Source organism: Mesocricetus auratus, unplaced genomic scaffold (assembly GCF_017639785.1).
Source record: "Mesocricetus auratus isolate SY011 unplaced genomic scaffold, BCM_Maur_2.0 Super-Scaffold_100004, whole genome shotgun sequence".
Lineage (NCBI taxonomy): Eukaryota > Metazoa > Chordata > Mammalia > Rodentia > Cricetidae > Mesocricetus > Mesocricetus auratus.
Genome location: NW_024429189.1, coordinates 114160757 through 114232496, shown reverse-complemented (window position 1 = coordinate 114232496; position 71740 = coordinate 114160757). Strand labels below are relative to the sequence as shown.

The 71740-nt window shown below is 44.3% G+C and overlaps 1 protein-coding gene and 2 long non-coding RNA genes across 4 annotated transcripts; all 3 read left to right on the top strand.

Annotated features, from left to right (window-relative positions):
* Positions 1-13962: 13962 nt before the first annotated feature.
* Positions 13963-18207, top strand: Foxa2 (forkhead box A2). 2 transcript variants are annotated; one of them, XM_005072562.4, is made up of 3 exons: positions 13963-14199; positions 15184-15253; positions 16278-18207. In XM_005072562.4, exons 2-3 carry the CDS (start codon positions 15185-15187, stop codon positions 17589-17591), a joined length of 1383 nt encoding a protein of 460 aa, XP_005072619.1. In that variant the 5' UTR covers positions 13963-14199; position 15184; the 3' UTR covers positions 17592-18207. The 2 variants fall into 2 exon arrangements, with proteins under 2 accessions (XP_005072619.1, XP_005072618.1); XM_005072561.4 differs by lacking the exon at positions 13963-14199 and having other exon boundaries at positions 15117-15253.
* A 2495-nt stretch (positions 18208-20702) lies between these two features.
* Positions 20703-36452, top strand: LOC106021334. Its single transcript, XR_001196631.3, has 4 exons — positions 20703-20939; positions 31236-31304; positions 35951-36043; positions 36304-36452. It is a non-coding gene; the product is annotated as an uncharacterized LOC106021334 (long non-coding RNA).
* A 1126-nt stretch (positions 36453-37578) lies between these two features.
* LOC121140553 lies at positions 37579-63362 on the top strand. Its single transcript, XR_005877464.1, has 4 exons — positions 37579-38881; positions 55350-55455; positions 58073-58124; positions 63110-63362. It is a non-coding gene; the product is annotated as an uncharacterized LOC121140553 (long non-coding RNA).
* The last annotated feature ends 8378 nt before the right edge of the window (positions 63363-71740 follow it).

The following is a 71740-nucleotide window of genomic DNA, read 5'->3' as shown; positions in this document are numbered from 1 at the left end:
AGCCAATGCTGTTAACCATTGAGCCATTTCTCCAGGTCCCAACTCCCTTCCCTTTTTAAAATGACTTGCTAAATCCAACTAGTACTGCCACTTTGTGTGTGTGTGTGTGTGTGTGTGTGTGTGTGTGTGTGTGTGTATGTAGGCTATTCACTGGAGCATGGGTAACAAACTGGTGCCTCTACAGCTAAAAATAAAGAGGTGGGGTATACACACCCCTTTAATCCTACACTTGTGAGGCAGAAGAAGTACATGGATCTCTATGAGTTCAAGGCCAGCCTGATCTAGATAATGAGTTCTAGAGCAGCCAAATCTACATAGTGAGACCTTGAAGAAAAACAAAACAAACAACAAAGAATGATTTTTCTTCCCCCAGTAGCTAGCAATTGCCAATATCTCCCAAGTAACTGGTGGGGCCTGGAGAGGACTTCCCCATCTATGCCAGAATTGTGGCTGGGTTATCATGTGCAGACCAGCAGTGGATAACTGCACATTCATCAATTGTTATCTTCAACTGTGAACACCTTTAGTTTAAACCACCTGTTAGGGGATATGATAAGCCTCAGGAAGGGGCATTTACTGACACAGCCCTAAAGGAAGGAATGTCTGACAAGGGGTTAATGAAGGACTCTTGGGGACAGGGAAGCAAAGCTCTCCAGACATCAAAGGTATTTCCTAACAGAGGGGTCCAACCCACTATATTGACACAGTAGCAGAGGAGATGATGCAGATGAATTTTCCCCAACCAAGTTCTGCTCCCAAAACCATTTAACAAACAGTGATTCCAACATTAAGGACTGTTATACTATCACCTTTTCTTATAAAATTTTAAATAAATTCAACTACAGTTCTCCCAGGTGCAAGCAAGGATGTGCTGCAGTTGCAATACAAATCACAGAACATTTTATGGTAAACTTCTCATGATTCTGCAAGCAAGAGGTTGCAGTCCCAGTTGGTTTTCCAGCACAATTTTCTTATGGGAACTAACATGCAATCGACCTATGCAATCAATGGTCTGCATAAAATTGGAAGACTTTTTTTTCACCCTTAGAAATAACTGTTTAAAGAGAAGATACCAACCTCATCATCTACCTGTCAACATCGGCACATGTCCACATGTTCACCGGTTAGTATAATCTTCAAGCGCTTCTCTCAATCATCTCGCCTCCCAAGTCTAGCCAATGATGGAAGCCTTGCTCTGACGCCTTTTGATTGGCTGTTGCTGGGAGCTGGCTTCCAATCAGTGCTCCTGGAGAACGCAGCCCCTGCACAGACCTCAGCCATCCGGAAAAATAGGGATTTCCCTGTATATGCCCCCTAAGAATTCATTATGTCGACTGTTCTGAACATGGCTTTAAACATGCAAATCCCTTCAGTGCTGCTGTATTCGAAATGGAATAGACTGGGAATCAAAGGCTCAGTTCTTTCTTTTTATGCTCTGATCATAAAGTCTAAAGCATTGTATGTGTGTTTGCAAGCATGTGTGCGTGCGTGCGTGCGCGCGCGCGTGCGTGCGTGTGTGTGTGTGTGTGTGTGTGTGTGTGTGTGTGTGTTTCAACTATAGGACAAAGTTAATACTCTACTTACCCAATACCATCATCGATGAACTTAGAGAAGCAGCCCTTCCAATGTCACTGAGTTTTTAAAAATTAAAGTGATTTATGTCTAAGACATAAAACTCACTTATTGGAAAGGCTGGTGGAAGAGTAATGAGAGAGAGGGGGAAGCATGCTAACTGATCTTCTGACTGACTTATGACTTAAGGTCTCATTAGCCTCATGGGAATCTAATCAAAGGCTTAGGGTAAAAAGTAAGTCTGTGCCAGGGAAGTGAGAGTTTTTGCAAGGAAGGGAGAAATTCCATCAGAGCTTTGTGGAAATGGTTCTGGAAATGGGGTGTCCCTTCTCACATGTGGTGAGAACTGTGTGTCCTGGTATTTTGCACAAAAGTGCCTAGGGCAGAAAATTGGGACTGCTTTCTCTGTGGTCTGTTTCTCTCTGTGCTCTCCGGCCTTTGCGGCTGTCTGTGTTTGGGGAGAAGATCCAGGATTTCTATGGGGATTTTCTTTATTTCTCATTCACATCAGATCAATCACTTCACCAGAAAATTAGAAGCAAGGCAAAATGGCTTACCTCCTCAGGTAGGATCAAAGTTCATCATGGCTCAGTACCCCAGTCTATTCTCTCATCACTGAAACTAAAAGGTTTCTGCTTAGGGTGGGCTTTTCTGCCTTCAGTCAATGAATGAATTCAGTTCTCGGGAGCATCTCTGTGAGGACAAGTGGGGCTCTCCATTCCCTTTTGTCTTGCTGACATTTGGGTGGCCTCGCCATCCACACTGCTAACATTTGAAGAATATTATGTCTGGGTTACAAAGCTTTCTGGAAAACTTGTTTGAATATACTGAAGACAGTTGACAGAATATAACTTTTGGTGTCTGCATGTGATTCATAACCCTTCAATTTTAAACTTCCCATGGGAGATTGGTCCCATTTTGAAGGAGTTGGAGGGAATTGATGGCCTCCACAGTCTAAAAGAAAACAATTCAGAGACCTAGTGCCCATGATGATATTAATATTATTGTATGCCTCCTTGTCTCTCTCCAGCACACTAGCCATCCTTGAAGATATTATTCAAGAATCAAAGCAAAGCCACATTTAAATGTTACAGCAACTCAAAGACATCTGTGTTATCCTTGTCTAGTGACTAAAGCACCCAGGCTTAGAAGCAGGTCTTTCTAAGCCCTTGACATCAAGAAATATAGATGCTAGAATTTAGGAAGAGAATTTGGGGTTCCCATATTTTCTGCAGTTAAGGGTATTATCTGACCCTACACAGACAGTACTAGAAAGATTAGAAAATTAAGACCCTCAGCATCAGCTGTCAGAAACCACAGGCACCTGTTTATCCCTAATCATGTTCCTTTTTCTTGGTAGGGACAACTCAGGAGGTTACTGTCCTCTGGCCCTAAGAAGCCCTACCATGATTTAGCCTCATGTGGCCACAGTGATGTCTTGCTTGGTGCTGGACCCTTTAGTCAAGTCCCACTCTTCCTACCTCATCCCTTCTAGACATCCCTGGGCCAAATACCCTGAGTCTTACTTAGGTTTTTTTTTTCCTGTGAAGAGACGCCATAACCATGGCAACTCTTATAGAGAAAACATTTAATTGGAGTGGCTAGCTTATAGTTTCAGAGGTTCAGTCTACTGTCATCATGATCGGGAGCATGGTGGCATGCAGGGAGATATGCTAGAGCTGAGAGTGCTACATCTTGCAGGCAACATGAAGTCAACTGTGATACTGGGTGGTATTCCGAGCATAGGAAATCTCAAAGCCCACCCCCACAGTGATGTACTTACTCCAACAAAAGCACACCTCCTAATAGTGCCACTCCCTTTGAGCTTATGGGGGCCAATTACATTCATACTATCACACCCACTTACATTTTTATTTCACTTGATGTTTTCCTGACTCTAATGGCTTGGAACTTTCTCCAGAGACAGCTGGAGGCCTAACCTACCACAGAGGTCAACTACATCTAGAATCAAACTATCTCCATTTGTGCCTAGTGGAAGCCCAAGAGAGTGTTCCGTTCACAAACTCACCCTCACTACCTGAATTAGAGTTGACCTGCACAACAGCCTCTAAGTTAGGTGAAGTGTATTTATGTAGTTGTCTGAGCTAGCCTGGCCTAATCAAGCCTCTGTAGAAGCTAGAATTCAGAATTGAATGTGGGTCACCCAGGATGAGGCAGGACCTCGTGACTGGAGCGAAGATGACTCCTGGGAGACTGATAGCTGAAGGTAGCTTGTGGCCTATGCTCCTCAGAGTAGAGCAGGTGGTACAGTAGTTCACCTGTGCCCACACAGGCAGTGACTTACCTTCTGCCTAACACTGGGTCCAATGTTCCTTCCCAACACCCTACTGAGGAAGAGCCTTTTCCCTTATGCCCTGACTTATTTCCTGGGCTGGTCATTTCAGCAGTCAGGAGGGGGAAGCAAAGTCTCTAGCTTCCAACTCCTCTGGTGACTTTGCAGTCTCCTACCAGCTGGCCAGCTCTCTTAGGAAGCCCTTTCCCCAGAAGCTGCCGCTGACTTCCCTCTACACATCTGCACAGGCGTTTTCCTCCACGAGAGGGGTCCTTAGCCCTTTCAGCCCGGTAAACCCTTCCCCTTCCTTTAGAGATTTGCTTTCTTATCGGCCCACTTGCAGGAGGTACTTAACTCTCTCCGTCCAGGACCAGTAATAATTCCTGCTATCTGAGGGACACATTACCTCGCTGCTGTGATCTGGCATTATGTAGTGGTTATCTTTCTTTCTAGTCCACTCCCAGTTCAGTGATCTCCTTGAATACATGCATGGCACCCATGAATCTTGACTGCATTAGGTACATGAGTATTCCACGAGTGATGAATATAGTATGAGTCACTACAGGAACATGGAGAGTCATGCCTTCAAATAAGAGCCAAGGTCACAGTGACAATTTGGGATATTGATGAAAGGGTTAAGAGCCATTCAGTATAGACCTTTTGTGTGGTATAGGGAGAGAGCTTTCTATGATCTTTCATCGGAGATTGCCCTTGTTATATTCACCTAGGCAGTTACAATAATCTGGCATGGGTAAGGCCTTTGACCCCACAAGGACCTTTAACCAAAGATGAGTAAAGGACTGAGCCTTATCTATCATCCAGAAGTCCATTTAGGATGAGTCTGAGCTCTTCTCTGTGAGACTTTACTCACTCCATCTTCACCAGTGCCAAAACTTCTGCCATTTTCCGTCTTATAAATGAGAAACCTGAAACTTCTTTGCAAGACCTAATAATACACTCTCACCTCTTAGTGTATGGAATTTCTTAGGCTTTAGGCATCACACTCACAGTAGGGGAATGGATTTCAACCCCTAATGCAAACATGCATTTATAACAGAAACATTTTTCAAGACTACACATCTTTGCCATGCAAGAAGAATGGGGAACATTTATTCCAGTCTTATTTCCCTTATGTTTATTAAGTCTAGTGAAGCAATTTTCTATCACAATAAAATGATGGGTCATCAATAGAAGTTTGAAAAGCATGGGGCTAGAACTTTTTGTAAGCTGATTCTATCTAACCCAAACTAGTGCAGACAAGTGTGTGTTTGTATATCACAATTATATTCATCTGTCCTATATTCCACCCATCATTTACTAGCACAGAGAACCAACTTTACACCGGCATATTACATCTGGGGAAATCATATTACCTCACCAACTCTCTGTCCCAAAGAATCAGTAATTACAAACATGTGTTCTGTATGTACTATTACCATGGGCATCCCCTTGCTCTTTGTCTCTCTTCTACTTGAGGACAGGGTAGTGAAAGAACGAAAAATTTCCCTCAGACATTCAATTACAGAAACAACAAAACTATTCACACGCACTAGCAAGAAAGTGCATGAGTGGACATGCATACACACCATTGAGAAGAGTCACAGTCACATTCAAGCTCTTATTTCTGAAGGGCTCACCCAGAATATATACTACAAGAAGTGGTAAGATAGAGAGGCCCCAAACCCCACACTCCTTATTTCTGGACCTGTTGTGAGCGCTGCAGTCCAAGACCACAGACAGTTCAAAGTTATACTATTTGCCGTATTTAATTTTCTTCTGCAGTCATAAATATCAATTAAGTGAAGCCACAAAGAGACTACACTTCAATCTTTTTCCTTCCTGAACATCATAAACAATTAGAGCCAAGATGATGGAAGGTTCTCTGGCTCTGTAAGCTGTCTCAGACATCCCCTTTTCCTTTCTAAAAGTGGGTCAGTTTTATTAATTCCTGTTCTTGCTTTTCCTACCTAACTTCTCCCAGCCTGTGTGTTTCTGATCTTCAAAAATGTAGAAACTCGCCAGGTATTGGTGGTACACACCTTTAATCCCAGCACTGGGGAGGCAGAGGCAGGTGAATCTCTATGAGTTTGAGGCCAGCCTGGTCTACAGATTGAGTTCCAGGACAGCCTCCAAAACAATACAGAGAAACCTGTCTCAAAAAAAAATGTAGAAACTGTTTCTCCAGAGAGAGGCTTGTTCCTTTTCTCTGAAACAGGGTACATTTTGATTAATGAAGGACAGAAATACATGTGTGCAACATAGTACCTATCCAGGGACAAAGTTCACATTTCTCTGATTTTGCTTCCAAAAACAGAAGATGCAAGTAGAAAAAAATAGGCTGAATCCATCTCCCATTCTTCCCAAGTCAGCTTCTGGGCCTGGCAGTGTTGACAGTTTGGCATGCAAACTTCATAAGTTTTCTGTGTAGTGACAGGTTTGTTATTCTTAAAATCAAACTAATCATATTCTGTGACTATTTAACACTTCATTATAAAATGATTATGGGACCAGAGCTCACCAGCACAGCACTTGTATGGTATGTGCAAGCCTAGCAGTTCCATCCACAAAATCAAATAAAAAAATATATATGCATATATAATAAGTAAATACCATATTATATGTTTTGATATATTATAATTTTATATTAATAAATATTTATGTTATACAATTTAATTATATCACATGTATATTATACATTATATCATATATATTACATATATGTTATAGAGGGCATGTATATGATATAATATGTAACATTATATAATTAAAATAAATAATATAAAATACAGATCTGTATATGAGTTTGTAGACATTTATATCATTTTAAGGACAATGTATGAAAACACCTCTTCATAGAGAGAGCTCTAGCATATGGAAAGGGAAATACAGGAATGAAATGATAAGAAGAATACTATGTTTCCAAGTTTAACATGACAGAGGGGAGGACAAAATGAAAAAAGACAAAGAAGTATCTATAAAATTGTTTTGGCCTGATTATGAGACCTGGGGAAATGGGTGTCCAGTCTGAGACTCCCACTAGACAAGGGGAATGGGTGTCCAGCCTGAGACTCTCCCACTGGGCTAGTCTAGAATCCTACACAATGAGCATCTACTTAGCACCTTATTTGGAGATTAGGAATTCATGTTTCACACTTAAAAGGAGTAGCTGAACCTTGGAGATTTTGAAGGTATAGACCTATTCATAGAACCTTCTCTGATGAATGTGACCCAGCACTTACATCAACCTTCAATCTAGCACCAGTGTGAGCAGTCAGCTCAGAAGAAGTGCCTGCCCTCTTGGGTGATTTAATAATGGGGCATGAAAAAGACAACTAATAAATAAGTTTGCATTTCCTGTCTAGTTCCACCTAAATGTCTGAAAAGTACATTAATACAATGTTTTTTTCTGGATTTATTAACCCCAATCCACTGACACAGATGAAGCCATTGGTGGAAACTCGATGACTTGCATATAAAAGCATTGCATAAATAAGAACTTCCCCACAGAAAAAGCGTTTTGCTTTCCTTATGGAGATTCTGACATGAAAGGAAGGAGCTTGTCCCAGAAAGATTGCTTCATTCAAATTTTCACAATGAAAGATGGTCTTACCATTAACAGGGAAAGCATATTGCAACTGAAATGAGAGTCAGCAGCGGCCTGAAGCCTTCTATTTTTCTCACCTTTGAGACTTCAGTTTCAGCTCCTAAACTTTTCTTTCTGTGTGTGTGTTAGAAAATATTTGGATGGCATGCTGAGGCTAGTGGGAGAATTCTCTGTCTAAGAATTCAGTTGAAGGGACTCTTAGCCCTTTTCTCGCACAATCACAAACAGCGTGGCTTCAATATTGTGTCACGTTTTAGGGAAGAGATTCTTAGTTCCAGTAGCCTTCATAAGAGGCCTGGTATTGCTCCAGAGTGAAGAGGCAAATTTTCATTGGCAGTTCAATAAGCAGGCATGTTCTTGTCACTTTCTCATCCTTTTGATCATTGCATTTTGTTTCTTAAATGTGTATTAGGATGAGGATGAGGATTAGGACCCATGGCCTTTGCTCAGGATTGGACTACCACCCAGCTCCTGCTTGGATGCCCTGGGCATCTTCCTTACAGAACAATGGTAAAGGAGTCTTTCTCTGTGACCATTGGCTGAGGTAGTGAGCAGCAAGGGACTCTTTGCTTCTGCTGTCTCTCCATTATTGGAAAATACCTATCAGTGTTCCAAACTTATAATCGCCATAGATTCCCCAGTCCGCTCCAGTCAACCAGGGAGGTCCCTGTCTCTGGAAAACATGCCCAGGTGGTAGGGGGATGTGGGCAAGCTAACAATGCACCATGGGGGAGCTCTGCTTTGGAGCACTTGCTGCAGGGGCTCAGCTGCCCAGGGGTCATTTCCACAGTTTGTGGACAAGTGATGCCCTGCAGAACCTATCCAGGACTGTGAAGAGAGAACCATAGGAGGGCAAGTATTCAGGCACCAGAGAACTGGCAGAAACTGAAGAGGGGCCTCCAATTCTCATTTTATTGAGTGACATCTCACCATCTGCACGGGACTGACTGCAGGAACAGTGAGAGAAATGGTCCCAAAGGGCTGAGACCACCTGTGGTCAGTGGACCAGCAGCTCTGCCCATCTGGAAGGAATGCTAAATCTACCTGCTGAAGCAGAATCTGCATTTTAACAAGATCCCTGGGGAATCCCTATGCACATAAAAGGTTAAGGGGTATGTGTGTCCCAAGCCTGGTTAATTAGCCTAGTGTCAGTGGGGCCCTGTAGCTGTAATTCAGTACCACCCTTTAGAAGCTGCTTTGGGAAGGCTGGTCCACAGTCCTTTGGTTGGGAATACTTTGACAAGTATAACTGAAAGAGCTAATATACAGACATGTGTATCACAAAGTCTTAAGTCCAGTATTTGTTAGACCTGACAAGTTTCTCAAGCCAGTACCACCCCAGAGCAGTAGCACATCCTTCCTAAAGCCAGAATTCAAAGCTAAGAATTCATATATTCAGTGGTAGAGTAAGTACTTGTCTTGTGTAACTTGTAGAATCATCACTTCTACCATCACAACCAACCAAGCAAACACCACCAACAAAAACCTGAAAAGAACAAGCAAAACCAACACCTTAATAAACACCAGTAAGCAACAATGTAGCATACATTATGTGGAAAATTGATGTCATATATGATGAGGGCACAGAGTTGCAGATGACAATGCTTTTTGTGTAGCCACTTTGTGTCAGATCTGTTCTGCTATTGTGTCCTCTACAGGAGCACTGAGTCATTAGTTTTCCTGTTTGCTGGTCTTGTTGGTTTTGTTCAAAACAGACAGAACCTATAATCTTAGATTTTAGTCTATTTTTTGTCAACTGAAAGACTAGTTTTTAAAGTGGAAGAATTCAGATTTTTCCCACTTGAAATTTCTTGGATTGTTGTTGGAAAGAATCCTGAAAATATTAAGAGATTGGAATTTTGTTTGTTGGTTTTTTTTCCTAGACAGGGTTTCTCTGATTAGCCCTGGTTGTCTTAGAATTAGCTATGTAGACTAGGCTCTGTTTCTGCCTTCCGTGTGCAGGGATAAAAGGCGTGCATCATCACTGCCCAGTTGAGGTTGGAACTTTTGACAGAAGATAAAAGGGGAGAAAATAAGGAAGGAATCAGGATTGGTCTCTATAAACAGGTAGCATTCCCTGTGTGTGCACCACCTGGAATAGGGTGAGAGCCTGTTGAATATTTGCCAAATGGGTAAGAATCTATAATTTCCCCCTTTGTTGCCACTGTTAATATTGAAACAAGTTGTGTGCCGCTATTCTGTGTTTATACCAAGCCCTGCATGACTCCAAAATAGCAACAAGTATGCTAAGTGCACTTCCCAAGTCTCAGACTTGAACTCCAGGTCTTACTGCCCTGTGCCAGGTCTTCTCACTACTCAGTGCCTCACTGCTCCTTACTTACTGGGAGGACATTTGCTTATCCAAAGATCTGATGGGATCTCTTCCAAATTAACTAACCAAATAACACAGAAAAGAAATGGCCTGAGTTGTGAGTGACTTCTCAGGACCTCAGTCCTTCATAAAGTTCATCACTTACCTTGTTGGGAATATCTGATACTTCTGCAAAGAACAGCATGCAAATGAAAGAAAAGCTCCTAGGGCCACAGATGCAAGCATTTCTACTTTAAACATCCCTCAGCCGAGACCTTTTTCTTACATTGCTCTGTTATTATTGCCACCAAAAGTTATCTTCTTGTATTTTTATCTTTTCCAATTATTTCAATCACCTGCTATAAGAGCCTCACATACCAGAAACATAGTGAAAGTGCAAGAATGGTGGGTCAGATGTCAAGTGTATCCCAGAAATACTCCTCAAATTCTTAGTCCAGATGGACAGAACACTGGCTTTCAGTAGTGAGCAAAACAGATGGAGTGCAGTCTGTAACTGCTCTACTCAACTGCCGAGATAGCCTATAAATGACAAACATTCATAACTAAAGCCCAGCTCCCAAACAAGCTCTACATGTATTAAAAAGGTGTGTGGGGAGGCAGGGGAGTTTGTGTGTTGAATGAATTCAGTTGAGCCTTAACCCAGAGCACACATATTGTCTTATGTGCCCTGCTCTGCAGTGGGCCATGCTGGGAATACCCCCTGTGGTTGACATCAATAGCTCTTCATTTTCTTTCTCTGAAGAGCAGAGTGCAACTGCTGATATCAGTAAGATGGCAGGGGAGTGGGGAGGGGGTATTTTAGCAGAATCAGAGTCAGTTGGAACGATGGTTTTTCTCATTGTTCCAGGATAAGAAAGGATTCTAGATGAGAAATGAGTGCCAAACTATACAAATTATTTTTCCAAGATTTCCTTATTGTGTCTCCCACCGTAATATAATAAAAGAGGATGCAACAGTAAAACGATATATAAAATGATATCACTACTCTGAAGAAAAATGTACATTGAAGGCACAGTTCTACTACCCAAATCTACCCAAAACAATTTGTTTTGTTTTTTGATACTAGAGAATGAACCCAGGGCCATGCTCACACAAAGCACAGTCTCCCACACAGTCACATCACCACCACCATCAGAGGTACGACTATCATATTTATCTTATAATTATTTTATTCCTGTTCTTTCTTTCCCATAGGTCTTGCCACAAGAGACAAGGCAGCTTATTAAACTTAAAATATTGTTCTTGTCTCCACTTCACTTTTATACACATTTTTTCTGTGTTTTTACAGAAGAGTGCAACCTATTGACTGTTCACTTCATCCGTACATGCAAACATCCTTTGGTGATGTGTTCATGGCTAACTGGCTTTTAGTACTCCCTATAAACAAGTTTTGACAAGAAAAAAGAAAACTATGAAAATCATAGGAGAGTATTTGAGAGTGTTCACAAGTGCTATGTAGACAGACCCTGGGGGTCTCATTTTTAAAAATAAGCGTCAGAAACAACACACCCAAAAAAGAGAAATGTTACCTATAACCTTGGGTATACTATATAGATTTTCTGTATTGAGATTTGGGGTTCACCCAGAGAAGTCCATCATATTGAGTTCTGTTTACTGATGTCCTAACTGGTTTCATTGACAGACAACTTTGGGGAGCAGTTTTGCTGAGGGACACCGGATCTCAGTCTCTCCCCAACGACAGCAGGATAGCCAAGATTAGAGGCCAAAATCAGAGGGGCCCCCTTGCCGCCGGCGCGACATCCAGAATAAAAACAAACCTAGGAGCAGTGGCCTTTTGTAAGGAAACTTTACTGGCCGCTGTGCAGGACCGAAGAAAGGGCGAAAGGAGAGGGCGCAGGCAAAGGAACTCTTTGTGTGGCTCGGCCCCAGGTGAGGTTTAGTGTCGGGGATCAGAGCAGACATCTGTGTGTAGCCAGAGCTCCCGAGAACTTTTTCCTGGAGAGAGGCACCTGGGGCAGTTTACAGCATTCCAGCCTAGAACTTTGGTGCCAAAGCTCTGAATAAACCTTTAGAAATCGCAGCCGCTCTGGGGAGGACCAGCGTATGCTCCACGAGGAGCAAGCTCCGGCAAAGCTGGAGGCGCGGGAAGAGACAGCGGGCTGCCAGAATGTTTTCCCTCGTTCCGCAGCTGGCAGGCTCTCGGCTCCCTGGCTTCTTACTGAAAGCCCGCGGCCGGTGGTGCTTGGAGGGTCGCAAACCAGCCACTCAAATGTTTCAGGTGGCGTCATACGCAGACCGACCCTTTCTCGGAGCTAGGAGACAAGAGGCGGTTTGAATTTGCTCACAATTTCAGGGTCCTCCAGGAGGTGCTCTCGGGTGAAGATGGGGTGCCGGACAAGAAGAAAGTGAGCAGGGGCAGCAGTTGCACTATTACAAGGCCAAGGATATCTCAGGACAGGGGTTGACCCCCCCGGGAGCCTCACGGCCGACAGGGGGCACCCTGTCACTGTGGAAGTTGGAGCTTAGCGCTCAGAATATACCTAGAGATCTGAGCACGCCCTATGCTTCAGGTGAGGGTGGGAACTCGCTGGGCTGTCCTACAGAGGAAAGCGTGTTTCCCTCCGCAGATCCAATCTCCTAGCATTTGGTAGCTATTTTTACACGTGGAATAATTTCTAGGACCAAATTTCAACTAGGAGCACAGAGAGTAATGCAACCCACAGACTTAAAAACACCCTGGCATTCAACAGAGAGGGTTGGGAGAGAGAGGGAGCGGAAGAGGGAGGGGAGGGGAGAGAGAGAGAGAGAGAGAGAGAGAGAGAGAGAGAGAGAGAGAGAGAGAGAGAGAGAGAGAGAGAGAGAGAGAGAGAGAGAGAGAGAGAGAGAGAGAGAGAGAGAGAGAGAGAGAGAGAGAGAGAGAGAGAGAGAGAGAGAGAGAGAGAGAGAGAGAGAGAGAGTGTGTTCCAGAACTGTCAGGGCTGTTACACAAGGAAAACCAAAAGAAAGGAAAGAGGAGGGGTAAGAGGGGAGGGAGAGGGGAGGGAAAAAGATTGGTATGTTGAGTTTCAATTCCTGACGGAAGAACTGTCTTTGCGTTGGGGAGGTCCTGTTCTTCAGCATTTAAAATCTCTGTGGACAAAACGGGAATGCTTAAGGCTCTCCCATTCTGTGTTTAAGGCTCTCTCTCCTGCAAGCGCGCGCGCGCGCGCGCGTGTGTGTGTGTGTGTGTGTGTGTGTGTAGTCACATGCCTGCATCTTTTGCTTTGATTTTGAAAAACATCTCCTTTTATAAACCGCATTGCACCCCTCTTTTCCTGTGGACAGCCCACCATCCTCCTTGGTCCTGGGGGAGATGCAGGGCATCTGATCTTGTGTTCTCTAGGTGAACATGCCAGATTCACCATTCAGCAGTAAAGCGGGTCTTGCCTTTGGGGCATCTTTGTCCTGCACTCCTTCATAGGGCTTGTTCTGTAAACTGCCCAAACTCTGCTTTTCAGTAGCAAAAGGCACTATGGGTGCTGCATCTTTCAGTCCAAAGGAAGCTGACCCAAGAGACCTCTTTCTCTGCCCATCCCCATGGTTCACCCTCCAGTCGGACCCTCATTTAGGCTTCCATGTTCAAAGCTCACCCCAGTGCCTTCCATCCATCTATTCTCTGCTCTCAACTCTGGACATCTGAATTTGAGACAGGGACCAACTATTTCCTATTTTCTTCATCTCTGAGGCAGAAGAGTTCAGAACTAAATCCCTACACTTCAGACATTTTCACAACCAAGAAAGAGTGTCCTGAAAGACCTGCTACTACAAAATCTTGGCTTACCCTAGTCTTGGTAGCAAACAATACATATGACATGCTTGGTTGTTTTTGGTTTTGGTTGGGGTTTCTCTGTGTAGCCCTGGACATCCTGTAATTAGATTCGTATGTAAACTAGGCCTGCCTCTGCCCCCCAAGTGCTGGGATCAATGACATTTTTTTGACATCCAGAAGTTGAAGAGAAAAGAAACTAAAAATTTCAAATTTTGTAAAAATAGTCCCGACCTCGGCAGACAGAGAAAAGAAGAATCCTCCTGAAGTCTCCCATAAGGCTCATTATTGATTCCTTTTTTTCTCCTCTCTTTTTCCCCTCCTGCCCTACCCCCACCACTGACTGCCCTGTTTGTTTTAGTTACGAAATGCTGTGGGCACCTTGGATCTAACTGAAAAGTAACCTTGAAACACCGAGGCCCGCATGTCAGAGGCAAATCGCAGACTCCCAGGCATCGGTTGCAACTAAGCAAGGCTCTCCCTGCCTCCTGGGGTGGGTAGCCAGAAAAAGGTCCCAGGTAGCTGACAACCGAGGCGGCCAGACCATGCCTGTTCTGCGCGCCACCTGAGGCCGCTCCAGGACTTAACAGTAACAGGGAGGGGCCTCCGGAGCAGCCGCCAGCGAGTTAAAGGTGTGTACACAGTTTTTCTAAATAGGACAGCTCTTAGCAAATGCGCTGTCACCTGCTTGTTGTTTTGACAGGGAATGTGCGCCGAGAGGAAAGAAAGCCGGGATAAATAAATCTAGCTAGCCTTGGCTCTGCAGGGCACCGAGGTCGTACACGCGCCCTCGGATTGATACCTCCGGTGCTCAGGGAGAAAAGGGGGCGGGGCAGGAGCCGGAGTTCAGAGCTTTTCCAGGGGTGGCCTGATCCCAGATCCCTTCGTCCACGGACCACTCCTAGTGGACGCAAAGAAAGGGACTCCCCCAGGGCGCCCCCGTCCCTGCTTGCAGGTCCGGGTCCTGGGAGTGCGGGGGACAGCGGGAGCAGGGCTAGTTCTGGGCGGGGAACGGCAGGTGCGGAGAGCCGGTCCCGGCTTCCTCTCACCTAAGTGTGAGCTGATTATTCAAATGGGCTGCCAGGGGTCTGGGGATTGGAGGCCTGCGCCAGCGCGCCGCGCTATATCACCAGCCGCCCACGTCACTGCGGCACTTGTCCGCTGCGCGGTCCACACCTCCTCCTCCCCCTCCTCTGGCTCTCCCCCCCGCCCGCCCCCGCTCCGCTAGCTTCCCGCCGCCTCCCGGCAGCTCAACACTGCCAGCCTCAGCCAGCACCGGCAGCCCCGGGAGCGCGGCGACGGAGGGCACGCCCGACGGCAGGGCTCCGGTTCCGGCCTCCTAGGTTCTTTGGCCCCCTCCTCCGCCAGCCACCTTCCCGCCCACTCCCAGCTACCTCCCGCGGCAGGCCGCGGGAGAGAGAGGAAGTCCAGCAGAGAGGGAGAGAGAGAGGGAGAGAGAGGGAGAGAGAGAGAGAGCGCGAGCGAGCAAGAGAGGGCGGGAGGGAGGGGACGGTGCCTAAGCTGACTTTTTTTTTTAAGAGGGTGGGGGTGGGGGCTGATTGCTGGTCGTTTGTTGTGGCTGTTAAATTTTAAACCGCCATGCACTCGGCTTCCAGTATGCTGGGAGCCGTGAAGATGGAAGGGCACGAGCCATCCGACTGGAGCAGCTACTACGCGGAGCCGGAGGTAAGCGCTTGCCTTCGCCCGGGAAAAGTGGGGTGGCAGCTATCTCCGCGTCCCCAACCTCGGCACGCTCCCTTCTCGGGCAGTCGCCCCCCCCCCCCAGTCTTCCTGGACAGCCGCCTTTTCCGCCCTCCTTCGACTCAAATGGGTCTCTTTTTTATACGACACACTGTTAGCCTTGAGATAATATTAACTTTGTGATCAAATATTGACTTGCGGCGCCTCCAAATCCTCTTCGTGGCCGAGCCACGCACTATCCTAACAGAGTTATGTTTGGCAGCGCGCGGCTGGGGAGGGGTGGGAGGTCGGCTGGCGGGGGTGGGGAGTTGGAGAAGAGAAGGTGGGTAGGAGTTGGGGACAGAGGTGCAGGCAAAGAGTCAAAGACAGTGAACAAAGAGAAAGTTTGTGGATATGAACAGTTCCTAGCCGATTTGGCGGTCCCTTCCCTATTCCTCTAAGCAATGCCTCCAGCTGCCCACTGGCTCTGCGCAGGCACTGCGCTACACTCCCCTATGACTAAGGAGTGGGGTCCAGGTACAAAGGTCCAGAAGAGGGGACACTGAGACTATTGCCACTTGAGACTGCCCCACTGACGTTCCAAAGGTGGCTTTTGGCGATCAGGAGTAGTAACTGAGATTTTCAGCTTTGGTGCTGACTCAGTATGCTACCCGGGGGTGGGGGTGGGGGGTCTTGTGGAGTCCCTGAGCATAGTAAAATCCTTCTGGGGCGCCTGACTTGCTGGTGGTCCAGGACATCGATGTTCTAGAATATGGGCGAGAAGTGAGCCGCAAGCCCAGAACTGCAACCCCTGGCCACCTCTCCTCAGGCACCGAGGACTTGGTGTTGGTGGACTGGGACCCAGAGAAATAAAGGGATTCCCAGAGGCCTCCACTAAGGTGGAGGACTAGGTCCAACTGGTGTGTGTGTGTGTGTGTGTGTGTGTGTGTGTGTGTGTGTGTAAGGGGTGGGGGTTCTGACACGCTTAGTCTAGGTGCTAATCAGTCTCCTCCCCGGGCTCTGTCCACAGGGTTACTCTTCCGTGAGCAACATGAACGCTGGCCTGGGGATGAACGGCATGAACACTTACATGAGCATGTCCGCGGCCGCTATGGGCGGCGGTTCCGGCAACATGAGCGCGGGCTCCATGAACATGTCATCGTATGTGGGCGCTGGAATGAGCCCGTCCCTAGCTGGCATGTCTCCGGGCGCGGGCGCCATGGCGGGCATGAGCGGCTCAGCTGGAGCAGCCGGCGTGGCAGGCATGGGACCGCACCTGAGTCCGAGCCTGAGCCCACTCGGGGGACAAGCGGCTGGGGCCATGGGTGGCCTTACTCCCTATGCCAACATGAACTCGATGAGCCCCATGTACGGGCAGGCGGGCCTGAGCCGCGCGCGGGACCCCAAGACGTACCGGCGCAGCTACACACACGCCAAGCCTCCCTACTCCTACATCTCCCTCATCACCATGGCCATCCAGCAGAGCCCCAACAAGATGTTGACGCTGAGCGAGATCTACCAGTGGATCATGGACCTCTTCCCTTTCTACCGACAGAACCAGCAGCGCTGGCAGAACTCCATCCGTCACTCGCTCTCCTTCAACGACTGCTTTCTCAAGGTGCCCCGCTCACCGGACAAGCCTGGCAAGGGCTCCTTCTGGACCCTGCACCCCGACTCGGGCAACATGTTCGAGAACGGTTGCTACTTGCGCCGCCAGAAGCGCTTCAAGTGCGAAAAGCAGCTGGCGCTGAAGGAAGCCGCGGGTGCGGGCGGTGGCGGAGGCAAGAAGACAGCCGCTGGGACCCAGGCTTCTCAAGCTCAGCTCGGAGAAGCCGCGGGCTCGGCCTCCGACACTCCGGCAGGCACCGAGTCCCCCCATTCGAGCTCTTCCCCGTGTCAGGAGCACAAGCGAGGCGGCCTGGGCGAGCTGAAGGGAACACCCGCCTCCGCGCTGAGCCCCCCAGAGCCGGCGCCTTCGCCTGGGCAGCAGCAGCAGCAGGCTGCAGCACACCTGCTGGGCCCACCTCACCACCCGGGCCTACCACCGGAGGCCCACCTGAAGCCAGAGCACCATTACGCCTTCAACCACCCCTTCTCTATCAACAACCTCATGTCCTCCGAGCAGCAACACCACCACAGCCACCACCACCATCAGCCCCACAAAATGGACCTCAAAGCCTATGAACAAGTCATGCACTACCCTGGGGGCTATGGTTCCCCCATGCCAGGCAGCTTGGCCATGGGCCCAGTCACGAACAAAGCGGGCCTGGATGCCTCGCCCCTGGCTGCAGATACCTCCTACTACCAGGGAGTGTACTCCAGGCCTATTATGAACTCCTCCTAAGAAGATGGCTTTAGGCCTGGCTAGCTCTGGCCACTGGGAGAAGGACCAGAGAAAAGAGAGGCTGCCTGGAAACTTAGAGAGAGCTTTGAGGAAGAAGTAGCCACCAAGCAGGCCCCAAGTGTGCAGTTTCACCCCACTGCCTGCACCCCTAAATAGATGGTCCATGTTGATCTGCCGTTCTAAATAGGGAAGGGAATGGAAATATATATATACATATATAAACAATTTTTAAAGGAGCCTTTGGTTTCCACCCTGTAGACTCCTCCTCCTCAAGGCACCTGCAGATTCTGATTTTGTTCTCCACTGTTGATGTTGCAGGGAAGTCTGACTTAAAAACTTTTGTGACTGACTTGGTGTAAAACCATGTAGTTTTACAGAGAACCAGAGGGTTGTACTGATGTTTAAAAGGAGAAAAAAACAATAATGTAAGAGTCTGGTGTAAATGACCAGGAGAAAGAAAAAAAATGCATCCCATTCTGGACATGGTGAAATTCAGGTCTCTGGTCTGATTTAATTTATGGTTTCTGCGTGCTTTATTTATGGCTTATAAATGTGTGTTCTGGCTAGAACAGCCAGAGTTCCACAAATCTATATTAAAGTGTTATTGCCGATTTTACCCCTTGGGTCCTTTTTCTTCTGACCTCTCTCTCTCTCTCTCTCTCTCTCTCTCTCTCTCTCTCTCTCTCTCTCTCTGTCTCCTTAAAAATTAAACAGGTGTATAAATTATTGCAAGAGAATGGAAGGGAGGTGGGAGTTCGTTGCAGGGATTTTGTGGGAGGCTGGGGGTCAGTGTTGCTGTTTACCCAAGATTTTATTTAAATATCAAAGTTGAATGGATTTTCCTGTAAGCACCACTGCTGATTCCTAGGAACATCTCCCATTCCCCATGTTTGCCCACCTGGCCACACCCCCCATCTTGCCTCCCCAAATGCATTTTTCATAGTGAATGAGAGACAATCCCTAAATAATGCAGCAACTACTTCAGTAAACAAATAAAGATTGTTCATGGTCACTTTTGAATTTTTCAGGTTAATATTGCTAAACATGACAGAACACATAAGTCCCTGATGGACCATGCCATATTGCTGTTTATGCATATTGCTATTTGTATTAAGGTGCAGAGATCCTAAGTAGCCCTGGCTGGCCTAGAACTCACTTTGAAGACCACCCTCCTGCCTCTGTCTCCCCAGTGCTAGGATTACCAAGCCCAGCTAAAGTCCACTAATGTTATTTGTAAAGCCAGGAGCAAAAATACTCTATTTTCCACCCGAGTTACTGGAAGGTGTGTTGATGCCGAGGCCCTTGGGTTCTAGGGCTGGCTGTGCAAAGAGAAAGGCAGAAATTTATATGTGTTAGCTGTATTTTTTTTTTTTAATCTTAGGCTTCTTGGCTAGTCGGTGTGCTTAGGCAGGATTTACAGATTCTTGGCACATCATTTTGGTTCTTCACAACCACTTCTGGAATACAAACCCCTTGACTTTCCAGTGGAATCCAGATCACCCGTGGCTCAAGTCTGTGACACCTCTCCCCCCCCACACTCACCTGCTTGTCTTACCCCCTCCTCTCACAGGTGTTATCCTGGTGTTGGGAAGCCTTGCTAGTCTAGAGATGATGAGCCACCTTATTGGAGGAAACATTCTGAATATTGTTCTGGAATTGTTTTTAGTTGAACAGCGCAGGGTGATCTCCAGATCTCCTTTTATAAAGCTATATTGGGAGATGTGGAGGTAGTGTAGGGTGTCTTGAGCAGCTTACCAAATGACTCTAAAGTAGTGAGATCCCAGTATGTCAAGATTGGTGTCCCCCTTCTACCAGGTAACCCTTGTGGCCTGACAGAGCTCTCTCTTAGCTCAGAATTTCAGATGGACAAACCAGGATTGCAGCCCAAGGGCTGAATGGGTGTTTTGGGAGCCTCCAGGGAAATACTGTTGTTCCACCTCTCTGCTGGTGCTCCACATTTGACAGGCAACTAATTCTAGCGGAAATGGGCTTTGCAAAGGGAACCTCTTCACACTGGCTTGCATCTCCTGCCCTGCAAGCTGCCTGGGCTAGAGTAGGAAGCAGCATTTTCTTTTCTTTTTTTCTCTCCAGTCTGACTTTAGGGTCAATCCCATGGAAGTAAAAAAGTTCGTTGTTTAAAAACCCAAGCAGGCATCAGAGGTGTATCTAATCTCGGCTGAAGCTCAGCGCTCACATTTGGCAATTCCTAACTATTCCAACCTGTCTGTCCCACAAGAACCTCAGTTCAAGAGATCGCCTCTCTGGGAGCTTTCTGACACCTAGCTCATCCCTTTCCCTCCTCCTCAGGCCTGGCCTTCTTGCGTTTGTGAGTGTGGTGTGTGTGTGTGTGTGTGTGTGTGTGTGTGTGTGTGTGTGTGTGTGTGTGCGTGCGTGCGCGCGCTTCCCCCCCCCCCAAATCCCCTTTTAACAAGCCACATTGTTCCGAAGAACACAAGGAAGAGAAATTGAAGGAGGGGGACCCGCAGGCTTCGGCCAGCAATCAGGCCTTCTCTTTGCCTGGCCAGGACACACACGTCGCGAGCTCGGCCTGAAATGTGTTTCATTATCACATAAAAGGCTCCTGTGGCGAAGGAGCGGAGAGGCAGGGCCGGGGGCTGAGTGGGGGACAATAGAGGCTGAAAGCGCTGCCCTAACCTGCTATGTTTCTTATCGCACGCCCATTGTTCGAGGGTCGTTTTAAACTACTTAGCGCGCCCCCCTCCACTGATCCCTGCCGATAAGATATAGTTCTGGGCGAATACATAAAAAGGATGTCGGGGAGCTGCGCCCTCGAGGCTTTTCTGCCCTTCTGGTGTCTTCTCCCCTCCCCACATCAGTTCCCTCCCCTAGTTTCCAAGTTTAGGAGCTCAGGGACCCCCCCAACTCGACACATTGCTGGGTGCAGCGGCTCCCCCCCTCCTCTTTTTCTTCCTGTTGCCTGTCGCCTTCCTTGCGCGGGCTTAAGCAACCGTGATCTGTGAATAAACAAAGTCAGTAAACAACCGAAAAAAACATTCTAGATCCGAATTCCAGGAGGGTAAACTTTCCATGCCACGTCACACTTCAGCAAATTTGCACAGATATTATATTGCCGTCCCCCCTCCTTTATTATTCTTTTTTTTCCAGGATCCCATTGTACTTAACTGAATTTTATAACGCTGATCGATATCTTGGTAAAATATTCATTTTTAAACTAGCGGGCAGTGAAATCTTTGCTTTGTGTGCTAAAGTCAACAGTCGCTCAGTTTGAGCTCAAATAAATGCAGGGATGCCTCGGCTGGGAGCAGTCCGCCGCCTCCCTCCGAGCGCAGGACGCTCCGACGCCCGCCTGCCCGCAGGCCACCGCAGGTAGGGAGCGCGCCCACTCGGGGACCACGCCCGGGCACCCCGCACAGAGTCCGCTCCCCACTCGGGTCCACACGCCTCCCCTCCCCCAGTCAGTCGCGAGCTCGGGTTCCTCTAAGAGGACTGGGAGGTGCACCCAGTGGATGAAGACCCTGGGGGTTGGGAAGTAGTGTTTTTGCGGGGGAGTGGGAGATTCGAGACTTCTTTGAAGAATGAGAAGTCTAGTGATTTAAAACTTCTTAGTCTGGGCGGGTTCCAGAGACGATGAGAAGTGAAGACTGATACCTGCAGCTTTATCCGTTGGAGAGTAACAGAGAGCGACTAGTTCCTAAGAGCTGGGTGGGGAGGCATGAGGGAGCCCTTGGTCTCAGAATCTAGAGTGCGGTCTGGCCGGTGTGTGCCTGAAGCTGGGAAATCCTGAGAGGCGGAGGTCACAGCGTGCGGGGAGCATACATCTCTGAGTTCTGTTCTCTGCTGCCTCGCGGATCACCTCAAACCAGGGCAGCTCCAAACGGGTGCAGTGGGTGGGGGGTGAGGAGTCAGTACCTTTCCTGGAAGCGAGTCACTTTTGCTCTCGCTCGCAAGAAGTGGCTCTGGCCTTTACGCTGCAGAGAGCCACCTGGGTCACCTGGGCCCAGCAGAGAAAGTCAAAGCATGTTGCGGGGTCGTCTATCATCTCAGTGCCACTACCGCCCAGTCGTGCTTCCCTGAGGCAAGGAGAGCGCTCTGGGGTGTTGCACTTGAGCGTGTAGGTATTGAAGAACAGGACTTTGGAAGAAAGACTAGACTCCAGCTTTTCTTTCCGATGCTAGCGGGAAGTACCAACCTTGCTTCCACGGTAGTCTGTTGAAAATACAATTATTTTCCGAATTGGCAGGGTCCAGAATAGATCTCTTTTGGGCCAGGGGTGTGGCTCAGCGATAGAAGGTTGTCTTGGGTGTAAAGCTCGGAGTTCTATGCCCATCAGCGGGGGAGGGGGTGGGGGGAGAAAAACATCTCCGCGGTCTACCGGTCCCTCCATTCTTTCCTAACCCGGCTTTTTCCCAGGTTCTTTGCCCTTAAACGCCTGATGCCTGGCATTGTTAGAAACCCACTTCCACTTGGGTTTTTCTGAGACGCGCTAGATAAACAGCCCGAGGCTATTTCCTATCACCCTAACTGGAAATGTATTATAGACTGCACTGCCATCTGCAGATAGTAAACCCGGTGGGCGAAACAGTCCAACCGACCCTCTGCGTCCATGCTACGGGCATCACCAAAAGTGCGCAATCTAGGCACACTATCCGGTCCTGCCTTTGCATCCCAGGCTGCAGGCCCACGTTAAGGACATTGGAAGTCAACTGGGACGCCCCCTCAGCGCTCCAAGTTGGGACTGTGCCTGGTGTGCCTGGTTGTCTTCCGGGAAGGAGCTGGAAAGCCTGCAGGACACACGGCGAGGCTAATCGTTTTTAAATAATTAATGCCTTCCTATTCCTCTGATCATGCGGGGCCTTGAATCCGTCAATTACTTGTCATTAGACGAGTGTCGCCCCACGGCCTTCCCTCGAGCCTTTGATGGCTCCGGGTCACCTAGCCCTGCCCACTCCACGGCGGAATTAAAAGGTGCCCGGCCTTTGAGAACTGGTGCAGAGTAGCCACGGCCCTCAATTCAGTGAGAGTTTAGAAAGAAAGACCCTCGGTGAAGAGATGTAATCTTTCAAATGGCCAATTTAAACGCCTGATCTTTATCGCCCTCCTCCTCCCGACTAGACAGAGAAGGCAGTCCGTAGTGCTTTAGGGGCTTTTAATGTGAAAGTGGGGCGAGGGGAGCGAGCGATAAGGCTTAATAGGGCCTAGGGGAAAGAAGGCCAGAGGACATACCTGGGGATACCTTGAAGCCACTGTTCGGTTTTGTTGTTGTTCCCCCCAACCCCCGCGCGCAGCACGGAAGCTAGGGGTGCTCCCACTCCGGAGGAGCAAGGACCCCTATTTCAGGCGAAGCAGGGACCCCAACTGGTTCTTTTCACCCTAGGCAAGATACTGGATGTAACAAAGGGAACGCTGAGAATGGTCCCGGTTCTTCCAGCTTCTGTGGATCCAGAGGTGCCCTACAGCAGAGACCGACTAAGACTCACACATGGGCCTCACTCAAGTCCTGTCTCACAGGACAGATGCCCCCTCACCCCTGCAAACAACAACAACAACAAAAACCACACCTGCTAGCCTTAATCCCAGTCGGGATTCTCTGCCATGGCAAAAGAACAAGGGTTCAGACTTGAGGTGTCTGCCTTAGATCAAGACAGTGATGATATGGCACCATAGCAACGAAGGCCAGCCAGCCAGGAGAGTACTCTAGTGAAATGAAAAACGTAAAGTCAAAACAAGGGGGGGAAGGCCACCAAAAGTTTGCAATTCGATTTAGTTACTCTTCTGGCCAGTTCCTTCCTGGGTCTAGTAGGTTCTTGTTGTTTTATTTTTGGCAGGAAGTAAATATGGCAAAGTCTCAGGACCTTATTATCTGTTCACTCTATTGAGCAAAAACTATGAGCTGGGTCTCTACCATTCTTGGGCTGAGAAAGCATCTCTCTCCGCAGGGGCCTTAAATGTATTTTTAACACCCTCTTTCCCCAGGAGAGGCTTTCATGGGGGGGGGGGGGGGATCAGATGTGGAAGAAGAAAGGTGGAGGGCCCTTTGTGTCTGGCCCACCCGGGAGCCTAGGCTTCCTTTCAGTCTCCACATGCCCTGCCTTTCCAAGCAGAAATACCAGATTAGAATAAAAAATAAACAAATAAAATTAATGAGAAATGCCAGATATGGATAGGCACCTCCATATCAGAGCAAAGAGAAATAATAAGGAACTGACATGTCCCTGAGGGAGCTCAGTAGGACTCCAGCTCCTAGTGGGCCTGAGCTCTTTTTGACAAAACTCCCATACTCTCTGTCACTCCAGGGGTTGCCTCGGAAGCCTAAATCCTGGGGCATCTTCCCTATTCTGTTCACAGCCTTCCTGCCCACTCTCTTATCCCTTTTCTTTTCTTCTTTAAAACAATAATGTGTGTCTCCCTCACTCCCTCCTCCCATTGTATTTGTTGATGACCTAACACGCTCACACCAAAAGCCACACACAGAAAACCAACAACGTGGGATGGGAGGAAAGACCAATTATGACTGAGGCTAACAAGCAGGGAACACCCAAGTAGAAGCTGGCTGTCTCCTGGGAGACTGATAGAGGCTTATTTTACAAGCTGTAATTCTGTCCTGGTCCCTATCTCCAGACTGGAAGTGATGCCTCCTCTCCCCTCCCCCTTAGCCCTGTGCTCTTGGAACCCATTCCAGAGCTTCAGCAAATTCTTTGGGAGAATCTCTCTGAACAGGTGAAGAGAGCAGAGGTGTTTTCCAAGCTTGTCTTTAGAGTGTCAAATTTAATTTTAAGTCAGTGTCAGTTACTCTCAACATTGTGACACCCACGTGAACACCACCTGGATTCGCATTAAAAAGCACCCCCTCGCGCGCCCCTCGTGGTGTGTGTATGTGTGTGTGTGTGTGTGTGTGTGTGTGTAGCTAGGAGTGCTAAAAGAAACAACATAAATTAAGTTACAACATGCCTGGATTTAACTCCATTTTGCTAATTAGAAAATGTCCCAGCAATGTTGGCTGAGGATGTCAACAACACTGTATTCTTGACTTAAACATTTTTTAGTCTAGAAGGAAAATGTCAGCATCACAAACATGTATAAAAGAGAAGTCCGGGTGTATTTCATACAGCTTTAGCCTAGAAGAGACATGTCAGCATCACAAATATATAAAGAGGTCCGGGTTTACTTCATGCACAGGGGCGTGACTGCCTATGTTGAAAGTTTGGAACAAGCCATGCATGTGTTGCCTTTTAGTTCCGCTTGCTTTTGTGATTCTGCTCACATGTGCTTGAATGGTTCAGAACCAAATTATTTCCCCCATATATAAATTAGTTTTCCCCCTAGTTTCATTTATTTGAAAATGATGAGAAAATTTCAAGAATACAGAGAGATGTTTGTGTATGTGTGGGGGGGGCTAGATCATAAGCGATATAGACCAAAATAAAATTACCTGTGTGTCTGTGAACTTGCTAGCTCCTCAGAAATTTGATCTACACTTATAAAGCAGATATAACTGTATAATGAGTTCTCTTGGCTGTTGCTTGTTTGCTTAAGGCAACATATCAAATTCTTAATTTGAAACCATGAATGTTAAATGTGCAACACTTAAAAATATAGAACGCAGCCTTGGGATGTTTGGAGGGTAAGGCTTGAAAGGAGCAAAGGCATGAGGAGGGCTGTAGAGAACTGGCAAGAATGCAGGACCATATCTCACTTCGGTGAAGGAATGGGGATATAGTGTGAGCCAGGGCAGCACCTGGGCCATAGGGAGCTCTGTGTGGAGGTCAGAAACATTTTTAACAAAGAAATCAAGTTGTTATGATTCGTTAGGAGATATAGCTAGAGATGAGTGCATGCCTATGCTCTGGGTTCCACCTCCAGCATATGGAGAAAGAAATATTATATAGTGTTTCGTGTTATATGAAATACACTGGTCTACTCAAGGTGTTTACCTTACCTTTTAAAGCTCTTTCTAAAGTGAGACTGACTTCACCAAGGGCCCCCTGTTTCTTCTGCAGTTCAGATCTACTAAAAGAACTCTATGTCTTGCTGGTTGGGATATTTTGCCTTCTTCCCAGAGTAAGGAGCCCATTTCTTGGCAGGACTCCCCTGCCTGTCACCGCAGGCCCCTTCCCAATACTAGACACCCCATCATCCTTCTTTATCACAACTCTATTCAGTCCCGCCCCTACTGAATGGAGCATTCCCTTTGCCACACATCCTGGTATGTGCTGTCATCCCTCTGATGGAAGTCAGAATTTATGAGTAATGCTCCTGGGTCTTAGAGTTTGGGAACTTCCTCAGCACTGGCCTTTCAGCTCTCTAGCTGGGACAGATGATTTGTATTTCACCTCAGCAGTCTTTCAACTTGCCAAAGCTTCAAACTGTCACCGCTTGAACACCCCTAGCTTCAAAGCCGTAGGAAGTCTGTCTTCCCAGAATACCAGAGTCTCTAAGGAGAGAAGGTTGCCTAAAGTATTAAGGGAAGGTTGGAAGGAACAAGGGAGAATAAATCTTGGGAACCATGTGGCAGGACAGCAAAGATGCCACCCCTTGTCCTAGTAGAGACTACAGTGGGTGTGTCTCATGTTAAGCTGATTTGTATTTTTAAAATAGAATTGTCATGGGATTGTGATCCTTCAAATCCAACCAGATCTAGGCTACATTTACTTTGCACCTCGGACATCTGGGTAAGGCAGGAAGAGAGGTGACAGCAAGAGAATCAGCAGCTAGATAGATGGTTCTTGAATTGCGATTAGAAAGACAAAATGCCAGAGAAAAGGAAAATGTCAGGGGCAGAAACCACGGCAGACATGAGGGCTTAGAACAATGCACACTGGCAAATTATTTCAGAACTGTGGTGTCTCAGCCAGCTGTATTCCTTGCCAGGAGATCTCGACAGCAGGGTCCAGGGATGTTCAAAGCCACTCTCGCTTCTGACCTCCTCCTGAACTGCACCTGGTGACATGATGACACAGGTGACAACAGAGACATATTGTATGCACCGCCCAACATGCTTCTGCCCAGCTGACAGAGAAGCAAGGCCCCTGACCCCACAGCATTTATCTTCCTTTGGATTTACAAACAGATGCAGATCTAGTAAACACCTGCTTCCCAGCTCAAGCCCTTGGTGGGATTCTGGCTTGGCACCCAGGCCATGAGTCTGGAGGGAGGAAGTATGGCCCTGTGACATTTGTGGGTTTGGGTGTGAGGCGGGTGCTGTGAGGGGGACTGTTGGCAGCAAGGAACCAGCAAGTAGCAAGTAGCCTGCTACTGGGCAGCAAGTAGGTAAGCCTCATGGTGAGAGTTTGGAATCTCCCTACACGGGTCCAGGGGGCACAGGGTGGACCTCAGTGGCTTTCTTCCTTTCTCAACAGTACTTGGCCTCAGCACCAAAGTCTCCTTATTTTTAGAGCCACGTTGCTGGCCGTGTCTGAGACTTTCTGCAGTTTTCCTCTTAGAGGGCTGGATTCAAAAGCCAGCTCCATGGACAGTGATGGTCAGCTTTTGGAGATGAATGGAGTTCTAGAATCAGCTATGCTTCTCACTCTAAGTTGGGCTAACTGAGGTGTGAGATTAAGATGGGGACATGAGATCCATATAAATGGAAACTTTGAAGTCAGTGGAAATGGAGAAGATGCCATTTGGGAACTGATCATGGATGGACAAGTGGGGAAGGGTACCCAATCTATACTTTGTCCTCGTAAGTTTTAGTTAACACCCTTCTCTCACCAGCAGAGTTTGCCAATTAAAGACCAATCTCTCTTGATTCCCTTGCTTTAAAAGGATACTTTGATTCACCTAGGCAGGCGATTAAATCCCCCTCGTTCCCAGAGCTCTGAACAATCTGAGTCCTATCTACTAGCATCCTGAATAGAGCCCTAGCTGGGAACCGAACTCAGGTACTCAACTGAAGTTATCAGAATCCCAGGCTCATCTAGAGAGATCAACCCTGGACCCCAAGCCAATCCCTTCACTGATAGTGGAAAACACTGTTTAGATTTTTGTTTTTGCTGGATGTACAACTAAGAGTAACTGCAGGACATCTCCCTGGAAGATACTGGGTGTTTCAGTCCCTCCCCAACCCCCAATGCCAGGCTCTTTTCCTCTGCCTTCCCTCCCTAGTGTCTCCCTCTCTCTTTTCCCTCCCTTCTATACCATCCTCTCTTCTCATACCCCCTTGAAAGGGCAACTAGATTGCATTGCCTTTACTTTATAGCATTTTTAGTTAACTCACCCTCCTTCCAGTAGCCTGGTATCTGAGGGGCACTAGGCCTTCATCTTAAGGCTCAGGCCACTTCTAAAGGGCAAACCATCCCAAAGCTGCCCCCCACCAAGCTGTTAGGAAAGTGCCCCCCTTGAATCTTTGGTTCTGCAACCTCTGCAAGTCCTTACCTGGCTGAAGTACTCGCTGGGACTTTCTAAGTGATAGGGCCCATTCCCCATTCCTCCGTATCCCCTTCCCCCATCCTAGAATCAACAGAGTTCAGGGTTACTCTTTGATAACCTTATTGCAGAACAAAATTAGGAGTGTGCAGCATATCCACAGTGCCCAATGCACCTACACAGAGCAACCTTGGGTCCTCCAATCAGGTATTTGGGGAGTGGGGAAGGTGAAATAAAATGGCAAAGTCACTCTCTGAGCATTGCACTCTAATGACCTTAACAAGATCCCCATTTATTCCTCAGTTAGGAATTGAAAAGGGAGAGGTATTTGGTGCCCAGTATTGCCAGCCACCAGCAAGTCTCTGAATAGACACTTTGTTATCGTGTGGCCCTTTCCTTCCTGCTCTACCTTAGGCTTGCCAGAAGGGATTGTGCTGCTGAATCGTACACATTGCCATCTGTTTGTATAAAGCAGATGTAATTGCCAGCCAGCCAAAGCAATATAAAAATTTAGTACATACCCTAAAGGATTATAACTTAAAATTCAACAGTTATACTTCAGAAACCTAAATGTGTGAGTTTTCCTCACCTTTGGACAGTTAACCTGGAGTAATTGGTGTTTTTTTTTTATGTTTGTTTTTGTTAAATTCAGAACCTTTCTCTTTCAAGGCTGGTATAATAAAATTAATTTCTTAATTTATCTAGCCTCCTTCCATGGGATAAGAGATATATTTCAAATTAGATCACCTCCACTTTATTCATGAATTGCTATTATCAGCTAACCACAAGCAAAGCACCTTCAAGTCTCATCAGTTTTAAATCCTTTTTCCTAGGATGCCGAAAATCCTAGCACAAACAAAACAAAACACACACACACACAACCCCACCAATCTTGCCTGTGAAATAACTAAAAATAAAAACAAAGCAACATTTTCAACTTACAGATTTTTAAAATTAAAACTAGAAGTAGTTTAACAGTATGGTGTGTTTCACAGCAACAGACAGGAAGCAGGTAAATATATATTTTTTAGTGAATGATGAGGCTTAAGAGGTAGTTCAGTTTGAAGAGTGATTGACCAACACCAGCAAGGCCTGGAGTTCAATCCCCAGGGCTGGAATAAAATAAAAGCAACGTATTATGTTCAGAAAAATAGAGTATTAGCTCCTGATATTAGATAACAATTTTTAATATCAAATAGCCCCAGAGAAACCAAAACATCTAATTTTTTTCTCTTTTCATTTTAAAGTATGGTTTTCAAAGAGGTTGGTTACAAGAATGCATTTGGAATTTTACCATTTTTTGTGCCCATCTATCTGCCTGTTCGATGGTTCTCAACTATTTCTTTCCATGGTGTCTGGAGCGACTCGTATCTCGAGAAATAGAGAGAAGAAAGATTTGGCTGCCTTCATTCTGGTGTTTGGTGTCACCGTTCACAGCCGGCAGACACACTCAGATCTCAGTGTTAATGGCAGTATTATGCACTTTTGATATGAATAAAACTACCCACTTCGACTTTATAAGCCTTTCTCTTAATTGTATGTTTGACCAAAAAGGTCAATGATGCTAACTAATCCGTTCTTGCAAAGATTTTTAGAAATATTTCTTGATACTTTTCTTTCTAGAGCTAAAAAAACCGCATTAAGACAATTGCTGGAGGAAGCACATTTGTTCTTTTTAGATTGTTTAGAAAAGTTCGGTACAACGTTGAAAATATTTCTGGGCAAAACCACAAATGTTATCTGTGGAAGAGGGCTTTACTTTTCTGCCTTCACATTGGGAGTGTGAGGCGGCTTTCCCGAACTTTCCCTGTGCTGGTGCGCAGGGTCTCCATCAACCAGCCCGCCACCTGGGAACCCAGGCAAGACCAAGCTAAGCGTTGAAAACTGACTTAGGGGAAACGTGCTGATGTTTTTAGGATTCCCACAGTAAACTCCCATGACACTGAGACGAGACATTCTGTTTGGTACAGGCGACGAAGAAAAACCCCACAACCTATCAGTGTTTACACGTGTATTCAGCCATGAAATTGAATACTATCAGAGTTGAAAAATGCAAATCAAATTAAAAGCAGAGAAAATTGCCTTTGGAATTATAGTACCCGGGAGCTTCAGAGTGTTTGCTTAAATGGAAACATTTTTTTTAAAAATAACGGAGAGTGTCTAGATTGCCCTCTCACCAGTGTCTCCCCACTTCCATGGACTTCTTTAATCTTACCAGGAAATAACGTCCACGTTGAGGTACAAACCGTCCACCACTATAACAAATCACACTTTGTTTTCTCAGAACATCACTTTTCTTAAATATCAAATTGTCCCCATTTAGCCACGTGTCCCTAAAGTCAGACTGCTTAGCATCCCGGATTCACGTTCGTAGCTCAGCCACTGTGTCCGGGGCCCTAGAAGCAGCTCAGCTTGCAACTCGAGCCGGCCAGGACTCCGAATCTGTGGAGTGGCGAGCCGAGTCGCCAGTGCGGCCCTGGTTGTTTCCGCCTCGCCTACCACTGGCTACGGAGATGCACCAAACCCCTGGGAGCCAGCGGGCACAGGTGGAGCGCTTCTCCTCTGTGCTCTCAAAGCCCACTGGGACACCGCTGGGCCAAAAGAGAAGGGAAATGCCCTGCCAGTGTCGGGGACAAGGGGTAAATAAAAGAGTTAGAGAAGCACGATCGCGGCAGGTGAGAGGAGCAACCCTTGATTATGCAGATCCAAGTTCTAGAATGTAGGGAACCCACCCTCGTCGGACTTGAAAGCTAGCTGGGCAAGACCGGACCTATTCCGTTGCTCCCACAGTGGGCAAAACACTTTTCTTTTCTTCCACCCCTCCCCCACGTCCTTCGGGTCCCTGGGAAAACCAAACTTGGGTCTCTGCTTCAGGTGCCAAAATCAGCAGTTTTCAGAGACAGCCTTGGGGCAAGTGTTAGCCAGACCAAGGAAGCCATGTCCACCTGTGTCCTAAGTGAGGCGTTCTGGAGACCCTCGCAGTGACCACTCGCTGTGCTAACGCGAGGTAGGAAAAACTTTCAAGTTATTTGGTGACATCTGCGGATTTTCGTTTCGCCCTTCCTGTCCACCCACTCCGGGCCCAAGCAGCCTTGGCTCTAGCCCTCGGTCGCAAAGAGCGACTTGACTTTTTCTTCTCTGGGGAGGAAGACAGTTGATGACCTGTGCGTCATTCCTTCCTCCAGACCTGGTGGTCCGAGGAGCAACCCCAGTTACAGAACGATAGCTCCTGTCCAGCCGTGGGCAGCCGTGGAAGCCGGTTTTTACTTGAAACCTGCCGGTCTATTTCTTTTTCAGGAACCACACCGGTGCAGAGCAGTGACACTGCGCCAAGAAGACAGGCCCCGAGGCTCCAGGGCAGATCCCGTAAGTTCCAGTTGGGGAGATTCCGGACCCTTTTCCAAAGAGAGTTGCGCTGATCGCGTGTGTGTTGTTTTCAAAGCCAAGCAAAGGAAACAGCAGCCAATTAAAATGAAATATCTTCAGTTCCCTCCTATGTTGTCAGTGATTTGCCCCCGGGGATCCACAATTTTCCCAAGCCTGTTAACGGGTGACAATGAATGAGTGTCTCCTGTAATTTAATTTTCCTGTCACACTAAATAGAGCTACATTGTAAACCTTAGATCTACTCTTACTGATAGTATCGCCTTGTTTTGTCATTTGCACCATAAAGACCCCCAAAAGGGACGCGGTATTGTGACCGCCACTCTTGAATTATTCAAGAACTTAATGACATTTTCCATTTTAAAAGGGGAACTAATTGCCATTGACGAGAAGCATGTGACCTTCTAGGGTGCCGAGTATGAGAATGTTACCATCTGTACACCCACACGGAGTCACAGAACAGCAAAAATAGGGAAAACTGTAAACAAGGGACTCAAAATTGACTCTGAAATCACCCACATTATTTAATCTCACATAAGCCAAAACATATAGTTCCAAAACTCTCTTTACTTGTCCTAAAATTTATGTCAAATGTGTCATCAATCCTGTCTACTTTGGGAGACCTGAGGTGACTTTTTACTTAGGATAGATGACACAGTTATGATTCTAAAACCAATTTCTTAAATGTGAAATTACTTTGTGTGGTGTCAAGCATAACATTCGGTGTCTGCCTTCACTCTTTGCTGACTTTTCTTCATTTAATTACTTATTTATTGGAAAGGGAAAGGAACTCAAATTATGAAGACAGTTCATCTTAATATTTGTTGTTTGAAGGTATCTTGAGTCCTCTGCAAAGCCAGAGCTGCAACTCTTCATTTGTATGGCTAGCTTAAATTATTGAGATGTGTGTTTGTCTCTTTTTCAAAGAATAGAGAAGACAGCTACTGCGTTTCCTATAGTGTTTTTTCCCCCTTTTCCCTAGTTTCCAGGAAAGCAGAGGTATACCTTCCACCAGAATTCTGTGATTTCATAAATACACATACTATCTACAGAGGTCCTTGTGTTCCTGAGCTGATCCACAGCCATTAAGAACCATTGGAGAGGTGTGAAGGGGTGTTAATAAGTTCAGGAGCAAACCCTCCCCTGTGCTGGGCTCCAGATAATTCTTTGAATTTTAAGTGATAGTTGAGATGAGGCATTGAGGTTTCTGCAGAGAACCAGGGTTCCATTCAAGTCAATACCCTCAAAGACACCCAGCTTAGCAGAAAGCTAAATATGTGCAGGGCTGTGAATCTCCATCCCTTTTCTTTCTTGCAGAATTTCTGGAAAAGAGGAATGAGATATTTGTGTCCATCTAAGTTGATTGTCCACGATTATCAGTATAGCCACTTATTTGACACAACTGCTGCTGGAGCAGCATGGAGTCAACTGTAAAACTACTGAGTCAGACGTAGAAGCATACTAAATGCTTTAAGAAGAACATTGCTGTAAAAATTATCACCACCTAAGCTGTATAACGGAGCAACTGTTTTCATTTTCCTTAAAAGAAACATGTTCTCACCTTGGCCACATGTTCTCTTGTTTTCAATAATATGACAGAAGAACTGCATTAAGGATATGTAGATTCTGGGATATTTGCTTGTTTCCTTTGAAGTGCTAAGGCTGGAAACCTCGTTTATCTAAACATGTGCTATGCTGTCCTACTCATTCACACTCCCAGCCCAGAATACATAGTTGTTACTTATTAAACAATAAAGACATTTTAAGAATGTAATATAATGTGATGAAAGCACCTGTTATAGATTATGTGTTAAAATAATTTTTAGAGATGTTCTCATGTATTTCTAGGGCTTTTTCCCCCTCTTGAAAAGTTTGTAGACTGTAAGACTAGAATAAATTATCAAGCGTCTTGTGTCTGAACTCTATTGTATTCTATAGTGATTATTACCCAGGAATACGGTATGCTGTCAAAATGAAATTCATTTACCTTTCTTTTTCGGATGCAGGGCCACTTGAAAGGCATTTAAATACTATGGAAAGTTCTAGGCATCTTTTGGATACAGGGTTTCTCTCTTTTGGCTTCATTTCTAGAACTTAACTTGTCCTGAGTTAATGTTAGTGGTGGCCTTTCCAAGAACCAGGTGCAGGATTTCATGCTTATTTAGTAAATGGTTCTAGAGGGGTATGTAAGAACTTCTGATAGAGGGACCATGCTTAACTCAGCTGCATCTAACCTCTGCTTCCTACCTTCCAATAAAAACCATCTTTGGAAAGCATTTCCATTTAACTTTTATGAAAGAGCAAAATAGAGACTTCTGCTACAGGACAGGCAGAAGCATCCAGTTCTACATCTGTGAAATGGACCTCTTATTTCTCCACCTAGCTCATCCTGAAGGGATTCCTCTGAGGTTTTGTTGTTGAGGGAGCCACTTTTCACGATTCTTGCTTGTGTTTGGAATTGCTGGAAAGTTGAGTCAGCATGCTCTGTGTTTTGATTTTTTTTTTAAAAAAATGCTATGCACACGTGGGAAAGGATGAATAAGGTCATTATTTTGGGAAGAATGATTTCACTTAAACTGAGGCAGACACACCATCAGACCATTTCCCGGGTTCTAAAAGAGGTTCAAGAATCACACCATGCAAACAGCTGGCTGTCTTGTCTCTGTCCATTACTTTGATACCAGCACAGATTTATGTACATGCTTTCAGCCTGGTTACTTAGGTTCTACCTTCTGTACTTAGTCCTTAAAGTATCAGAACTACTAATACAGGGTTCTTAAAATCCTAGAGCTAGCAAAGTCAACAGCAACTTTCTGCCCTGTCATATTTAATTAAATGTCTGCACTTAGACATATTTACTGAACTTCTGAGTGTCTATGTTTCTTCCCCTGGGAAATAGCATCAAGATAGCTTAGCTGTGACATGATTACCAACAATACCTTTAACGGAAAGGAAAGGCTGTTCTTCCTGTTTTGTAAATAGCTGTTTAATAAGCATGGATTGTGTTGCAACTATGGGTCAGGATTCTGCGTATACATGGAGCGTTGTTTCAGCAAAAGATAGTTATTATATAATAATATTGGTGACAATGTCCAGCTTGAGCAAATTGCACTGTGGAAATGGGAATACCCTGTCCATTCTAGTTCATTTTTTTTCTTCATGGAAATCAGGAGGATATGAAACCCCTACATGATTTTCTATATACTAGGTGAAGCTCATGTGTTTGCTTTTTGCTTGTTCTCTTTGGTGACATTTAAGTTGCTAATTAAAGCACTGATAAAAAATTTATCTGGATGCATTCTCTATAAGAAGAACATAGGGAGCCTCACACATGCCATCAGGAGGAATCTCCCCTTTTTCCCTTTCATACAATTCTAACAGGAACAGGGTCACTTTTCTTATGTCTTTTTTTTTTGTTGTTGTTATTTATTGTTTGTTTGTTTGCTTGCTTGCTTTATCTAGTCATAGTTTCTCCATAGCCCTAGCTGCCCTGGTAGCTGAGGCTGGCCTTGAACTCAGAGACCCACCTGCCTCTGTCTCCAAAGTGCTGGGATCAAAAGTCACCTTTCTTAGCTTTTACTGGGGATGGGGAGGAGTGGCACTCACTCTGTATCCTGGTCTAGTCTCAAATTTGTGACCCCCTCCCCAGTCCTCAATTTCTGGAGAGTTGAAATTACAACTGTATGCTATCACACCAGATCCTTTTTAGCTTCATTCTTGTTTTCTTATTCTTGATTTGCTTATTCACAGCTACTGGAACAAAAAGATGAGCCAGAGGGAACACATTGGCAGGTCTGTTTGCCTAAGAGCACCATGTGACTTAGGAAGCACAGAAGCTTCTCCCCACACTGAACTTTGACCCTCACAAGAATGTTCCCAAAAGGCCATCAGGACACTACAGATAGCCTTGCATACTCTTCTCAGTGTTTACTGCAGCTAAACAGAGGAATGAGCAAAACAAGGCTGACTTATAGAGAAGTGGTGGTGGTCCTGCCCCAGGTGGGTGCTGTGCTATATGCAAATGTAGACAACTGGAGGATTGTACACAACAGATCATGAGTCATGAGAATTCTCAATGGAAGGGTCTTAAAATAAAAGTGTTGATTTGACCACCCTGCAGAACTGAAGTTATCCAAGTTATTTAATCTCCCCCAGAGTTACCAAATCTTTCTTATGGGGAATAAACTGTGTGTGTGTGTGTGTGTGTGTGTGTGTGTGTGTGTGTGTGACTCATTATTAGAAATCTTTATCATAAGACCCAAGGAATGACGTGAGATAGGAGATCTCTTCAATGACCAGGAAGTATCTACCAACTCAAGAGCAATTTTGTGATAAAAGGTGGCTGGTTTCCCTTACCTTGGGGGCCTTCCTTTGTTGGTCTGACAATGTTGGGAGTTAATCCATTCTTCTCAGAAAGATGAATAGGACAAGGATAGAAAAACTCCTGGAAGACTATCTTGGGAGGGCAGGGCAGGTTGACCAAAAAGCTCCTGAACCCAGCAGGACTTACCAAAACCCAGGCCACACTCAACATCTATTGATTAGTCAGGGACTAAGGATGCCACACCTATGATGATGTTTTTCTACACTGCAAATGTGGAGAGACTTTTTCTGTTCCTTATTCCCAGGTGAAGGACATACAGAGAATGAAACACAACCTGCCTAAAGCAAAACGCAACAACCTCAGCGTGGAGCCTGTCACCTCCCCTTCCCTTATGAAGGTCTTTGCAAGCTGGGGGGGCGGGGAGGTTATATGTGCGAATTTTCAGAGTGCTTTGTTTCTGTGGAGAGGATTCCAGAGGCCCTTGAAGTCCTCTCAGCCTTAAATCCACAGGAGAAGTCTCCCCACCCCCCACCTCCCTGCATCCGCCTTGGGGAGGTTTGGTTGGAAGAAAACTGACCCTGAGTGCACCCTGGGCAAACTAGGGTTAGAGACCTGATATGGTCTGCAGGGTACTTATTAACCACCGTTCATTTGCAGGATCGATACTTCTGGCAAAGGAGTCAACACTGAAGATATACACGCTGTCCAACTCTTTCCTTGACACAACAATTTATTTAATAAATGCATCTCCTGAAGAAGAAGGCACCAGGCACTGTGTCTTTTATCTGCAGGATATGCAAAGCGCATTTATTCAGTTTTTATCTCTGGAATTGTATGCTGATCCCATACATATAGATTGATTTTGTCCAGGTAGATAATGAAAAGTCAAGTGGAAAATTACACAATGGCACTCACGATCCCCGTCTTATATCGGTATATAAATTGGTTTATTATTTCATTCTATTAAAGGGGCTCCCCTCCTCAGGAAAACTTGAAAGCGCACCATATTGTCTGCCTCTCTGGATTTTCTTGTGAGAAGGAGGTTGAAAGGAGAGGGAGGGCAAGATGATTTCCATTTTTTCCATTCTTTTGGTTAATTGTACCTGATAAGTAAGCAGCACCTGAGGGTGTCCTGGGGACTGTCTGCTTCCCACAGCCCACTTCAGAGTCAAGTCAGGGGCTTCTGTGATTTAGACCATTACGGATGAAAATAAATTTGCCCCCCCCCACAAGCATCCTGCTACAGAGGTGTATATTTTTACCAAAGGCAATTTATAATTTTGTCCTGGTGACTGAAAGTGGTAACTCCCCTTGGAGTGTGGGGAGGCCAGGGGTGAGAGGGTGACAGCAGGAGGAGGCCACCACCCAGGGACAGCTCTGAGCTGGAACCCTGGAGGAAATGTTATTAATAAACATCTTCTGGACATTTGGCAGCCCGTGGAGCTTGCTCCAGCTTAAAGCAATTAATTCAGGACACCGACATCAACTCTCCAGGTCTTTGACAGCTTGGAGCCGAAATAAAAATGCTAGTTCTCCGGGGAAGAGGGGAGGAGGGCCCGCTCTTTGCTGGACTGTTTGCTTATGGGCCCAGCGAGCAACCTTCCCTGCAGAATGAAATGCAAGGTCGCACACAACGAACCGGCAGAGAATAGAAGATGGGAACGAACAGTTTGAACTATTTGCTCAGCAGAAGGGCACCACAATGCTGGGGTAGTGGCTTTCCCATGCATCCACTGTCCCTTCTTTGGGATCTTTTGTTGTCCCTGTCTCCTTTGGCCAGATAAGAACACAGCTGCAGCCTTGCAGCTAAGTAAGGCTTCACTTATCCCCTTAAATCTCGGAGTGTCTTTACTGTACCAGGCATAGATCAGCTCTTTCTTTTTTTGACCAGGGGACTGGGAGGGAGGGAATGAAGAATTGAGGGGGAGGGGACAGAGAGAGGACTCTCACGTTGCTGATGTCTGGTTCATGCCTTTCTTTCTCTCCTTTTTAAATCCAAGCTGGGATAAGATGTGATCTTTGTGGGCCAGTTTTATTGAAGGGTCAGTGTTTTGTGCCAAAAATACTGCCTACTTGGGGAGGTTGCTTGTGTATGCTGTGTAGCCAAGGCTAGTTTTGAAATGGTTTTAAACCATTTTTTGATTCCTTCAGCAGCTAAAAAGAGGGTAGAATTTGGGGAAGTCGATTTTAAAAATTGTTCAATTACAATTCAGTTTCTGAAAATCATTTTGGGTTCTTCTTCTTTCTTCTTCTTCTTCATTTGTTCCAAACTATATAATGATAACTATCACATAAAGAAGAGGATGACCTAGGGATGGGACATAAATGTGCTTTTGTATTTGCTGTAAATTGCACTTACAATCAGAGTCAATTCTACCTAAAGCATCAGTAACATGTTCTCCCACATTCATCCTTCAAAAATGAAATCTTGTGGGGCTGAAAAGATTGCTCAGTAGTTAAGAGTACTGGCTGCTCTTCAGAGGACCCGTGTTCAATTCCCAGCACCCACGTGGTAGTTCACAACTGCCTGTAACTCCAGTTCCAGGGTATCTGGCACCCTCATACAGACATATATGCAAGCAAAACACCAATGCTAAAATAAGAATAAAGCTTTAGTTTATATGCATGTTGATTTTCCTGCAGTTAATTCAAAGTCAAATCTGTCTGAGTTTTTGTATGGCTGCATGGTGTGTTCTGACTCGGTGGGCTTTGCTGCTAGTGGGCTTTGCTGCTAGTTGGCTTTGGAAGTGCGCCCCCATGTTTGTTTCTATTATAATAAGGTTGATTTAGTATGAATGGTTTTATACAGTGAAAAGGCAAAAGTGTTTAACACCAGAGAGCATGGTTTAGTACGACTGCTTTAAACATTCATTGCTAGAACCTACCTGAAGCAAGTTTTGGTGTTTAGAAGGCGTGAATGTCTGTGTCTGTTTTCCCCACTGACAAAGCTAGTGGGGAAAAACCTCTTCCGTATATTTTTCCTGCTGGGTGGTCAGAGGGAAAGGCCAGGAAGGCAAAGGCCTCCTATTGAGACACTCCTCCGTCAGAGGCATAAGAGGCGACCTCTCATAGTGTTTCTGGGGCACCTGTTCCTCTCTACTCACTGTGGGTGTGAGACGTGAGCCGGCAGTGCTCTCCTGCAGGGAAGCTGCCACCTACAGCATGGCCACTCACAGGGCCTCTAAAATGCTCACAGACTGCTATTCTTCGTGACTGGGAAGTGATTTTGATGCCAGTGAGTATTATGTTTTCCGTGTGTGGTATGTGTGTATGCGTGTGTTTCAGGGAGAAAGGAATACCTAGATATTTGCATATGTTTGATGACATCGTGGAAAGACCAGAATAAAGGATCCTATCAAAAATGTCATCTTTTGCTATGAATTTCTATCCACATATAAGAATGAGTAATAACCTTAAAAATAGGGATTGATCATTAAGTCCTGTTCCAGTTCTTCTGCTTTTTTGTTCTTGTAAGCAGACATTTAAAATTTTTGTATTCAGTGCCCACTTTCATTATATCCCATAATAAAGGTCATGTTTTTGTTTTTTTTTCTCCCAATTATATGCTTAGGCTATATGTGTTATGTCTCCTCATGAACTGAGGCTGTAGCTACGAATATTATCAGTCTGGATAATTATATTAATTTTTCTTTATCTTTGACCCAGAGAATTTTTTCCCTCAGAGTGTCATCTTAAGATGTATCTAAAAATCCCGGTGGATAATTTGAAGAACACATAGGTATCCCTTTCATCTAAAAAGATTTCTTTCTCCCGAGCCCATGACTTTCCACACAGGGATACCGGGTTTTTATTTCTAATTTCTGGATGGGTGCAAAGTTGCACGCATTGAGGGGCCCCTGAGGGAGGAGCATCGCCAAGGGCGAGGGCAAACTCACAAATAATGAATCGAGTTTGAAGACTGGTCAAATGCAAGGAACAAGTGATACTGATCGTATATGTAAGGGGCCTGGACATCACACCAGCTGCCATGGGGTTTGATTAATGAGGCATTAAGGAGATCGAGTGACACTTACAGCTAGTTACTTATGGTGCTAATTTCAAAACACTTTGTGATAGACAAAGAGACTCTGCTCATAATGCAAAGTAATTTGTCGTGTGTTCCTGGCGAATGCATTTAGTGAAGCAAATATAGTTATGCAGAATTTAAATTAAGGTTGACACTAATGTAAACAGAGCCCAAGAACCACTGTCCAATAATTTGATGAGGACACAGGTTTTAATCAAGCCTCTTCCACTAAAATAGCAATTTAAATCCCCATCGTTTAAACTGGATAAAATGCTTAAGCTGGGAAAGCTGAGGATCGGGGTGGGGAGGGCGATAAAATTTACCGGGAAAAATTTTTAAACAGAAACACAATGTCTCTTGGGGAAATTGTGACTCCACACTGACCCGACCAAAGGAGATGCCCATCCTTTTAAATAGCAGGTTGATTTCAAAGCCAGAATCTGTGTGTTTGATCACATTTTAGCTCAGAGTGTTTCCTCTGTTGTGAAGCTAGGATCTGATTATATCCTAGTAGAACTATCTCTGAGTAAAAATGCTCCTGAAATCAAGAAGAGCTAGTTGAGACTCAGTGGAGGTTCCAAAGCATTTGCTATTTTATTAGGAGGAGAATGTATATTCCCCACCCGGTTCTTATTTGAACTGAAAAATTCACTGTTGACTGGGAGAGTGGGGGAGGGGCAGGCTTACCCAGCCCAGGCAGCCTTCCTGAGAGGTTGGCTTTTCCGGGGTACCCTCACTCACACATGGCTTTGTCTGGAGTTGCCAATTTATCTTGGAGTCAATGGGGGAGGGTGGGGGTCAACCGACATTAACATTAATTAAAATACCAGCAGCCTGGGGTTGGGGCCCAAGAGGTTTTGTATATGGGAAACAAAACCAAACAAAATAATTTATTCTGTTACTGCTCTTGCAAGGAAAAACAAGTAACAGTTTGGCAACATTTCTAAGGCCTCTGGACTTGACTGCTGGCTGAAGAGTGGGAGGTAGGAGGTCTGCAATTCTCCAAATCACATTCACAATGCATCTTCCTGGGAAAAGAATTTCTACACTGAAGTGTGTGTCTATGCTTGGAAGAAGGGACCAAACATTGTTTTGGAGAGGACAAGAGGTTCCAATGTAGAGTATTCTGAAAAGGCTGCTAGCATTCTAGTTCATGGTCACCCACCTTCAAGTCAGTAGGGGACATTTGATGGTGAAGGGGGTACTGAGGATTTAGGTGAGCCAGGCAGAATAGATCCCAGGAAGATGCAGTCACAGTCATGCAGCAGGTCCAGGTGGCTCCAACTCCTAGGCTGTGTCCTCTTATGTATTTATTTACTTTTATTTTATGTGCATTGGTGTTTTGCCTGCAGGTAACTCTGCATGAGAGTGTCTGATCTTGGAGTTACAGACAGTCGTTAGCTGTCATGTAGGTGCAGGGATTTGAACCCAGGTCTCCTGGAACAGCACTTAGTACCCTTAACCTCTGAGCCATCTCTCCAGCCCATGGGCTGTGTCTTCTTTCATGTAACCCCGCAGAGGGTGTCAAAATGTGATGCTATGGCGGGGCATCCCAAACCCCCTCCCTGTGAAAATGTAAAAGAAGAAAAGAGTTCTTTGGTGATATCTCTATGATGTTAGAGAAAATGTACTGAGCTCCAGGCCTGTGTTCATCACAGCTTTGTGGAGAACAGTTCTGAGTAGGGTGGGTACTCACAGTGTTTTCTGATGCTAGAGAACTCTTTGGCCTTGGAACACTGGGCCTTACAGTCAGATGGAAGAGGGAAACACAAATTTTGGGATCACTCTAGAGGTGTCTAGGAAGACAGAATTCTGAGAACAGGCAACCTTCAACTCTGGTCTAGGATAGGAGTAGAGGAACCACATTTGGTCACATTTGGAATACTGGGGCATCTTCCAGAATGATGGGTATGTATGATTATAGAAATCTGTTAGGTAATGGATGATTCTGAGGGTTTCTTACATAGAAACTTGCAAACCTCCTTCCTTCCTAGGAGAAGTATCTCACTTTCTTGAGCTGATGCACAGACACCAAACTTATTTGAGCTTATAAGCTTGTCGTTCCTCCTGCTCCTAATGTCCCTGAGAAACTTGGAACTTCCAGTTCCTCTCCTGGCCTGTCCATCCCCTTCTCCCCTCAACGATGAAGCAAAGAAATTCCTATTGAGGAACTCAGCATGCTTCTTAGTGTGTTCTGGACATGACTGATGCTGACAGGTCAGACTCACTTCTTGTTAAAGAAACCTAGGTGGACCTTTAGAGCTTGTTTGGAGGTTTTAACAAGGGATCACAGCTACTCATACCCTTGACTGGAAGACCAGTCCTCCACTATTCAGGGAAGAAGGATCTCCATGACACAGGGTAACAATAGGATATCCAAAAGGAATTCTAGTGAGGACCCAGTATTGATAGCGTAGCAGAAGCCAGAGGCTTCAAACAAGATCAATGACACATTGCAATGAACATTTGCAAGTAAAGGTATACTGACTAAAGTATATACTGTGCAACTCACTGTGACACACTACAGCTTCTATGACAAGACTTTCTGTTGTTTTTGTCTTCTTAATTTAATTTAATTTATTTTGGGGGGCATTGAATCGGCAGAGGGTGGTAATGAAGGGACAGGGTAATGAGTGGAATTGAGGTGCATGATGTTAAATCCACAAAGAATCCATAAAAAGTTTAAAAGGAAAGCAAGATAGAAAGATGATCGATAGATAAAAAGAAAGAAAGAAGCAAAGGAAGAAGAGAAAAGAAACCTAGGTAGAACATGATGCAAGTAGCCAACACTTGGAGTCAACCAAAACAGCTTTAGCTCTTTTGACAGCCAAATGAGAAAAACACAGAACTGTTTCTCCTCTCCTACCTCTGGATTCAGAATCACACTAAAATACTGACATCAATCAAGGTGCTATAGGAGTTTATAGCTATCTGAAGAATTTGTCTCAAGTGGGGTTTAAGGGCCATCAGGAGCAGGTGTGAGACCCTAGTCTGCACACCTGCTGCTTTCAGTGCAGGGTGCCTTACTCTCTTCTTTTTGGGCTCTGCATTAAAAATGTCCACTTTTCAGTCATGATGTTGATTTTCTTAAGTTACAGGGTCTTTTGAGCCTGTAGCTCTGGGCCTATGGATTCCCACAGAGATTCTCTAAAACAGGACACAGAGGACTCAATTCTTCATGCTAACTTTAAAGCCCTCTCTTTTAATAGAACATACTTAGCCTTCTCATGCCAGACCACAAGACCCTCCTAGACAGTTCCCTCAGCCTGTAGTAAGTGATTAGATAGGACCTGGTATTGTCTGAGACCAGTTCTTGATGGGGCCAACTTCCTGCCCATTCATTCCAGTTGAGTCTTAGCACTTTGTGCTCAAGTAGGCTGGACTTTATCAGATGCCAGCATTGGAGGTGGGAGTCAAGGGTATTATGGGGAGGCTGGGAATGGTGAGATGCTAGCTTCTTGATTATTGGAAGAAAGCCCACTGAGGTCCAGGAACAGATATTGGTAATTAGTGGCAGGACCTGGGCAGTGGGTGTGGGTAGGGGTAGAGATTCTCTTGGAATCCTGAGCAGAAATGCTGAGGCTTAGATCTTTTTCTTTTGTTTTTCTGGCTATCATTTTGGGTGCTGGTTGCCCATTTCCTGTAGTATTTCTGTGTTTAACCATCTCTTTGTCTCTTGCCCTCTTCCTCCTTCTAGGGCCTAGTTGAGGGATCTGGGAGAGTTACCAGGCCACTAGAATGCAATTTGCTAGATCACTGTCTACTTCATTGTATGGAATTGTCCTTCTATGTGGCATACTGAACACATCCTTACTCCCAGAGTATTGATAGAATAATTCATTTTGCAGAGATGGATGCATCTGGTCATGATTCTGATGACTAAGGTACTAGCCTGTCCTTCATAAAGGTGATTGACCCTCTTCTCTGTTCTTTGGGGCTTCTCCAGGTCATGGGTGATCATATGGGATGGTAAACATGTTCCAGGAAGGGCATAGTGGTGTGGGAAAAATTATGATATCTTAGGAACATTTCCAGAAGTTTCTGATCACATTGGATGTGTGTAAAGTCAATACATTTCCAGGTGGCTATCCACTGGACTAAGTAAAAAAGACATGACTTGTGACCACAAGGAACCTCCAATTTACACTTTTAGATTACGTTAAAGTCTGTGGGTCAACCAATGTATTGGTTATATCATATTGGCTTTCTTAAATATTTACCAAGTTCTTTTAATTTTTCTTTGATGACATCACATTTATTGCCACTTTCCTGTTCTGTCTGTCAGCAGCAATTAAGTGCAGATTCTTTATAACAAGGAAATGACCACAGCCCCCATCAGGAGCTCCCAGCATCACCTTTCTGACACCACCTGTGCTGCTCACAGATTCCTGCCAATGTCCCTAAGGAGTAGTGGCTTCTAAAGTTGCTTTCCTTCTACTTATCATTTAATACTTGTTTTTTTTAAATATACAACATCCCATATCTATCATTTCAATTTTGGTCATGGAACATATTGTGAATTTTGCTTGTATTTTATAAAAATCAATTATAGCTTGTCATTGAAGCTATCACAGAATGTTAATATTAAGGAAATATTGATGGGACTGAAGAGATGGTTAGGTGGTTAAGAGTGCTTATTTCGCTTGCAGAGGCCCTGAGTTTGAGTCCCAGCACCCACATCAATCAGGCAGCTTCAAACTGCCTGTCAATTATGTTTCAGGGAATCCAATTCCCTCTGGCCTTTCCAGACACCTGTATGCATGTGGTACACATAAATTCATGCACACACACAGACACATAAATAAAAATGATAAATGAATCTTAAAAGAAATATTGGCATTTACCATGTTTTGTTCTACTGTATCTTATTTCTTAGATTTTTCTGTTGATAAAAATAGATTAAATTTTCTTTAAGAACTGTACTTCAGTTGGTAGAGTGTTTTTGCCTTACATGGGTGAAACCTTGGTTTTGACCCCTAACACTACACAAATAAGGTGAGATGAAAAACTCTTGTAATCCTAGCACTCAGAAGGTAGCCTCTGAAAGATCAGAAATTCAAGGAAATCTTCAGGTACGTAGTGAGTTTAATGTCAGTCAAGTCTACTTGAGACTCTGTCTTAAAAAACAAAATAAAACAAATCACAAACAAATGAACAAAAATCAGCTTCCATGTATTGGGAATTTGAAATGGACAGGTTAAGTAGATGGTTGTTAATCATGTATAAGTCTGAACATTAGGAAAAGAGATGCATAATTAATGTTATGTATTCAGAAATAGATTTTTTTTTGAGAAGAAGTCAAGTGACAATTGTAGCAGCCTTAGGATCTGACTCTCAAATGACTGAAAATTCAGAGGACAGAGAAATATATTAACTGGTACTACACAGACACTACTAACAAAATCCAGGTTGTGGGAATCTTAAGGCGTGGGAATCTTAGGGCATACAAATTCTTTAGCAAATCACAGTGAAAAAGAGCTGACATATACACTGGGGATTGTTCAGGTCTTTTCTAGTCTTTTATGTTCTGTCATCCTGTGACTTGTTTGTGTTTTTCTGATTTTGGAGAGAGGGTCTGATTATGTAGCTCAGGCTGGGCTAGAACTTGAGATCTGTCTGTCTCCTCGAACTACTATTCTGTATTAGTTCTATGCTGTGGGAATTCACTCTGTCAATATCTTTGGGATGTGGGCCTTACGGCAAGGCCTGGGGTGCTACATGAGGACTGAAAAAGTTGGAGGAAGCACACTCTCTCTCTTGCTCTGACTTTTTCGCCAGCCAATGCACCATATGGGCACTAAAGACACTCTATATCACTTGTTTTCTTGTCAACCTGTGACTATCGGGCAAAGGATGAAGACCTGGCCTTGTCTCGATTGCTGACAGAAAGCACAATGTCCAATTTGGACAAACAGGATACAAGCAGTTGGTGGAAAAAATTTCCACAACAGTTCCACTTCAGTCCCATCCCATACTATTCTAATGACTCTCCTGACTTCCTCTAGTTTATATCCTAAGATAGTCTGGCAGTGTGTTCTGTGTCCTTGGCAGCTGCAGACAGTACCAGACTATCCTTCTTGAAGCTTGCTCTTCACGCTCCTCAAGCCCCCATAAGGAGGTAGCTTCTAGTTTTCTTTTGATCGTGGACCCACATCTTTAATCAGCACTAAACCTGCTTCTGTCCATCGTGAAGCCTCCCCATGGATCCAGGTCTAGCTCTGCTCCTGTCTTGACTGTTCTGTCTGAAGGGCTCTCTTACCACTCTGTATTTGCCCTTAACAGTGTTCTTCTCTTCATTCCTCCCTCTGAGCTTTCAGTCCCTCCTCTTGGCTTCTTGACTGACTCTTTGAGTTGGAAGTTTTATCATTACCTCAAGTCTGGAGTGTCCAAAATATGAATTTCTTCCTTTGGCCCTCCTCCTGCATTTCTTGAGAAGTCAAAATGACTGCAACTTTTCATGACATTGGATTCTCATATCATGCTCTTTTACTATACTAACCACCAGCATTTCTGGGTCACCATTTGCTGAATTTCTTGGTGACTTTTTCACTATCAACTGGTCATGGAGTATATTTCAGATCCTCTATGTGCTCCTGCTTCCAGTCTTTAGAATTTTGCTTCTTCAGGAATGAAATTATAAGTAATTTCTTCACTCTAAGAGAAAATATGTTTAGATGTTCAAACCACTCATAAGGGGTTGTGATGCAGATCAGTGGTAGGGAGCTTGTCTATTTGGGAGGGGGTCTTGCATTCTGTTCTTAACACTACAAACAAAATAAAACTCAATAAAATTCATACATATAAAGTAAATTTAAAAGTTAATTTTCAGATTTAAAATGTGCTAGGGAAACGGAGAATGAGGCTTGGAAAGACATCAGCTTGGTTGTTCTCTGTAATGAGCCTACTGACACCCAACTTAAAACTGATCTCACTCTTAATTACCCACCACCCAAACTCTGCCTAACTGCTTCATAAACAACATCTTCTCCAACGTTTATAATTTTCCCACTCTCCATTTGTGACAACAGAATTATTTTAAGATTTCAAGGGCTAATCATTAGATATCATCGATAGGACTCCATGGCAGCAATTTCCTTTACCTGAGTTTGACTCATGGTGGAGAGATGACTCAGCTAGTCATTTAAGGAAGGCGGCTTGAAACCAACCTTCAGTGTTGTTGTCCATTTTAAAATAGAAACAAACCCAAATTAGATGTCCACACTTGTGAATAAAGTCAGTTCTTCTGTCTGTTGGACCATACAATGACAGACTTAATTTCACCCGAAAGTCTTTTTCCATGGAGTATGCTGTGGAATAATCTTTCTGTATACTGTGAGTATGTATTACTCTCATTTGTTAATAAAGAACTGACTGGCTTATAACTAGGCAGGAAGAGATTTGGTGGGAGAGCCAGAGTAGGAGGATGCTAGGAAGAAAGAGGGCAGAGTCTGGAGTCACGAGCGAAGGTAGAGAGAAGCAAGATAGACAGGAGAAAAGGTACCAAGCCAATGCAAACCTAGATAAGAAATATGGGTTAATTTAAATGTATGAGTTAACTAGTAACAAGCCTGAATTATTGGCTGAGCATTTATAATTAATATTAAGCCTCTGTGTGGTTACTTGGGAGCAGCTTAAAGGATAGAAACTTCCACCTACAGGAGAATATAGATATTTTAGAGTAGAGACTTCCTCAAACACTCTATAGTTCTTAGGTCTTGGTGTGATATAATGTGTTCAGTAGATGCTGCTGAGAGTTATGGCTGCAAACACAGTGTTTCTCAAGAAGGCTCATGTATTGATGGATTGGTTCCCAGGTAGTGGCATATTTTTGTAGGTTATGGAGACATTGGGAGGTGGGGCCTAGATGGAGAAATTAGGGTTGTCTTTGAGGATTATATCTTATCTTGGTTTGTTCCCTCTCCCTGCCTCCCACCCTCACTCCCTCCCTTCCCCCTCCTCTTTATGGTTCATGTATACTACACCAAGTCAAACTCTCTGTTCTGCATTCTCTCTTTACCACCATGGACTAAAATCTCTACAACTGTGAGGCCAAGTAGATTCTTTCTTCCCCCCAAGCAAATAGGAGGATAAAATTGACATACTGAGCAAATATATATTCTGTCATCTTCTTCCCTGCATGGAGCTGAAAGTCATCCCTCTCCTCCCAGTCATAGACATGGAGGTGCATGCATGCACCATAACTTTCTTGGGACATGCTCACTTTTAAATACTCTGTCATCTTCCTGCAGTAAGGGCACTCAGCAGATACTGTACTTGCATCTCTTGATTTAAAATCGTCCCTAGCTGTGGGCCTCTTTGGGTTTGCCTTGGTTAGAACTTTCACAAATGAACTCCTTCACTGGAGTACATAAATAGGGAGAGTTCGGGAGCCCACAGAGAGGACTGAGAGATAGGTGCTAGCTATGTGGCTCATCACATAAAGCCACTCCACTCTGAACTCCTCCATGCCTCACTCACCACTTTCACAGAATATTTCAAATCTGCTATGAAATTTAATTCCTAAACTTACTTGTAACATGTTTTATACAGGAAAATTAAAAGAAAACATTGGACCACACCACCTAACATATTTCAACACGTTTTCATGTGTCAAAACTATGACACAAACTGCGTTGGCATGCAAGGCTGAAATAAGACCCCCACCTCAAAGGTTCTTGATTTATTGGAGAGACAGACAAACCCTGGAAAGAGAATTCATCTGTGTTTTACCATCAGCAAATAAGAACAGCACCTTTGGGAACAAATTCTATTGCCTGTTTTTGGAATGTTGTAATAAAGGATATTTGCCTTGAAATAATAGGAGGCCTCTCTCTCAACTCCTGGTAGTCTTCACTCATCTTTAACTTGTAGACACATCACTTCAGTCCATCACTTCCTGTGAGTTTTTCCTTGTATCTCTTCAGAGCATGTTCTTTCCATACACATCTTTTCAAACTTCACTTTTTCATAAAGATCCCAGTCATACTGGATGACAGCCTGCCCTTTATGACTTCATTATGACTTAGTTATGTTAATAAAGAAAATGCTTCCAAATGATGTCACACTGTAAGGTACTGACACTTAGGATTTTGAAATATCTTTTTGAGGAGGTCACAATTCAATTCATCACATGAAAGAAAGAATAAAAAAGGATCTGCTTTTGAACAACATACCATGTCATGTGATAACCAGAATTTCATTAACATCCGAAGACCCACAGCATAAGCCATTAAATCAGAATTGACACATCTCCTTTGTGAAGGTTGTTATGATGATTGATTGAGTTAAAAAGATACCCTTAGTGTCAGTCATGGCACACAGTAGGTGTATAATATTAACTACTATTGTTATAAAAGCTACATGGGGGGCTGGAGAGATGGCTCAGAGGTTAAGAGCACTGACTGCTCTTCTAGAGGTCCTGAGTTCAATTCCCACCAGCCACATGGTGGCTCACAACCATCTACAATTTAATCTGGTGCTCTCTTCTGGCATGTAGGCAGAACACTGCATATGTAATAAGTAAATAATCTTTTAAAAAATAAAAGCTACATGGTTTGTTTATATATTTGTGCATATATGTTAGCTCAACTCTATTTACACAAAACAATTTTATTTTTATTAGCATGCTATGCTGAAGAAATTTTGGGCAAAACAAAATGGAAATGTATATATTTTATTTGTTCTATATATGTGTTTGTGTGTATATATAGAGAATATGTATTAATAAGGCATAAGGGGGCACAGACAGGGAATGGGTTGGAAACTTCAGTATTCTCTCCTCCCAACATGTGCAAATATGTGTCTCACTTTTTACTTTCTGTCTCCACTACTTAGAACAACTCAGTGTGTTCTGCAATGATGAAAGTATGTCTGATATCAAGATGAGTGAGAGTCATCTCCTCTTATGGGGTTGCCTTCTGTGTAGAGGAGATCCTTAGATGGATAAACATATAATCCCTACTGTCACATGCCTGAGATACAAGAGTGAGCAAAGGGAGGCTTTATACCAACGCAGAAGCTTGCTTTGAGTTGGGAAGATGGAGATCCAGCCAGTTGGAATGATGGGTGGTGTTGTTTGTGGCAGATCCAGGAGCAGCACCATCAAGGCAGTCCAGAGCATTTGCTGAATTCCAGATACTAAGTGGAGTTCATCCATGTTAGCGTTGCATTTACACCTCACAGACATCTCCAAAGGACAATTTCCATCTTGCAGAAGAGGCAGCCAGGGTGTAGATGCCTGTGAGACTGCAGAAGATGAGTCAGAACCAGATTCTAAATGGCTTGTGTAGATGGTCAGGCCTGGGAAGATCCCAGAGAGAATGGGAGCTTCCCATGCCTTTAACATAAGGGTGGGTTAGGGGTTAAGGTGGATTGGCATGACGTGAGCTCCAAGTGTTTTCTAAATGTTTCTGATGAAGCATGAATGAAGGAGCCAGGGGGATCCTGCAGGAGCCTAATCCAGGGCTTCTCAATGTTTCTCACTTTAGGGTGCTTTCTCAGAGAGGGTCTGAAGGAAGATATTAGGGAAGTCTTTGTTGACTAACATCGTATCAAGAATTGATCAGCTGGGTGGTGATGGCACATGCCTTTAATCCCAGCACTTGAGAGGCAGAGGTAGGCAGATTTCAGGGAGCTTGAGACCAGCTTTGACTACAAAGCAAGTTCCAGGACAACCAGGGCTATTACACATGGAAACCCTGTCTTGAAAAAACAAAACAAACAAAAGACAAGAATTGTAGACTAAAGTTCAATGGGACATCTTTCTATAGCTGAGCCACAGATTCTCCTTCTTCTTCCATCATGCCTTCCAGAACTTCTATCTCCTGTCATCTTCTCTTAGAAGCACATGATAGAGTCCTTTGCTCTTGCCTGAGGGTGTCTGCCTAACCAGCTTTCCCTAGTGATCACCTTATCTGAGAATCAATACTGCCAAGATTGATACATAGCTGGATATTCTCTTGGCACCCAAGGAGACTAGCAAGCATAGCTGACCCCTCATATAAGCCTTTGCTTAGCGGGTCTTAAGTTGTTCTCAGTCCACTCTGGTCTGAACCTATGCAATGAGAAGGTTTAAGTTAAGTTTTCAATAAGTCAGCCAAAACTTATTACAGCATATTGTAATTGACTTTATTTTTTGTATACTTGCCTCACAAATTCAGCTTTACTGTTATGTATGTACTGGAGAAGACACACCATACATAGAAGTCTCAAGCATCCACCAGAAGTCCTGGAATGTGTCCTGTCAGGAGGACCACTGTACCTCATCACTGGTCCTGAATTCCTCTTCATTCATAATTAATCATTTCTTTTTGAGATTTTCCCTTATAAGGCCACAGTGACGGAGTTGCTTCTGGTGTTTAGCCACAGATTCATTTCCAAGGCCAGTCCAAAGTTTCTGGAGAATTGAGTGGGACATCTGAGGCCTTTGCAAAGGTGGCCTTCATGAGAATGTTCACAGGAATATCATGTAGGCATGCCATACCTGTGGCCTGCAGGCTGAATGCATGCCAGGATAGCTAGAAACATAACATGGCCCATTACAAAACTATGAACTTACTTGAGACATTGCTTGGTTCTTGAGTGTGAACTTTATTTTGTGCAGGTCTTGTGGCAGGGAGCCATAGCTGCTCTATGCTCTTGATCGCAACGGGCATGTCATATCCAAAAGTTGACATCTTGCAGTAGCCGTCTCTATCCCATGGCTCTCACAGTCTTTCTGTTCCCTGTTTTGTGATGTTTCCTAAGCCCTGAAGGTGGTGGTATAGATGAGCTGCACAGGGCTGAGTGCACAACTGTCACTTACTCTCAGTACTTTCACTAGTTGTGATTTTCTATATTTGCTGCTGCCTAACACACACACACACACACACACACACACACACACACACACACACACAAGAAGAACCTCCTCCGATCAGGCTGAGAATAGCTTTGGTCTATGGATGTGAATACATAACTATATGTCCAGTGTGCAAAGCATCAATAGTAGATACCTGGCTAGGATCTTTGACCTTGTCCAGCCAACCCCCACCCCGAGTCAAAAGCTTTTTACTATATGACAGTACCAGGCATATAATCCCTCCTGTGATAAAGACTTCAAATCCAAATTTTAAAAAGTAGCTCTTGCTAGGTGCTAGGGGAGACACACACACACACACCTTTAATTCGAGCACTTAGGAGACAGAAGCAGGCAGACCTCTGAGTCTGAGGCCAGCCTGGTTTACAGAGTGAGTTCCAGGACAGCTAGAACTATACAGAGAAACTTTGTCTAGAAAAGCAAGCAGGCAAACAAACAAACAAACAAAATGGTTCATTACCCTCTATTCATCAATAGGGTCTTACCTTACCACTAAGTTCTAGCCAACAACCAGGGTAGTCCTTATATTGTATCTTCTTCAACTTTCCAAGTGTTTTCAGTACACTTGTTAAGTTAATTTGAGCCCTACAAAAATGCATTAGCAATCAAATGTCTACAATGGATCTGGGATTATTTATTGCTGCACCACAAAGCCATTCTAGGTAGCCTTTGCTGTGCCTTCTGAACAGGTAAGAAATGGAAACTTGTTGGGCCTTTGATTCTTGTCCAAGGCCTTGGGGTTAGTAGAAAAGCTCCAGTTCCAACTTAAGTCAATTAAGGCCATGCTGATCTTTCATGTCTCTGCACTCCCACACCTGACATCTTAGTCCAAAGACATAAGTTTCCCAGAGAGCCTAGGCATCTATTGAATAGTATATCCCTCCTCTGGAGTCCATTAGGGTGAAGATGAGGAGAGAGACTGGGGGAAGTCTCCTATTTAGCAAACTGTCATGGTGAATAATGAATTTTAACAAAGGTAAGTCGCTTCATTTTATTCATTTTAACTTAACCAATATAAGTTTAAAAATTTTTCTTACGTTCTTGAAATTCCAGTTGTTTTAGAGGAAGGGCCAGAAGAACCAATGCCAAGTATTTACATTGCTGGGGAGTCAATGGTGATTTTGAAGCATGAGTAAGCATTTTGTAGATAAAGGAGAGGAAGGACATTCCAGGCAGGGAAAACTAGTGTGTCAGCACCTACTCCTGAATCCTGTGCTGCTGGCACTCCCTTCTCCTCTGGCTTTATCTGTCATACTTCCTGACATAGTCATATAGAGAAAACCATTGTGTTGTGCCCAGAGCTCACTGCACAAATACCTGTGATTATTGAGCAGAGTACAATCACTATGGCTGGCTGCGGGAAAAGCCATATGTCACTGTCTTGGGTTTCAAACCTTCAGTCAATTACTTCTTCACACCCCTTTCATTCTTCTTATTACTGAAAGTAGAAGAAAATACTGGAAATAATGCCCCTACTTAGTGTCTGTGGTTATAGCCTATCCAATGATGCCATCTTGATATTCCCAAAGAGCATCAGTGGTTTCTCTGTGTAATGGCTCTGGCTGTCCTGGAACTCACTTTGTAGACCAGGTTGGCTTCAAACTCACAGAGTTCCAGAGGTCCACCTGTCTCTTCCTTCTGAGTACTGAGATTAAAGATTAAAGGTGTATGCCACCAATGCCCAGCTCAAATGCCTCCTTCTGACTTTTTTGTAATGTTTTTATTTAAATTAGAAACATGAGTGCTTCACATGTCAATCCCAGCTCCCTCTCCCACCCCTCCTCCCTTGTCCTTCCACCATGCCCCCAGTCCCCCACCCCATCCCCACATCATTCCCCAGGGAGGGTGAGGCCCTCCTTGGGGGGATCTCTAACGTCTGTCATTTCATCCAGGGCAGTACCTAGGCCCTTCAACATGTGTCCAGGCTGAGAGAGCATCCCTCTATTTGGAATGGGCTCCCAAAGATCATTCATAAACCATGGTAAACACTGGTCTACTACCTAAGGGCCCAGTGATTTCTATGCCCTCCTCACTGAGACTATATTCATGGAGTATAGATCAGTCCCCTGTTGGAAGACTTATCTCAATATGAGCACTCAATTTCTTCAGCTTCTTGACTCATTTCCTATCCTTCTACATTCTACAGAGCAGTAAAACTAAAACACCTCCCGCCCTCAGAACATACTGTTTCCTCACTTTCAAGTACATCTGTTGGGATGTTCCCTCATGCAAGGCCAATGCTGGCACCATTTTTAGGAGTCATCTCTGCCCTTTTCCAAGGCCAACCCAAGATACTATATCCTCTAGGAGTCTTCTCTCATCAAACCTGCCTAACATTTTGTATCTTGCTTATGGTACTTGACCAAGTCATCTTATAATTTGATCCTCTATATTCATGCTTCTAGTGTGGATCCTTGGTTAGAATAGGTATTGTAAGACATTTGTGAAATTCCAAGGACCAGTTATGTGCCGAGACCTTGGTTAGATGCAGGAGATACTACAAAAGAGAATTTTGATGATGATATAGTAGAAATATGAAGAATAATTTTTTTGAAAATTTAAAGGAGCGTGGACATTTGGGTTAATATAAAATCATTATGTTGCTGATGGTGACTGATGGTGATGATCATTGTGATAATGGTAATGATGATGATGGTGATAATGATGATAATGATAATGATGATGATGTCAAAAGGCAATGAAGATAATGAAAATGATGATGATAATGAGTGTGTAAGGTGTTTCTATTTTTATTTCTGAGTCTCCTTTACTCCTTTATCATCTTTTTTTGCTCTCTAGGATGTTGATCCTAAAGACTTTATTAGCAAAGATCCTCTACCTTTTCTTTTCCTGTTGGATTAAATCTATCAGAATATGATGTAGGAAAGAGGGTTTCGGTATTGCTATAATTTGGATATGAAATATATGCAGAAGACTCATTTGTTAGAGTCTTGGCTCCTAGCTGAGGGTTCAAGTGAGAACAGATTACATTGCAAGGCTTCTAGTTTTACAAATAAATGAATTCCTTGATGAGTTCATAGCTGAATGTGTTATTAAGGGCTGTGACCTGGTTGGAGTAAATAGATCATTGGATATGCGTCCCCCAAAGTGTTATTTGTTTTTCTGTTTGCTTTTTACCCCTAGCCCCTTGTTGTCTCCTCCCATCCCTCATCTCATGCTCCTGCCACAATGCTCCTCCTCAGCATATATGGGCCCAGAATCAACAGAGACAAGGGTTCATTCAAATGAATGAACCAAAATAAAACTTTCTCCCCTTAAATTGTTTATTTCAGTTGTCTTATGTCAGCAATTCCAAGCAGATATAGATATAGACATGCATTATCGCAGCTTCCATTTGCCCTTGGAAGGTTGCACCTCCTTTCAGACACTCACCCCCAATAAGTGGAGATCCTGTCAAATATAGTAATGCTTTCGTACTTTGTCCATATGGCTTAAGGTGGCAGTACCTCCCTGTTGTTGTCAGTCTTGGGGTGTGTTATTAATGAATCTCATAAATTTTGTTTTAGCTACAACCCCCAAAACATCACAATTTCTCCATAACATAATAACATCTTGTTTCTTGATAGACCTTGACAGATGCAATGACTTATGACCATTGCAATTAAGACAGTGATGGTGGTAAGGTTTTCTCAACTGGAAGTCTGAGAATTCCATTAAGCAACTCATAGAGAATAGCTACAAGATCACAACAAATACTGGCAAGAAACCTAGGGTATCATTTAGTTATTTGTGTGTAACAGATGATCCAAAATTCTATGACTTAAAGCAGTAATGATTCTTATTTCTTCCCTTTTGCAGGTTAGGGACTATACAGCAAGATTGCTCTGCCTACTCCATTATGGCTAGGGCTTCCTCTGCAAGTGTTGAAGGCCAGTTGATCTTGGATGTTGGCTACATTCCAAGGGTGAGCACTGATAGACACAGCAAATGAGCCAGGCTAAGATGATACAGTCTAATGGCTCAGCCTTCAAAGTCATGGGGGTGGGGGTCCACCACATTCCTGACCCCTTATTTCAGGAGAAAGGGATACAGGCCCTACTTTTTCTTCATGTTGTGCTGGGATTGAAACACAGAGCTCTGACTTCACACACAACACACACTCTACCCCTAAGATATATCCCCAAGGCTTTGGATGTTGTGCTGTTGGTGTCTCATTGTATGATGTGAACTTAGGCCACTGTGGGATCTACACATGCATGAATCTTCATGTATCCCTCCTTCTTTCTTGCCTGGCACTGCTTACTATGTAGATCACCCAATGAAATTGATAATGACCCAAGCACCAAGGGACCTGAGTCTTTGAGTCATCACTTGGAGGAACCCACCCAATTTTTACTGGCCTCCATGGTGTGCTAATTAAAGGTTCAGTGTGTTAGTCTTTGATATTTTATGGGTGCTGTGGGAACTTAACCTGTAGCTTTAAACATTAAGTCACCAGATTCCTCTTTCTGTTTTAACAGCCCATCTACAATGATGGCCAAAATAGCTTGGGTTAATTTTATTTTTCCTTAAAAACTATGCACTAACCCCAAAAACTAGTGTTCATGTGATGAGTGTAAGAAAGAGAAGAAATCAGGGGCTAATCAGGGTCACCAACTGACAGTCTCCTTATGGTGTACATAAAGCAGCCCAACAGTGGGAAAGTGTTTGTTAATGAGACGGTAGGCCATCGATGTTCAGTTCTGGTGTCCTGGGTCTCAGGGTGGTGGAGACTGCTATGCTGGAAGTGATTGGCAGGCTTGTATCTTCTGGGGCCTTACTCCACCATGTAGAAAGCTGTCTGAAAGAGAAGTTGGTTTTGTGTCTGTCCCAATATAAAGCCTGGGAAAAACATCTGTCAAGTGGTATTTAGAACTGACATTTTCATAAGGATTCAGCCTATAGAGGATTTTCACGGGGCTTGGAAAACCACATTTTTCTTTTCTTCTGCACATTAATCATTGTTTTTAGTGCTAAAGGGTTGCACTATGGCTTGCTTGCAGAACTCACTGCATTTGAAAAAGGGTTTTGTTTGGAATAGTCTCAACACAATCACAATTTCCATAACAATAGTTTAATCAAAAGGTTTTGATAAATAACACTTCTTTCTGAAGGCAGTTGAGTGTAAGATGTATACATCTGGTTCCTAAAATACTTCAGTGTTTTTTTGTTTATTGAATGGAACAATTTCTACCTATGACACCACTGTCAATTGCAATCATTTCATTTCTAACAAGATGCTGATCTAATCCGTCATTAGCATTCTCAGTATAGCACCAATTTGACTCTGGTGGACTGCTGTCCTGCCTCTGTGGTCTCCCTTAATCTGGACCCTTTGTACCCCACACCTTCATTTGTATCCCATGACAGAGAGTTTTGAAAAGCAGAGTTATTTGCTTTTCAGTTTTTCAAATTGTTTTGTTTGTTTGTTTCTGGAGCTCAAACTCAAGTCTTCATGCATGCTAGCCAAGCACACTGTCACTGAGTCATGTCCTCAGCACAAGAGAATCAGTTTAAACACAGCGTGTTCCTATGTTCAGACCTGTTACTATTTTAGTAACACCATAAAAATAAATCTCTATAAAAGGGACTCAACAGTCTTTAGGAGCACTTGATGTTCTTGTAGGGGATCTGGGTTCAATTCCTAGCACCCACAAGGCTTACAAGTGTCTGTACTCCATTCTAAGGGGTCCAGCACTCTCTTCTGGCTGTTGATGGCATTAGGTATGTACACAAACTGGCACACACACACACACAAACACACACACAAGCAAAACACTGATACACATAAAGTAAAAGTAAACAAATCTTTTAAAAAAAGCTAAACATCTTTATAAACAGCAGCTATCTAGCAGATTAGAAGAAGAGCTACATCACTGTTGACCAGTTTGTCTCCTTGTTTTGTTTCTCCTTGCTGTTGCTTGTGCCTTACAGGAATCCACTCTTCACTGACATCTACATCTGCTTAAGTCTGTCTTTTTTTCTCAATCAGCTTCATGATCCCAGCAATGCATACATCATCTAACAGCACCACAGTCCAAGCTCAGAAGCTTTTGAGTCCTAGAAAACCTACCTGTGCCCCTTGGTAGGCAAGTGCTTCCTTACCTCCAGTATCTGGCAGTTACCGTGATGTTTTCTATCTTTACAGTCTTGCTTTTTCTAAAATATCATGTAAATGCAATCATATTAGGGTAGCCTTGTGCCTGGCTCTTTTGCTTAGTGAATACATTTGAAGGAACTTCATGTTGTTGCATGGATTAACAGTCAGTTCCTTTATATTGTTATGTAGTATTCCAAAGCAGGAATGTTCTGTGGACTGTCCACATGTTCATCACGTCAAATAGGAGTGAGATCTCTGCATGTGTTTAACCTTTGTACTATGGGAGACTGCTAAACTGTTTCATATGTTACTCTACCCACTACCCACCCTAGCAAAGAGTACTTCTAAGTTCCAGGCCCTGTTTTTTTTTTTCACTCAGGCATCATTTAATTGTTCTAATATGTCTGTGTTTGTTGCTCTTGATTGTTTTGTGTTTCTGTAGTGACAAATGGTGTTGGACATCTTTGCTCTGCTTATGTATGCAGATAAATTTTGTAAGTAAAGTATCCTTTCAGATCTTTATTGAGGTGTTTTTTTTCTTATTGAATTTGTATTTGTATTGAATGCTTGTATTTGACAGTGTCTGTTTATGTAGGCTAGGCTGTCCTTGAACTCATAATCCCGCTGCTTTGCCCTCTCAAAGGCCAGGATTATAAGCATGCATCACCACAGTAAAGGAGAGTTTACTATTTTTATTTTTCAACACAGTCTGGGTAAATTCTCTACTTGCTATATCTTACAAATATTTTTCTACCCCCTACCAGGGGCATATATTTGCATTGTCTTAGCAGAGTCTTCCAGGACAAAAGTGTTTGATTTTAAATCCAACTGTTCAATGTTTTATTTTATGTGAGGTGTTTTTGATAACTTGTTAAGGAATATAAGGCCTGTGAGTGTGATGCATATGCCTGGAATCCTCTGGAGGCAAAGGCAGGAAAATAATAAGCCTTAATCTTACCCTAGGCAACACTAAGACTCTGTCTCAAAAGCAAACAATGACTACCTAAAACAGATATTTTTTCTAATATGAGGTCATAAAAGGTTCTCCTGTGTTTTCTTCTAGAAGTTTTTCTTTTGATTTCATATGTATGTCCATATAGACTTCAGCTTTATTTTTTAAACTATGGTTTGAAGTAAAGATTTCATTTATGTGCATTTATATGTGTTGGCTTTCCAGGACATATAATATTACCATAATTTATAGTATAATTTTTACAAATGAGTCTTTGTTTGAAAAAAGCACAAGAAACAGAAGATTAGTAATTTCTACTTCACTTTTGTTTTGTTTTTGCAAATTGGAGTAACAGAGGGCTTGACACATACTATGCAAATGCTGTACCACTGAGCCAGGTTCCCAGCCATTGGCTCAGTTTTTTGTTTGATTTTAATACAAGGTCCCACTATGTAATTCAGGCTAGCCAGGAGCTTATTCTGTAGTCCAGGTACTCATTTTAGGATTGTAGATGTGAGCTAAAACTCCCAAGCCTGGCTCAGGTGTGATTAGAATGGCACAAGAGTTAAGATATGTTTCATGGTTGCTCAGAACTAACAGTTGTGTATAAGCTGCAAAATAAGTCTGAACTGTGGGACTCAGATCAAAGGAGGCACTCGGCTTACTGCTTGCTGGACCCTTCAGGTCATGGTTGAATTACTGTTCAATTTTTATGTGGTGTTTTAAAAGATGCTAATGGATAAAATATAGGACTAGAAGAATCTTGCTGGGCTGTGTGGGGCAACTGGGCAGGGAAGTGAAGACTTGACTAGCATTTCTTTTTTTGTTCATCAGCCAAACAATTTAATAATTAATATAAGTCTCTGTGTGTTTATTTGGGGCTAAACTGTGTCTAGAGGACTTTTTTATATTTTATTTTTAAATTTAAATTTAAATTAGAAACAAGGTTGTTCCACATGTCAATTCCAGGCCCCTCTCCCTTCCCCTCCCCTCCTCCCGTGCCCTCCCACCAATCCCCCCAATATCCCCTCATTTCCTCAGGGAGGGTGAGGCCCTCCATGGGGGTGTCCATAGTCTGTCATTTCATTCAGGGCAGGGCCTAGACCCTCCCCTAAGAGTCCAGGGTGATAGGGCATCTCTCATTGTATACCCAAAGTCCATTTGTATACCTGGGATAAATACTGATCTACTACCCAAGGCTCAATAGATTACCTAGGCCTCCTCAGTGACACCCACATTCAGAGGGTCTTGATCATTGACTAGCATTTCTTAATTTGTTTGTTTGCATTTGGTTTGTTTGTGATCAAGGAGGCTGTGTCACCCAGGCTGGTTTTGAACTCACAACAATCCTCCTGCTTCAATTTTCTTAGTCACTGGCAGTGACTGTCACTTCTGAGGAGTAATAAAGAAGCAGCATTGGCTGGGTGGTGGTGGGGGCACATGCCTTTATTCCTGGCATGTGGGAGGCAGAGGCAAGTGGATGTCTGTGAGTTCAAGGCCAGTCTGGTCTACAGAACTAGTTCTAGGGCAGCTAGGACCGTTACACAGAGAAACCCTGTCTAGAAAGACAAAAACAAAACAAAACAAACAAACGAAAACAAAAAGAAACAGCATTCTGGAAAAACAGCCTCATATTGAAAACTCTAGTTCTTATGTCAGATTGGTAGTTTAAAATTTCAATCCTGAATCACTCTAGCTGTGGAATTAAAGAAGTGTTTAAACTCTGATTTTTCTTCTTATTTTTTTTCATCTTAAAATGGTAGAGAAGAAAACTTCCTTTCTCCTAAGGGAGTTTTGTGAAGGAGTGAAAAAGACAATCCAGGCTTGGTATAGTGGTGTACACCTACAATCCTGTACTTTCTTGGGGAAGGGGTTATGCCTGAGTATGTCAGTGTGACAGATGTCAGCAGGTTGGGAGGCAGAAGTTTGATTGGAATGGAGACCAGCCCATAAAATCAGCAGGGTTTATACACCTTCTCCAAGTGACTAATCTCAGATACCCAGACTGATCATTTAGACTCAGGAGTGAAAGACCAGCCAGGAAAGCCTGATTTCCACTTAAATGAAACAGAAGCACCGAAAGATCAATACCATGTGCTTAGCTGAAGCTGATGTTTTGTAGGCACTCCCAAATTGCTGGCTCTCTTTACCTGCCATTACCCTCTCAGGATTTATCCACCTCCCACTATGTATCAGTCAGTAGAAGCATCAGAGTGGTAGAACAATCCCCCATAGGCTTCCTCTAGTAAAGCTGGAACTTGGATCAATTTAGACAGGCGAATACAGACTGAACACAGGGCTTAGTTGCTTGCATAGGAGTTTTCTTATGTATGTGTGCACATGGTGTACATAAAATGAAATATGGACTTAAAGTTGCCTACATTTATGATGGTTGGGTTTTTATTTTCTGGTAAAGAAAAATTTAAGTCTGTATGCATCATTGCCAGGAATGGTGGCTCATGCTTGTAATCCCAGCACTTAGGGGCTGAAGCAGTAGGATTGCTTTAAGTTCAAGGCCAGACTGGGATACAGAGACATTTCCATGCTAACCTGGACTATAGTATGAGACCTTGTCTGAAAAACTAAAAACAAAACATTAAATGAAAAATAAAACAAAAATGACACACCCTATAAGTAATGGCCCTTTTAGGTGAAAAAAAAAGTGGGCCAGCACCAGGACCAGGGGTCAAGTACTGTCTAGAGGACTGACCACCCTTGAACTAAAACCTGTAGGAATTTGCCAGTCAATATTGAGTCTGGGGACAACTGGAAGGCAGATCACACTGGACTATATGCCATTCTCTTATATTTTTGGTTGTGACCCTAGCCTTTAATGGCTGAGCTATCCCTCCGGTCCTTTGTGCCATTCTCTAGAGCATGTTAATGAAGAGCCCAGGTTATAGGACCAGCAACCTGCTTTGAACCTGTCTTTTAAGCCCACTGTCTCCCTGTGACCATTACTGATTTCTGGGTCCCAGTTAGCTGTAATGATGAAGAGACAGTAGCACAGCACCAATGAGCACAACGCTGGTGGCTTTTTAGTTATGTAAAGAACTCAGGCAATCCAGTTAGTCTGGAGCAGAGGGTAAAACAGGGAGGTGGCCTGTGAGACTTCAGAGAGACCCATGACAAATAGGCTGGGATTAGACCTAAGGAATGTGAGGTTATCTCCAAGGTAACCATTAACCAACAAGAGTCTTCAGCAAGGAGATTGGGGTTTTAGAAGCAGCACCTGGGCACAAGACAGGCCAATAAATTGCAGGAAGTCCAACCGGAGGCAAGGAGAGCAGTTAAGAAATATGCAAGAATCTGGCAAAAAAGAAAGACAGGGGGTGGGGGAGGGAGTCAAAGACAATGAAAGGGGTGAGGAGATGAGGCAGAAGTGAGGGACTTTCAAAAGGTATCAGAATTCAGTCAGCTATGAGAGGCAGGTTGGGTGGAGGGGACGATCCAGGTGTTAAGCTTGGTTAAGAAGGAGAAGTCAGGGTGCAAGGGGTTTCCAGGGACAAAGGGAGTGCACATGTGCTCATCTGGAGGTCTTCCGAGTTAGGAGGTCCCAAAGCTGTTAACAGGTAGGGATGGAACCCAGAGGAGGGATTAGCTTGAGATGCCAATGTGCTGATGTCAACAAGTTGGGAGACAGAAGTTTCCCTGGGATGGAGGTCACCTAGAGATAATAATGACAGAGCATCTGGGTGTATGTCCTTCTCTAAGAGACTAATTTAAGGAAACACACACACACACACACACACACACACTTACTCATACACATATGCACACACTGTTGCACACATACAGTGTGACTGACACAGTGAGAACTCAACAGCCTTTACCATCACCATTTTTATCAGAACAAAAGCAAAGAGTTGAAGGAGGGGCCCAAAAGCAAACACAGGTGGTTGAGGAAGGGTAAAAAAGCCCATGATGAATATGAAGAGTCTTCCAGAAAGGGAGAACACAGTGTAATTATCAAGGGAAGAGACCTTTGAGGAAAGAGAAGGTGTTAATGGTTCATAAGGTCCAAAGGAAATTAGCAAGAGCCTGCTAGACCTGACAGTGGGTGAGCCCCTGGTATCTCTGCTGAAGGCAGGAGGCTAGTGGCAGAGGCTGGGACAAGAGGGGATTGAAACAGAGTGCATGCTTAACTTAGAAAAGAAACAAGAAAAACACCTATCTGGAGAAATAAAGTTTCTGTGAAGTAGAAAATACCTTCCTATCAGATGAGACACCTCATCTCACTGCAGAGCGGATCCAGGCCCAGGGAGGTTGAGACTATGCTGCATATCCTACAGTAGATAAGAATGCAAGTTGAGCCAGGCGGTGGTGGCGCACACCTTTAATCCCAGCAGTCGGGAGGCACAGGCAGGCGGATCTCTGTGAGTTCGAGGCCGGGCTGGACCGATAGCCTCTGAAACAATACAGAGAAACCCTGTCTCGTAAAAACCAAAAAAAAAAAAAAAAAAAAAAAAAAAAAAAGAATGCAAGTTGACATTGGATTAACGTTGACTTAAACTCCAAATCCAATAGGTGGAGGAAGAACCAAGCAGATGAGGCCTTAAAACAAGGAAGACCGATGTTAGCAATCACTGGTGCCTGGTTGTGGACTGGGCCACAACCTTGCAAGGAGCTTCCCCTCCTGGTAGTGCTGGAGTGACACCTCATTGAACATGGATGTCTCATGTTCAGCTCAGCACAGGTCTCATCACTGTGCTGAGCTGATTGATGTCTTTGTGTAGCTGTGTTTGTATTGTCAATAAAGCAGGAGTTTCTTGCCTCTTCACTCATTTTTTAATCCTTTGGTTCCAAGCCATGTCAGGGACATAGTGGGCATGCTGACTAGCTGCCTCAAAGGGCGGGGATTTTCCTACCAGGATAGGAGGCCAGTCAGCTGTTGCTCTAACTTTTCCTTATCTAAGCCTCCAGGAGTCAGAATTCGGGGTAGTGGCTATAAAGCTTCTAATGAGAATCAGCTCTGAGCCCTGGAAGCTGGAGAGTGAAGCTAGGCAGACAACAGTAAGACCCAGACTAGAGGGGGGAAGCAAGACTTTGGAACCAAGGCCAGGAGTCTAGCTCAGGAGTGAGACCAGAGGCTGACCGGGTACACAAAGGGTCTGCAAGAAGCTTCTACATTTCAAAGCAAATCCCCATGCAGAACAGAGCCACAGTGCAGCAGGACTGACAAGGAGCCTATGGTGGTGGGGATGGGGTGGGGTCATGTTTCTCTGTGGAGCTGGCCAGTAGCCTGGACTTCCAGAGGTTGGGTCATGTTAACAGTTACATTCAATGATTTCAGGTGAGTTCAAGTGTTGGTAGCCTTGGGAAAATGCGAAATAAGTGAAAAGTAAAGATTTGAGAAAGTTGAATCCTTATTTAAGGACTAGATGAGGCAAGACTAAAGTACATTTAAGAATCATGGCAGAAATGTTTTGGAAAGAGGGGTCATGAGCAAAGCACAGGGTATGCTTTCTATAACTCTGTGTCCCAAACCTGAATCAACTGGTGTTATGATGCTGACTCTGCACAGAATGAAACATAAGCTCAGAGGGACTGACCATCTAGCCTAAGGCCACACAGCTGGGAAATGGGATTTTGGAATTCTGCTTTGACTTTCCAGGAGTTTCTGAGATCACAAAACTTCTTCAAATGGTCTTCAGAATAGGACCCGGCAGCACTATGACATTGGAAATGGCACATGAAGTTTAGGGAAGTCAGGGGAATAAGCAAGAATTTGAGTGTGGAATGGTGTCCTTTGATTGGAAATACAAACCAGGTAACTCTGTGGTTCCCCTGTGTATCACCATGATCACTCTACCAGTCACAGGGATGCTTTGAAAGAGTGTGCTATTGATGATGGAGGACTCCTGTCTCAACATGGTGTGATAACCTGTAGCACCTGAAACCATGTGTAGTGGCTGTGTTATTCTTTGCAAGGAGCACTACAGAGACCTACCAGGGCAGTTGTGAAAAACACAGCAGCAGGGTCTTCACCAGGCAGGATTCCAAGTCCTCAGATGGCAGGTGCCCCTCTTTCGATTTCTGAGAGGCATCTATAGAATCACCTCTGCTTACAGAGCTTTCTACCATCCCCTCCTCCACCTTTGTTCCTGGTGGAGCTAATTATGCTCAGTGGTTAATTAGTAAGACCCAAGGTTCAGGAGAACAATGACTGGGGCTTCCTCTTCTCAGCTCCTCCCTTCCAGGGCTCAAACCACCAGGTAAGGAATATGTGTGTTCCCAGGCTTTCTTTTCATCTCTCCCTGCATATCAGGCAGGATTTTGTCTCCTGAGCTAAACTGCCCTGGATTTTTCCAGAATAGGACCCGGCAGCACTATGATATCCTTAGCGTGTCCATAGGTCATCCCTGTAGCCCTCCATTTCTAAGAAAACTTGGACTGGATAACAGCAGTGCATAAGGAAAGCCAGTTGTTCAGAGGGCTTGTCTGTGTCCTGTCTTGTAATAGTGTCTTATAAGCTTGGAGGCTGGGGCCCAGCATGCCCATGTGCCCCCCTTCCCCCCAGAGAGAGAGAGATACAGAGAGAGAGAGAGAGAGAGAGAGAGAGAGAGAGAGAGAGAGAGAGAGAGAGAGAGAGAGAGAGAGAGAGAGCTGCTGACAGGTTCAGTCTGGGCTTTGAACTGAACTAAAACTATAAAAAGGCCCATTATGATCTCTGCAGGTTGGCACACAGCTCCAACTTCAGCCTGGCCTCAGATAATCACCTGATTAATTTATTGGTGGAATCTTGATCATCGTGGAGCTTTTGTAATTTATGCAATTCTCCTTTTTTTTTTTTTTTACTATTGACATCACATCATCTCCTTTGAGGTGCAGAGGTGCAGAGAGACCAAGACATTTATGGGTGCTTCAGGGAACAACTGGGACTTCCTTTTCTAGAAGTTTGAATAGAAACCCAACTCAACTTCAGCCAAATCACAGCTACAGATGTACAGGATGGCTGCAAGGACCTCCAGGCAAAACCACCCAGGAACAACCCCCTGCTGCTTCTTTCTCTTCACCACACTGCATCCCATCCTTCCAGACCCACGCCCCCCCATCTCACTGTGTCCTCCAATTTGGAGTATCTTCTTTACTCCACATGGAGTGGCCAACTTCAATGCACATTTAGCTTCAAAGAGGGATGGGACCCATCATATCACAGTCACTAGGTTGGGTGATCACTCACTGCCTACATGACACATAATAGTTTCGTGTCTCCACTACCCCATTGCTGTAGGGAAAACAGCAATCCCACACTACTAATTCTGGGCACAGCCCTCTCCTTCCTGTTCCCTTGGCTCTCTCCTTTAAAGCACCCTTCAACCCAACTCACTTTGCTTGTAGGAGCTCTGAGTATTCATGCTCACCCACCCAGATCATCCTCCCATCCTTCCCACACCTGAAGATGTGACCCTGTTGACTCTGTTGATTCCTTAGAAAGGGCTCTTACTATCTCTAGAGTCAAGACCATATTCAACAGTGAATGAGAGCAAGTCCTTTTCTGGTCTCATCTTCATTTCCTCCAATTTTGCTTTCCAGACCATCATTCCTCCTCCCAGAAGATCCATGAACTTTATCCTCTGCCTAAAATCTCCCTTCCCTCATCACGGACACATGTATAGACACAGATGTATGTGTGTACATATATATACATAATGTAATATAAATTCATCACATTGCACATTCTAGACAAACACTACCACTAAGTTATACTCCCAGTCCCTCCTTATATTCTTATCTACCTGTATATTTAATTAGTTTCTCCAAGTTTTCTTTGACACAATATTAAATGGTAATAAAGTATCTTAATAATGGGTACAATTATGGAGAAAATTTGCATTCTATGAGAAAAATATTTGAAACTACCCTATCTTTTTTTTTGTATCTGTAAATCTACCTCTGAGACTTTGGATTTGTGAAATAAACAAGTGGCTGAAACCCATTTTCAAATCAGTTGTCCATCAGATCAGAGTGATGGCTATGAAATTAATGTAGAAACTTTGCATCTGCTGGAAGTTAAGGTGATACAAACGCAGGAGAAGCAAATCACTGTGTTTTATTTATTCTTGCTAAATATATGTCCAAAAGAAGATAAGCAAAGCATCAGCATGTTTGCTTTGGGCCACTGAAGATGGATTGTTAAGTGGGATGGGAGAGCCAGATGTCTCAGTGGATAAAGGTGCTTGCTGCCAAGCCTAGCAACCTGAGTCCCATTCCTGGGAGTCAACCAGCTTCCTCAAGTTGTCCTCTAGCCCCCACATGAGGGCTTTGGTATCTGCAAGTGCCCTTCAATCAATAAATAAACTAATAAGTGTTATTAAACTAGACTTGGTATCACATGCTTGTAATTATATCATTTTTGAATCCAAGTCAAGAGAATGGAAAATTTGAGGCCAACCTAGCCTGTCTCAGCAAAACAAAAATAAACTGGGTGTAGTTTTTAACAACTTATTCTGAAAAAGAGTATTTTTATTTGCTGTCACTGTAAGTTTTGAAATAAGTAAGTGAAGACTTCGTTCTGTGAGTCTTCAATCTGGCAGCATTGAAAAGTCTGTAGCAGAGAGTCAGGCTCTCCCATTGCCTTTAGAACATCTCTCGCTTGCTGTTCTTCCTAGGTCTCATGCAAGCACATGGAAGGGATCCATGGCCAGTGATGGGTAACATCCTGGGAGGGGGGTGTATCTAGGTGGTTCTGTTCTTTCCCAGGTCCAAATTCCCTTATAGAATGTACATGATAAGCTTGCCAGGGATGCCAAGGGCCTTGAGTTCTAAGCTTGGCACTGAAAAGAGAATAAAGGATAGGGATGGAGGAAAAAAAGCAATATAGATCTGTGATTATATGAATTAGCACAGGAAAGCACTGGGTGAGTGCCTAGCCATTATGGACTCTCATTGTCTCTCATTGTTGCATAGGCACATGGCCTGTACCTCTGTGAATCCCTTGAGAAGCCCAAGGTTTCTTAGCATGAAACCACCCTAACTGTGTACACACAGAAAAACTTAAAAAAATATACTATTGCTGAACCTTCTTTGGAAAGACTCTGAGGTTTTTCAAAATTCAAAGACAAGCCTCCGACTTCTCCTCCAATGAATGCTAACCCAGGAACAGGTAGGGGATGAATGTGTGGTCTGCAGTCTGGGCAGCCCAGAACACAGAAGCCTGCTCCTCTTCTACTGGGGCTCTAAAGTTGACACCAGGCTCTGCTGGGACAACAGGAACTTTAGCTGTGCTCATCTGAGAGGTGACCCTGACTCGCCCCACCCTGAGAACAAAGGGCAATTACAGCTCTTTTGTAGAATCTAAACTGGAAGGGAAGGGCTGGTTCATCAAAGGCTGGGGAACTTCTCATTGGCTCCCTTTCTACCCTAGATGCCCTGACTTTGCTCAGTTGCCTTGCCTATAGCATGGTAGTCTTCAGCTGGTGATCTTTCGTTCTTTCTGATGGGTTTCTGGTAGATCATTTTGATTCAGATAATTTTTTGGATCATTTCACCCCTTCCCTTCAACCTGTATCCATAGTCTCCAGCCTAGACTTCACGCTCTGTGACCCCAACTTCAAAGCCAGATGATGTGGGTCCCTTGCAGAAATGCCAGAGTCAACAATGGGTCTGGGACTGGGGCTGTGTGGTGACTGCCCAGTTGGCGCTCTTTAACCTCCTAACTATTGTGTTCAAAGTCACTACCACATCTCCCTTGGAACAATGGGTTCAGCAGCTCTTGCCAGCAGACCCTGGCCATGTAAGCCTCTAAGAACACTCAAATAAAATCATAAAAATCTAAATATCTTTTTTTCTTGCTTTAAAACAAAGATATAAACGTAGTCCAACCACATGAAAAGGACTTACACAAAAGGAAGTAATGCTCCAACTGTAACTCCAGCCCCCAGACTAGACAATTAGTTTCATGGGTGCTCACAGTCTCACCTTCCTGCTTTCCTTTGTACTTATAACCAGCAGAACCAAGCCAATGCCTGTTGTTTGCTTTGCTTCACACAGTAGGCTCTGGCATCTTCTCTCCTGTGTTTTAATGAGTGTCAACTATCTCTGCAACGTCAGGTGTCATAAGGGATTGGAGCAGTTTGCTGGAAAATGATATACTTTATAACAATGCTAGCATGAATATGCTTGGGGTGGGGGGAGTTTTACTGCATCAGAATTTTTGACTTTTTTCTTCTTCTGCTTTTTCAGACAGGATCTTATATATATCAAGTTGGCTTCAGACTCACTATGTAACTAAGGATGATGCCCCTGTCTCTATCTTTCAAGTGTTGAGATAGCAGGTATTAGCTGATATGCCTGGCTCTTGTGGTATTGGGCATCCAATCCAGAGCTTCATGCAAGCTAAACAAACCTGTATCAACTGGATCATATTCCAAGCCCTTGATTGGTTTTTTTGTTTTGCATTTTGGTAATTATGCACTTATTTACTTTCCCAAATAAAGACTGTAAATTCTTTGTTTCTAGATAACGGTGAAACTGCAGGGTTCACTTAGAATAATATTTTCCCCTGCAGTATCCTATTACAAGGATCTCCCTAATGTAAAGCACAGTTGGAAAGAATATGTAATGCACACTGATGTATGCATGTAAGGTGACTTTGTGTATTAACTCACATCTCTGAAATGTTTGTAGAAATTAACTCATGGAGAAATATTTCTCAGATTTCAACTGGTACTCCGGGGACATAATAATCAAGACAGTTCATGTCATATAATAATAATGGTTATATTTTGTAGAATTCAGTATTTTAAAAAATGTCTTGAGGTATGTTTTCTTGCTCAGTTATTACCCTCAAGATGTGGACAACTTAGATATTACTTGTGTAATTGTAGATGGTGAGGCACATGGTCAGAGATGTTGGGGGGCCTTGTGGGTCATGCAGAAAGGAGGGAGTGCTATTGGCTGTAATGTGTTGGCTCTCAACTGAGTCATGCACCTTTCTAACGGTACAACCCATCTGAGTCTGAGGAGTGGGACGAAGCTGAGGCACCACGACCTCAGAATGTCAGCACATGCTCTGTGCTTTCCTGGAGAGAACAAAACAAGGCAAATCTGAAGGCTCTGGAAGGCTGTGTCTCACCCTGGAAAGGAATTCCAACACAACCGATCGATGATGGACCCTAAATGTCTCCCAAAGGATTACACGTTGAAGGCTTGGTCCCAGACATTACTGGGAGGTGGTAATAGGTTGGAGCTAGTGAAAAGAAGTCAGGTCCCTTGGGTTATACTTGGCAAAGGATATCCGGAATCTGCTCCATTTTGTTTTTCTCTCTTTGCTTCCTGTCCATCTTGAAGAGAACAGGCTATCTCCACCACTGCCTTGAGGGGCTGTGCTGCCATAAGGCAGAAGCAGCAGGGCCAAGTGACCATGGATTGATACCTCTAAATTCCACAAATCAACATACAGCTTTCCTTCTTTTAATTTTAATTACATCAGGTATTTTGTCACAGTAACAGAAAGCAGACTTGAGTAACTACCCTATCATCTCATACCCGATACTGGCAAAGACAGGAGGCATTGTTGGGGCTCCGTGTGAACGTGCATGTTTGAAATGGTGTTTCCCTCTTTTAAACTTCAGGGTGATATAGAGAGTCAAGTAGAAGTGGGACCTGGGATTTGAAGCAGAGGCATCTTTAGGGATTTTCACAGGCTGCCTTTCCCTGCTTAGTGGTCTTTTTATTTTGCCATATAAGTAGGGGAGCTGCCTCTGCCTGATAAACTGCCCTCATCCTTGCTCTCACAAGGATCGAGCCTTTGCAGAAAGACAAAGCATCCTTATTTCCTGTTATAGATGGATAAAGAAAGCCTCAACAACATTGAACAGGAGCCAAGTGTGGCAGCAGCTACTTTTAATCCTAGTACTTAGCAGGTGAATCAGAAGTTCAAGATCATCCTCAACTTCACAGTCAGCCTGAAACACATAAGACCTTGTCTCAAAAACAGCTAGCCACCCCACCCCCAATCTCAAAATACATACAATGACTGTGGGAAACTCATCTCAGGAGCTCCAGAGAGATCATCTATGCAGGAATTGGTCTTCCATATTTCTTTTATCTCTGTCCCTCTCTTCCTTTCTCCCTCCTTCCTTTCCCCCTCCCTCCCTCACTCCCTCCCTGCCTACCTCTCTCTTCTCATCTATCTATCTATCTATCTATCTATCTATCTATCTATCTATCTATCTATCTATCTCTTACTATGTAGCCCAGGCTGACCCTGAACTCACAATGTAGTTCAAACTCTCAAACTCTCCATCTTCCTGCCCCTTCCTTCCAAACGCTGTGATTGTCGATGTGAGCCATACATAACTACTCAGGTAGCATTGACCTTGACAATGAGCCCTTTTCTGTGGCTACTCCTGGCCATGATTCACAACTTGTACACCCAAAGAAAGGTTTTCCTTACATGGTTTGGTATCTTCCAGTCTGATTTTGCTTTATTCTCTGAGGCCATTTGCATTCTGACCAGGCGGAAATGTCTTGGGTGCAGAAACCCCCAAATACCAAGCCCTCAGGATCATAGTCACAGGGTCTTCCAAGCATGGGGAGTCACAGCTGAGCTCAAGGGCATAATACTTCAGAGGTAATATTTGCAACTACATAGCAGAAAACACTTCTGCTTCCTGCACACTTACAGGAACCAACCTTAGTGTGCACTGTCTCTGTTTCTCTCTGTCTCTGTCTCTCTCTTTGTGTCTCTCTCTCTCTCTGTCTCTCCTGTCTCCAAAAGAGCAGCTGTTGGATGTGTAGTATAAAAAGTGAGAGTTGGAAAGCCATCCGAGACTTTTTAAACAGGGCCATCTGCTTGTACTTGCCCTTTGGAAAAATCAATGAATTTGATTTTTGGACAGTCAGTTCCTTAAGCTAGAAAATATTCATTGGAACATCACAGGCCAACTAAGTCCACCCTTCCAGCCCTCATTGATTTCTCAGAAGCTGGCCAATGTGGGGGTTAATTTCCCACAGCAAGCCAGAGGAAGTTTCTGCCTAAGAAGAGCCCTGTGAGCTTGTGTGAACTAGGTGGTTATGGCTGGAGAAGGACAGGGGCTTCAAGCAGGGTCTCTTTATTGTTCTTGTTCCTTAGTTCGGGAATGGAAGCCAAGATCTGACACATTGCTAGGCACATGCTGTGCTACAAAGCTACATTCCCTCACCCCTGCCTTT

What these genes read in the sequence shown, in the direction of transcription:
- Foxa2 (XM_005072561.4), top strand. Translation starts at nt 15,167, where the DNA reads ATGCACTCGGCTTCCAGTATGCTGGGAGCCGTGAAGATGGAAGGGCAC. An exon ending in GCTACTACGCGGAGCCGGAG is followed by an intron (nt 15,254 to 16,277) that starts GTAAGCGCTTGC and finishes CTCTGTCCACAG; the next exon opens with GGTTACTCTTCCGTGAGCAA.